Consider the following 72,089-nt stretch of genomic DNA (forward strand, 5'->3'; position numbering starts at 1 on the left):
CTCTAGCAGTCCTAGCCTTGACCAGTGTGGACTATTAGGCACCATTTGGAGCCACGGTTTGGGGCCAAGGAAGAGGCTAGGAGAGACTGAGAGATACGAAACTCAGATATAGTCACTTAGAACATATGAGGAGACACCCAAGAAACTGAATGGAGGCTCTTCGGCTCTTCAATATTTAGAAGAACCAGATAAAGAACAAAACAATAAAGAAAGGGAATTCAGGAAGGAGAAACTTACGTACAATGCTAAAACATGACATTTTCCTTTATGGGGTTTAAAGCCTTTGTATGTACCCTTAACTCCACTTTCTAAGGCAACTGTTAATGGTTAACGAAAAGAAAAATATTATAAATAGCTACCCAAGAAATTTCCAATAACCTTTCAGAAGTAATTTTAATTTGAAAATATTTCCTGCTCATAAACAAAACATCTGAAGGAATTAATCTAGAAGCCATCTTCTTTTGACAGCAGGCTAGGTCATCGCCTCCCAGAATGCTAATATCCTAAAAGAAAATAGTTCATTTGTAGGATAAAAAGGGATATAAGGAAGTGGGTACTTAAGTAGGAATATAAAGGGTGCAGGAAGTATAAAATAGTCTTTGTGAGCAACCTACCGACTGGTTGATTTTGCAGTGGAAACTTAGAAACAAGGAGTGTAATGAACATATGACAGAGTGCAGATGACACTCATTGTTGCCCTCCCAGGTGGCTGACAGGAGATCCATTGGGGCTGACAGCTTTGTGCTCTGTTTGGCTGAGATTCAGCTAGTGAATCAGCAAGTATGGCATAAACTCCTGTGCCATATGAATCAATCCTTTTTTCCATTGCATTCAGACTGGAAATACATCTGCCACCAAGTGAGAGGAATGGGAAGGAGCAAGTGCTGTAGGATGAAAAAGGATGAGGCTAGAGGAGGGAAGGAGAGATGTTGCTTTGCCTTGGCCTGCGAAGGACCAGGGACATGCCTGTTGGGCCTGCCACAAGCTTTTGTTACTCCATCAATGAACATCCCTTTCTCATCTGGGAGAGTCTGGTTAGCATCGTCTACAGTACACTTCTGGATGCCTTCCCAGATATTTCTATGACGATAAGGCTTTTTTTCCTGTCTTGCACTTCCCTTCTGTTCTGACAGACCTTCCCATGCCACCCCAGGATTAACTCTACTGGCTTACTGCTGTGAACAACCTGACAACACACAGGCTGGGGTGATTCCAAGCTTTTTTGGAAGTATGCTTTCTGTTTGTCACCCTCAGCAGTGATGCAGAATCACCACCACCCAGTTCAAGTATAGCAATATATACACTACTCTGGCTTTCAGACCCTGGTTAGCAAATATTTCACTATCTCATTATGCAGTATGTAACATGCAAAGCTATCACAGCATGTATGCTTTGGGTAGATGGGAACTCCTCCTCCATATCTTCATTATGCCATTCTGCCACCAATCCACTGGCTTTTTGAGCAGTGCTGTACTCCCCCTGGTTCAGGCTCATAACTGGCATGAAAAGCCACCCAGCAGAAACTTCTCCTCTGCATCAAAGATGAGACTGATTTGACTGGTGATGTTACAAAATGGTTAGGTGACAGTGGACTATGATAAACTGGAAATGACAGAAGGCTGATTGGGGAATTAGTCCGTTTTCCTGCCCAGGTCTTTCTCTTTCATGGACTGCGCTGTCCAGTTAGGCACTATCAACATCTTTTCAGGTGTCTAAGAGACCTTGTGCATATTCTAACTCCTCTCTCTCAGCTCTTCAAGGTGCAGTCACCCACATAATGGCTTCAGGAGAGTCCCACCTCCTCTAGCAGTCAGGCTGCCTCTACCTTGCCCATCCACACAGCTCTACCTGACACAGGATTGACCAACGGATTAATGTAGGTTGTGGCAGACAACCCAGCACCTCTCAGGAGCCTCCTGAAGCCTGAGCCAAAAGGTTATAATCCCCTGCTCCTCATTACCTGCACTTAGCCAGTCTCTTGTACTGCGTATCCTGCAACCTCTTTGCTGATACCACTTTCTACTCTGTGCCTGTCAAGAGCTTTCCAACTGATTAATTACTTTGTTGATACACTGAGCATGGTGGCAAGCTCAGATCATTATCAGGAATATGTGTTTGGTTCATGCTATGTAAAGTGAAATACTATGTTGAAATATTTCCTGTTGTCTCCATATTACCACAGGAGTTTTGTACAGCCCTTATTTGGTCTTTTGACAGCACAAAGACATCCTGCCTGCTAGTCTAGTGTCTATTTGCATTTCCATCATTGCAGGATGCCTATCATATTCTCTGCCATGATAATTTGTTCAGGTACAGAAAATTCTCTGCCTGATTTCACATACCTTTCTCCTGAGAAAGGCTCTGCTAGTGACCTACCTCACACCCTCCAGCATTTTGAAGAATTCTCCTCCTTCCTGCCACTGACCTCACATCACTTGTTTCATTGTGTGCTGCTGTTTTCATCAAGGAGGCCTGCTGTGAGTGCACATTGCTGATACGTCTGAGCTTTGATACCCCAAACTGTATTGGATGTATCAGCACTTTTTTCAAATCTGTACCTCCTGAAGAGTCCCAGAGACCAGCAGGCTGTGAGATGCCAACACTGAGGATCAACCTAACAAACCGTTACATTGAAAATTCATGTGATACAGAGCAAACAGTGGTCAATCACACTGGGTTATGTGGACTTTATTCTTGCTAGTTAACATTTATACTTGACAAATGGTCAGGGACTCTGATCAGAAATGAGAAGCAGGCTTGTACTCTACAGGGAAGGAGACAGAGCTCCCTCCCAGACACCCAGAGCACCCTAGAAGAAGTTGCTCCATAGATCCACTGTGCTATAGTTAATCATGCGCATAACTGTGAGCAGGACCAGGGATCTGACCTGAGCACAGTTTTTTTTTCTGGTTAATCCCAGTAACAGCCTGGCTTGTGCCAAATTCAGTATAGAAATAAGACTGATAACTCACCCCATTGACTCCCAGTTAGTACGTGTGTGATTTTGTATTGAATTTCCTTCTTTTTTTCTCCTGTTCCCAATTCCATGTAAGCTTTCTCCTTACTCTTCAGCTGAGTATGTATGCAAAAGAAAGAAGTCCTGACACAGACCTGAAGAGACCATTCATGACCATGCCAAGCAGTCCACACACACAAATTTAGTTTTGGAGAGATTTCTACATCCAGCTGGAAGAGACAACTTTGCCTCTCTGTTGAGGGGATACGGAGGGCTTCACTGTTTGGAATGAAACTTGGCACTCAAACGTAGAGACTTGGTTCCTGTATTTTGTTTATCTTGTGTTGTCTGAAACCTTTGGCTTACCAGTTTGGCGCTCACCTTCATTACAGGATACTCCTACAAGGGAAAAGACCATGTCTGCAACCTTTTCCATCTGCAAGAAAGCTCCAAAGTGAATGGTTACAGCAGTTGCACCTTAACTTTTACAACATTTACAACAACGTGAGTTTATCTCCATGTTTCAGGCTGCATAGACTATAATTTTATTTCCTGGAAGGATTCTGCCAAATAGCTTGCAAAACATTTCCCAGAGACAACAGAGAAAGGGATCAAATAACAACAACTAGCCTTCAAACAGCCCAGCACACCATCAGTACTACAGCATCTGGTCTACAGGCAATGATCAGCATTGATGTGGAAAAATTTTGCATGTAGACACCATTTTATTTAAGGTTTAGTGGAGTTTCTACAGTTAACCTCAACTCGTAAAATGATTTAATCACTCATTACCCTGGTAAAAGTTTCTTACATTTAATTTCTGGTTCTAACTTTTAAAATTAAATCAATAAGGCTTTGTTCAATGAGAAACTTTTAAGTGCAGGTGCAACTGTAAACTTGGGAATAGTCTAATTGACTTCAAAGGAACGAAAATGGGCTTAAGCACCTTGCTGAATTAATAACTAATTGCATTATAACTTCAGGAATAAACTTAGTTTCATTTGCAAGTTCAGTATAATTTATTCAAACTTCCAATTATAGATGGAATGTTCAGATCTGTATGAATAAACACAGTGGCATATCTGAAATTGCAAATTAAAGCTTGCATGAGGAAGAGAAAACTAGCTTTAGATATACAGGAAGAAGCTAGTTTAGTACAATTTCAAGACCTCATCCACAAAGTTGATGTTTCTGCCTTTATTCTTGCAAGCTGAAAGATTATAAGGACTGACACTATAAAATTACAAAGATAGGAGGAATAAATGAACTACTGGAAAGGAATGAAGGGTCTATTCAAAAGGCAGTTTCTTTTGCTTTTCCTGCTGAAAAGGTTTTTGTTACTTCTCATATACAGAAAATACTGTATATTTTTTTTTCTTATGCAATATTATGTATCGAAGAAACAACAAAAAAAGTTTTGATGGTACTTGAACAGATTTCAAGAAGTCTTGCAGTGTGCTATGAACAGATAATACATTTGTTAACTGTGGGAGAGTAACAAGACATTTTTTTCTTTACCAAACTCAGATAAAATGTAACCAAATCACTGGACTAGTTAGATGATAGCCTCTCCTTCTTTCTTGCTCCCAAGGACAATGGAAACTTTCTTCCAGTGCAAAAGCTTTTTTGGCTGGAAACTTTGTGAAAGATTTTGTTATCTTGAAAATCCATTGAAAAAGGGAAGTTTAATAGAAAACTTTAAACTGTGATGTTATAATAGGATCATGCTGTTAATTCAGACATGAATGCTTAAGGAATTGACCTGGAATCATCCCTTTAAATAAGCATTTGCAGAACCATGTCTTTTCTTTGCAAAAAAATCCCCATCATATGTATCAGAGAACACTTAATACTCCTTGCATACTCATTTTGAGAAAGAAGTGTTTAAAACAAGGGAATATAATTCAGGTAATTTCAACTGCTACATGATCCCAGGACAGTAACGCTTGGGCTAATTCTATCACTTTGATAAGTTTACATCCAAGATGAATATGGTTTATAAGAAGGAGTAAAGCTGAGTTTCTAACCACTGTGTTGACTGAATGCCACACACTGTTCATCACTGTTGCAAATACACGGCTTCCCTCCTGTGCCATTGCAGTTACCTGCTGCCTGAATGTGGTTATCAAAGTGATGTGTTATTATGATGTATGGTGCAGTAAGCTGGGAGAAGATTTTCTACATAAATCAAAATAGCTGGAGGTTTGCAACTTAGCCTAATTTACATCAGGGTCCCAACCTGAAAGAAATAAACCAATAAAAATATCTTTTCCGCTTTTTCAATTATTTCAAATGTTGCCATAAGCAACTGGAGAAAATTGTTTTTCCATTACTGAAGACAAAGCATGTGGACTGCAGAGTGTGGGTGGCAGGAGGCATTCAGAGAAGGGGCAAAGGTCGTTTACAACATCACATTGTACGTATCAAAACCTATCTTGGTATCCTGCAAAGGGCAGCTAAAAAAGGCCTACTGGGCATCTCCTGTCTCTGAGGGATCTCAGAGTGAAGTCTCTTTTCTTGTGTAGTAACTACCCCACCTGCTACAGACAACCTTACATATGTTTATTTTCTGCAGAATACAATCCCAGTGTTTTTGGTCAGATAAGATAGGTAGCTGCCAGCTGAACAAAGGGAAGGGCTATTATTAGGTTGCATTGATGGAGCTGACATTTTCTGTGCTTTAACAACTACTCTTTCCTTGTCAGGACCACGTATGTTACAGTATAAGACTTAACAAGCAAGTGATCTAGTTTTAGTATTTATAGGGTTTCCGTTAACCCAGGTTTCTCCTACAGGAACTTGAATCACTACTCTGCAGTGCGGGAAAGTCCCTAAGCTGCTATGGCTCAGAGAGTGAATCAGCCTGTATGTCTGCAGCACTGCCTTCAGCTCTGAGTCACCCTGAAGCACCTACATGTTTGGTGGCACAAAACATGTCAGGCTGGGGACAGGCTCATGTTTTAGCACACTGCGCTACACATCCTGCGTTCCTGCTGTCCTAGCTGGACCTGGCTGGAGGGGTCCACGGCTCCTGTCCGCCCTGTTTCTTTCTTGGTACAACCAGGCATGAGTTTAAACAAATCCAGGTTTCACCCCAAGATGAAACAATGGGGCTGCAAGGACATGTCCCAGAATGAGTAAACTGGGTTGCTGGGTGGGAGCAGACGGGTCAAAGTCTGAATCAGCAATAAGTGTTTAACCCTCATTGCAGTCTGTGAGCCCAGATATTGCCTGAGGACCTGGGCCTGGCTGGTGTGCACAGGGGAAATGTCTGCAGGAAGAAATGGCTGGCAGATAGGCCATCTCAAACGCCAGACCTGTCCTGAGGGACCATCCCTTTCCCTTGACAATAGAGCTCCCAGCTCTCCCATTTAATTCCTGTCAAATCGCAGAGGACGAGAAGAAATGATGAAAGAGCTACATTAAGGATGAAACCTCATGCATGATATAAAGGATTTGCAAAAAAGTGGAACAGGGACAAACCCAGACAGTGTACCCTGAGTCCTCTGTCTGAAGATGTATTTGCAAGGCTTGTTAGGAGCTCTGGGTTTGATCACTACCTTACTTTCCCTGAACATCTTTAATCTCTTAAATCTTGGACTACAGTGCCCAGTCTGGATCCTTCCTGAGCCCCTGCTATGTCAAAAGTCTACGTTTCAGGCTTGTTGCATGAACAGCAGTGGTGATTTTTCTGTTGTAAAACAAGCTGTTAAGGCCTGATACTGAGGCCTGAACCTGGAAGTTACAGGCTGCTTTGAGAGACATATCAGGGACTTCAGCCTCTCTTAAAAGCTCCACGGAGTACTGAATAGGGACCAGAGATCCTCAGTACACCGCAGAATAGGAAAAGAGGCTCAGCACTGGGACCAAATGTCTCAACCTTTACAACTCCACAACTTGGCCATCTGGGAGCCCACTGGCAAAAGTAAATCTCTCCTTGGGGAGTTAAATTTTTTTTCCCAAAAAAATATTTTGCTTTTTGGTTTTATCCACAGCTAGCTTTCATTAAATATCTGAAAAATAAGTTTGGGACTGTTTTTGGGGTTTGGTTATTTGGTTTGTTTTGTTTTTTGTTTTGTTTTCCTGAAAATATCTTTCCATGAATCTACTGAGATATTTAGAGAGGAACAAAAATGTTCTGCAAACATCTTTTGGAAACAAAGCTCTGCAATGTGTTTTATGTATTTCTTTTAAAAAGAATGGAATGAAAAGTGTGGATGGACTTTTAACCCCCTTCAGAACTGTAACACACTGGTGAAGCAGTATGGGAAACCTATTCAATAGCATATCTATGGATAAATGGAAGAATTCAGTTCTGAGGCTTCCTATTCTTAACACTAAATTCCATTTCACAAGGCATACGTACATGCATCTCCAAAGCATTACCCAAAAAATCCTCTTAACACTTAAAACAGCTTTCATCTCTCTGCTTTCTGCAAGGACTAATCCATACCTACAGAAACAAGGGACCTTTTGTTCACTTCCAGTCTTAGCACATTTTTAAAAAAATTTTTTCTCTGTAGATGCATAACAGGGTAAGACTCAGAGAAGGAAATACAAAAGCAGGCTTAACCTGAATGCGTGAATCTCAACTCTAAGGAGGACTGGGTAGGCATGAGGATATTTTCTACCTGTAGTTGATGTAAATCTTCATACGATAATTTGTTCGTGGCTCTGATTACCTGCTTTGGCTGGCCCTAGAACCACAATGAGAGAATAAATAGAATGCGGAGTAATAGTGTTGTATAAGTTACATCTATGTTAGTTAATTGAATATTTCTAGGACCCATTTCTAGTACGCTGGTGAGCTGGCATAGATTGGCCTCAAACTGGACTCTTGGACTCCTTTCACCTTCAGAGCAAGGTGTCTGTACCCACAGTGTATCCTGGGAGCAGTTTCCAGCCCAACTACCCACCCACCTGCACCGTGATTTGTGTCAGTATCACTTAACATCAGACAAAAACACCCCAGGGACCGCCCTGGGCTCAAGAGAAGAAATGTCGAAATGGACCATCCGAGGATGTTCCTGGTGTGGTGTCATTTATGACTATATATATGTCTATGCTAGACAGCGCACCCCTGCCTGGGATGGGTGCTGAGAACAAAGCCCTCTTTGTGAGTGGCGTATTATGCAAAGCGGGGCACTCACTCATGGGCTGCTTCTTTCCTTCCTGCTCCTGTTTCATTCAGTTCAATGTGTCTTGTCTCACCTGAGTCGTGGTTCTGGCTACTATTAGGGATAAAGACAGTCAGGTAAGCTTGAGGGAAGAGTGCAGGGGCCATTGGTATTCAGATTAAAATACTTCAAGCTCATATTCTTACCAAGGATTTTTTTTGTGCATCTCCTGTTCATTTTAACGCCCTTCCAGACAAACAGGGATTCTCAACAGCTCATTTAACAGCATGTATAATTCACTGGTGAGTTACATACCACCCCATCTGTGCCAGCCCACAGAGCATAAGGGCTGGGATAGCCCCCAGCTACAGAGCTCAGCTCATGGTACAACCTCATTCATCTCATTCCCAAGCTTCTGGTTCACATGCCTGTCCTGCCAGCCAACTCAGCAGCTTGTACACACGCTCCTATTAAAAACAGAATAAAGTGGTCACTCCAGCTCATTATAACATTGCTTCATATCTTCATCTTTGTGTTATTATGGCTGATTTCTGGTTTAGATCAAGAATCTTCCTGGTGTGGGGTCAGTGGTCAGTGATGAGAGACCAGTTAGCATCTTCCCCAGAAGAGCTATGTGTGGAAATTGGTGAGGGCTGCTTTTTTATTGAGTTCCAAAAACTTCATGGACTACTTCACCTACCTCATTCCTGGGTGTCCTCTTCCTTCCTCTCTGATATACATCTTGAATGCTCCCTGCTTGGGGATCGTTCTTCATTCCTTTTTTATGTGCTACCTCACACAGTGATGCCTTGAGCCCAACCATGTTTCTTGCTGCAACTGCAAGATAATTCCTATATTTTATTCTTTCACACTTTAGGTCTTTTGGTATTTGTGACAGATTTTACACTCAATCCTGGTTTTAATAAGTCAACGTTTAAAAAGTAATAAAACTTTGGAGATGGAATGACTTTGTACATAAACTGTGTGTCACAGTCACCCAGATCAGAGTAAATTATTTTTATTAAAACTTAACCTTGTCTTAAACATGTCTGGGATAAAGGCTGTCTCAGAAGTATGTATTCATGCCATACAGAAATAGCAGGAGAGAGAAGGTGCTGGGTTTTTTTCCAGGTGCAAAGAAAATGATACCACAAGACTCTGCTCCCTTCCATGGGGCCACTGGTCATTCTTTCCTTTCAAGTCACTCCCTGTTGGCTTTGACCTTCTCAAGTGTCTTTTACTGCTCTTTCTTCCTGCTGTCCACTGGAAAAACATTGGAGCAAAGTCTGACCTTAGTGGTTCATCCAGGGCCACGTGATGAATAGGTTTCTTTATGAAGAACCAAAAATGAGGACACTGACTCATGTTTCTGTCCCAGTCAGATGGTTGCGGTCCTTCTCCTTCTCGCTCTGTGGCTAACCTCAGTGACAATCTTTCATCCACCGAATACTCACATGCATGTATCCAAAATCCCACAGGCATATACGTATGTGCACGCACATGTACAGAATTATTCCCTTGCTTGCTGGCTCGCTGTCACTTTCTTCAGACAAATGTTAATATAAAATCAAAAAGTGTAAACCAGAGCAGCAAAAAATTGTCCAATTGTTTAGATCCTGGCAAATGGTGGATGAGCTCATATTGCAGTTGCAAAGGCTAGGGGCAAGGTAGGGCTGCTAAAGCTGTTTCAACAGTCACTCTTTCCTTGTTTGTTGCAAGATAATGAATCAATTAGGAAAGCCAGGCCATTCTTCTCTTTCCTACATGGTTCTTTTCCAAATTTCTAGTTGATTAAAACCATCTTTAATTTTAGTGCTACATACATTATATTTGTCAAAAAATGAAAAGAGAAATTAACTGAATTATCAGAAATACACTTGGGCACTAACACAGAGAATATAGGAATGAGAGACACAGTGATTTAAAAAAACCCTCAGCAAGGCTGATACCCATGTCAACTGCAGCCCCCTTCAAGGTTCTGTCCATGTTAACACTGCAGAAGTTACAATGTCCCAAGGCCTTAAGCAATGAACACATTCTGGCTTCAAAAGGAGACTTGAAATTCTCCAAAAAAAAGAGTGGTTTGCTTAAAAGATGTGGTTTGAAAAATTAATTCACCATACATTAGAGACAACACAAGGCCCTAAGCTTTTGGCCGGGGCATCTAATAAGCTACAGGTCTGGAGGAAATGGGAGGGTAAAGTAACACCACTGTGTGTGGCTGATTATATCTGTGAATTTATAGCCCTTGCACTTTGGATGTCTTTCCCTTCAACCATTGTGGCAAAATGTGATTCATCATGGGGAAGCAGAGTGACAGTTCAGTCTGAGAAATTTTAAAAAGTGAGATTTGAAAAGCTTCATTAAAGAAATTACAGGGATGGAGGATGGGGACGTTTCTAAGAAAACTTTGTAAGAGATTTTACTTTCTAATATAAGTCTCTATTAAATTAAATGAGCATGAACTTTGCACAGAAATGAGGCATTATGTCGCATGAGATTTCATCTACCTGTCATTACAGTCAATGAAAGAACTTCCATTAATCAAAAAAAGAGAAATATTTTCATCTAATCACTGAAGGAACCTAAAGACCCATCATCTTTTTCAAGTTTGGTTTAATTCATATGCTTTTCTTTTCATCAGTCTTTCCATTACCTGCATGCCTCACCAATGCAAAGGAAGCTTTCTATTGAAGAGCTGGCAAAAATTAAAGGTTTCCAGCTTGCTGGAAATATTAGGTTTCAAAATTAAATTTCAATGTAATCCTCACTATTGTGTTTTCCTCATTCTCTGCATACTTAATCAGGCACCAAGGATCCACTTTGCAAAAATGCCCAATATGTCCAGTTGCATCTTAAGTCAATAGCAAGCTGTGCTTCAGGCACAGGAGCTGTATGACTGGTAGTGGTCAGAAAATCAAGGATCTAGTATATCATAAGGGATGTCCAGAATGAGTGTATTTTCCAGATTTTAGTCTCAGTCCTCTAACTCTGAATACAGCTGTTGAGAAAACAAATTATTTTTTATTTTTGTGTGTGTGTGTGTGTGCAAGTATAGTGATAAATGAAGAACAAAAAATATACTGGACATATAATCACTAGCCAAAAATGTGGGGGAAAGAAGTTTTTGATAGTTTATTAAATAGTTTATAAAGTCACCGAAGAGATTTGTTCCAAATTAAAAATAGCATGTTAATTTGTCATTGAGCACTGAGTTCACATGTGTACACATGAGGAGGATGAATGAAAAGTGAACAGGAAAATTAAACCTGAGGTGTCCCTAAATTCTAAGTGCTTAAATTTGCAGTCTTAATGTTGATTTAGTGTATGTTTTTTCATGTAAAACTTCTTGAGTATCAAACCAATGACACCAAATGTAGCTTTATATCTATACTACAAGTCATTTGTCAGACTCTTCCCTAAAAAAACTTAATAGAAAATGTGAGTGACAGAAAATTACATAAGAAGAGCTGTATAGAAAATATATTGCTAATATAAGATTGCACTTTCTCAAATGTTGGCAAGTCACTTAGATCTGCATCTTGGTATTGGCCTGCATTGAGCTGTATGTGTCATAAGCAGTGTGCTGGGACTGCTCAGGAGACCTCCAGAAGGCAAAAGCTGCTACAAAATGAAATAAAACATTTTAGACTGTAAAGAAAAGACCACTATCTCAAACGCTGCAAATCTAAAGTACTATTTGTATGGTAGCTTGAACCATGGAGCCTGAGTATTACAATCATAATAAAAATTATGACTGGTTTATTTCCAACAGGAAAGCCTTGCAAGTGCACTCATTTCCTGAGGAAAATCTGAAGGAGCAGGCATGTTCCCACAAGATGCTCATAAGCCTCACAATCCATTGCTGAAGGTGCTTGGACTCTTACAGAATCAGGCCTAAGTTGGCAGCTCCGGTGAGAAAAAATTGTATCACTCTGATATGTAGCAAATATTATTTGACGATGATGTCAAAGACAAGTCAGCTCTTGTTACGGTCACCCTTGCATCTCCAGGCTTTTCAATGGAAGTGTTGTAAAGTCTGACTTTTTTTTCCCCTCCTATTCTTCTAAGGCTATTCCAGACCTGTTCTGTGCAGTTATTTGGTGCTGCTCTGAATCAGAAATACTCAGCTCAGCAGCTGGGGGCATGTTTGGCATTTGTATAGATTTATGTCATGTATTCCTTTCAAGTAAAACCACAGGAATGTAGGCGTGAAGATGATAGGAGAAAAAAAGCTGACCAGGAGCTGGTATTAGACTGCAACTTGCCAAGCTGCTGTAGAAGAAACATAACAGAATGACTCTTTGGGGATATCACCTTTCAACCTCCCACCCTCTCCTGAAGCACTTGTACTAATAGACATTATCTTGTGGAGGCGAGTGAAACAGCTAATGTCTCCCTGTGCCTTGCCTGAGTTTTCCAACAGACTCCAACGTCAAAGCCTATAGCTATTGGCAAAACTATTTTAAGTTTCCTTCCTGCACTAGGTTTTAAAATGGAATTTAAAATGGAATTTAAATATGACATTTAAGGAGATGTAAAAGCACCTACTGTTGAAGGGTATGATGAGTATGGAAATCTTTCTATGCCTGATAATCAACTTTTTCTGGCTCTCACAGTCTTATCTTTAGGGGAAGAGGAACTCACAGCTGGAGCCCTAGCCAGCATATAAGTGGGATCACCAATAGAGTCAGAGCTGGTCCAGAATTTCTTTGCACTGGTGAAGTGTGGGAAGGAAGGACCTTTGAAATGCTGCACTAAGCAACTTCACCCAAGGAAAGCCAAACAACTTTTTTTGAACTAACAGATGTTAGAGCTTCCAAGAAAGCCACCAAATTGCTATGATAACTGATTAGAATGACCTCAAAACAAGATGATGTTTATGCCTTTGAGTCCTCCCTCCTATTCCAGCAGGAATTTCTGGGTGAGGGACTAGGCAGGAACCCACACTGGAGAACTTAAATTTTGCCTTTGGTTTCCAAAACAACAGATTGTCAAAAGTTCGTCTTATCTAAATATTTTCAGTGAGATGTTTGCAGTCTTACTTACAGCACCATGGAGTAGCAACTATCCTCATAAGAACATACACATAGTCATTACTCCTAAGGGTCAGCCTAATCCCATATCTATTGACATCTGTACCAAATAGTGCAGAAGCAAATGCCCAGGGAAAAAAAAGAAAACATGGCTAGCACGTATAAATTCTCCCAAGCACTCTCCCAGCCTTTAATTATTTCAGGGATTCTTAAGACTCATGTGCTTTGTCTACTCATAATCCCCAAAGGATGTCTTCCTTATCCTTGTCATGTCTTCCCTTAAGCCAGTGTAAACGCTTCGCATCCACACAGTCCTTTAACTATGCTTTGCACAGGTCTACCACCCATAGTCAATAAAACCTACCCGCTTGTTTTGAACGGCTCCTAATATCATTTAATAGCCCTTAATTCTTCAAGTTGAAACCTATATGAACTTGTCTTATCAACAAGAGGCATTTTCATCAGGTTTCCAACTGTCATCATAAGCAGAAACTACTTCACACCACAACGTGACTATATCCTGATGTCGTGCTCTCTCAGCTTATGTTCTGAGCAGTTTTCCCCACTGTGCTGATTCTTCACATCTTGCTTTAAAGCAAGAGAAGGAGGACGGGAATTATGTCCTCTTGTGACAGGGATCATTTGCTTTACTGAGTAATGTACGTGGAGGACAGGGAGAATTTATGCCCCCTTTTTTTTCCTGTTCTGTTTACAATCAGCCTACTTTAGTTAGTAGGAGAAATCTGAGAGAGACAGTTTCTTAGCATAAAAGTGACTCCCAAGCAGTCTGGGTTGTGGTTAAACTGCCTCCCACACACTAACAAGCAGTGAATCAAAGCAAACAAGCAAACTTTTCCCTAAAAATTTAGTATTTCAACAAACAAGCTATAATGCCGCTAGACACAGGACTGTGGAGGTACAGCGTGGAGGTACCCTTAGCCCAGCAAATGAAGAGTCCGCAGTTTCCTGGGAGGAAGCTAGCAGTCAGATTTGGGATTATTTGCTCTCATCCTCTGCATTGCGGTTTCTGTTCTAATCTCAGTTTGTCAGAGAGTGACTCCATCCCTGCCACACACATTGTGACATCCCACTGAAAAATGTTGTTGGCCTGAACTGCTCTGCCTTTGAATGTCCTCACTATCTGTAGAAGTCTAATCCCCTTTCACTCCTTGCTGAGTTGCTGTCCTGGGAGCCCCCTACTGCCACTCTGAATAAAAAAAAAAAAGCTACAGGTGTTTATTGGTTTTGATACATTTTGTTTTGTTGAACGCCCCCCTACTCTTGTGCTTTACAACAGGCAAAATCCAGAAGCTGCTCATTTGCTTTGTCAAGGCCTTCTGCTGGCTGTGATTCCCTCCCAGCACACCATGCACACGGGTGAGGAGTGCAGCCCCACCAGCACGGTCCTCACCTCCCTCACTGCCCTGCCCTGCCTGAGCATAAGAAAACCAGAGAGCAGGGGACCACTAGGAAAAGAAATTTGAAGAAACATCTTTTGCTTGCTCTGAAATGTCCCTGGTCAATGGGAGGGGAAGATGGAGAGAGGCCTTTCTGCCTGCCTCCCGCATCCTGAGCAATACCCAACTGGCAGATGGACAGCCAGCATGGCTATTAGGCAGCTGTCAATCTCTGTAAATGACTTGACAGGTTGGAGAGGTGCATCTCCAAAACTCACAGCTTCTGAAGGTGCAACATGTTGCAGGAGATGAAACAGGGTCAGGAGCAGATGCAACAGCACCTAGTCCCTCCTTGCGGTGGGGCTGGCTGCAGATTCCATTACAACATGGCTTCACTGCAGAAGAAACGGTGGCTTCCAGCTCACCTCGAAGGTGTGGGCGTGTGTTTGGTGCAGACATGTCCAGAAATATCCTTACACTGTCAGCTTACAAAAGGTCCAGTCCAGACCTGTAAGAACACCTGAATAGCAATATTTAATGGATTCATTTGTGCAGTCCTTTACTGGGTGTCCATGCCCAGGCACTGGCAGTGGGGGCTGCAGGGGAGGTCTCTGTGAGGAGAGGCCGGGGCTGCCCCGTGCCGGGCACAGCCGGTCCCGGCCGGCTCCAGCGGCCCCACGGCAGGGCACAGCTGGGCCCCTCAGCCGAGCTGGGGGCGCCGGGGGGAACAGAGGCACCCCAGCCCGGAGGAGGAGCAGGAGGCGGTGCAGGCCCGGAGCAGGGACCCCCCGCAGCCCTGCAGAGGCCCCGCCGGAGCAGAGACCCCGCCTGCAGCCCGGGGAGGGCCCCACGCCGCAGCCGGGGGATATTTCCTGCGGGGGCTGCGGCCGTGGAGAGCCCAGGCGGGAGCAGGGGGTCCCTGAAGGGCTGCAGCCCGGGGAAGGGCCCGCGCGGGAGCAGGGAGGGGTGTGAGGAGGGAGGGGCGGCCGAGAGGGGCCGGGATGGGCTGACCGCAGCCCCCGAGCCCACCCCTGCGCCCCTCGGGGTGGGGAGAGGGGTCTGGAGGGAAGGGGTGAAGCTAACCAAACAGAACTCCATAAGTTTTAGCAAGCTTTTCCAAAGCCTGTGGAAGATAATAGCACTACAAAAAGACCCTTCTGTCTGAGGTCCTTGCACAATTTAGGAATGTCAATATTATGCTACTGATGTCAGCAGAGTTACATTTGATTAGCCCCAATATGAATTCAAAATCATTTCTCTAGATTTTGTCTTCAACGGGCCGTACACAAATATGAAATAAAAATAAAATGGCCAGATTGCTAACAGACTGAAACTGTGGCAGGAGCAGCTTAGAATAGATTTACTGAGGAATGTTTTCAGTCAGAAGATAACTGGGTGATGGGCCAGGTCAGTGATTTCTAAAGAAGTGGCAAACGAAAAGCTGGAAAAATTAGTATTTGGGGGCACAATTACTGAAAAATAAACACAGAGAAGCTAGTTTTCCTTAAGTAGGCCTTTCCTTCTAATTTGTTTCTGTTTTCTTTACCCATCCATGTTTTATGGAAAAATATTTTCAACATAGGCATCCTGCAACACCAGAACATTTCCTGCCACCCTTTTTGACAGTTAGCTAAAACAGTGTGGTCTTCTGTATTTTTTCAGTTAGGAAAAACTGCTGACAGAGGCAAATACCTCTTTAATGGAACCCCTTTTATTTAAAGAAACATGGCACAATTTCCATGATTGTGATAATTTCTTTCTCCAAATTCTCCCCAGGACTCCCTGCACCCCACCAAGTTGTCTCTGAGTCCCAGTGTTTTTTCCTCCCAAACCTGGTACTTTTCTTTCGGCTGTTCTCTCCACTTGTATCATCTTTTGTCTTCTCAGACACACAAAAATCTTAATGAAAAATAGAGAATTGATCCTCACTGGTCAGGCATGCTCTACACGTGTCTTTGCTGGGGCCAATGTTTTGTGCCTGTGCTTGAAGTAAAACTGCTGTCATTGCTGCTAACTAGCTCCATAAAGAAGCCTTATGAAATCTTAAAATCCTTGAAAGAAGAGCAGTGGTTATACCTAATCAGTAGCATTATTCTTTCTTGTCTTTTTTTTTTTTTTTTTACATAGTCTTAAGGTGCAAACGTTATGCATCAGAGCATAATTAAATTACTGTTCCTCTTAGCACTTAAAATATAGTTGTTGCGACTAGCTGGTCTAGTTCCAAGTGCTTCAGGGATATTATTCGTCTACCCAGGAGCATCTTGAAAATTTGATTGCAATTAATGATTTCATAGAAATGGTTCTTACCTTGTTAACGGTTGTCTTGTTCAGCATTCACTCAGATCCCAGGGGCCTGCCCATGGTCTGCATCACTCAGTAGCTGATTACTAACTGCTACACTGAGGGCGGATAGGCTTTGTTACCCACCAAAAAAAAAAAAAAAGAAAGAAAATAATAATTTAGCAATCAGTAGTAATATAACAAACAATGTCAAACCCTCAAAATCAGTAGCTTACTAACTCTAACTGCACATGTTCATGAATAGACTGTGGAAGTTATTGTCAGAGGATCCTGTGGAGGCTGAAGTTGACCTCTGTTCAAAAGAAAATTAGACAAAGGCTATCGGGCACAAAGACATGCTTCTGCTTCAGGAACTCCCTGCCCTGCAGGCCACTCGAAGAAGATTGGAGAATACCCCTTATATTTGCCATATTCTTTACTCTGCACTTAGCATCCACTACTGGTCTTTGCCATGAGATGACTGTTGGGATAGGGGGACCTTTTTTGGATGTAGTATGGTGACTTTTCATATTTAGGTAATATGAACTAACATGTCTGACTGTACAGCTACAGCAGTGAACTAGAGGGCTACTGCAGAACTCAAGAATTGTTGTGCAGTTGTCTGTTTGCTGGACAGTATAAGGTTAGCCTGAAAGAAACAGACAGATAAAGCAAGGAGTGGCTTGCCATGGAGCCATCACTGGAAAGACAAGGCTAAGAGTTCTGGCATTAGAGAGTGTCTGTAATCCAAAACTCTCCCAAGTTTTCAGTTTATGAATGACAGGTCTGTTGCTGGGAAAAAACAACACCCCCAAAACTGCCTATATTCACAAGAAGGTGTTTGCCAGTCCCCTTTTGGCAATGGCAAAAAAAAAAGAAAATGGTTTCTGGTCAGTTGCAGCCAGCACTGCTATCTTGGAAGTAGATGAAACTTTTTATATCCCTCTCCATTCCAGCTATATTGACATTGTTTTTGGTGGTGCTCCCAGCACATATGACTGAGATGTTTTAAGTACACCCTGCCAATACCTCCTGAGAGGTGTCCCCAGATGAGCTTAGCTTTGTGCCTACTGACAGATGATCTCCAAACAAAAGCCTCTGATTAACTGTCATATTCTTATGCTCCAGCAGGATTTCCACTCAATGTTTTTAGGACATCTTTGCATAGTAGCATTTTCATACTAGTTGTTAACCGACTAAATTTCCTACAAAGTCTTAACTCTTTAAAATTTCCTTTTAATCTCTGTGCCCATCTTTCCCCAGGGGAGCAGGTGTGTTAGCCAGGGTTTCATCTCTGTTGTGATTTACCTGTAACCTTGTTGTTCTAATTACAATCCCAGTAAATAAGTAACATTTGACATGAGGAACTTGTAGTAGCCACCATTGTTCTGAGACTCTCCTGATCCCCTCAGAGGCTTTGCTGATACTGCCTATTATTTTTCCACAGCTCAAAATTTCACCCAGAAAATCTCAGGACCTGTTTTAGCATCAAGAATGTGTTATATTTTCCTGTGAAACATCTTAGGTGTGTAGCACAGTCCAAATCAGTGTCTCCCAAAAGGCTCACATAGTCTTCACAAATGTATGCTCTGTTTTTCTTAGGGAACCTGCCAGAACTCTGCTGACGCATCAAGCACAGAAAAATATTTGATTTCAGCATTCTTTCCTGGAATTTCTTCCCAGGTAGGGAGGAGAAAGTGACTCCTTGTTATAAATGTATTTAGTTCTTTGGGGTCTGTACTGATGGAATGTTTTGCACTTTGTTTGGAGAGGCTTTCAAATGACCAAGAGTTCACTAGCTTTGCTGATTTTATTTTCTACCACTGTTGTGAGCCTTACAGCAGTAAACGAATAAAGTTCCTCTGCCATCCTCTGCCTTAGGACAAGAACTATGATAATTAGTTTAATAGGTGGGACGGCTGTAGTCTTCCAGTTTAGCTCTGTACTCTGTCAAAAGCTTCCTTATCAGGTGTTTCTTCAGTGCTGTTGGTCCCTTGCCCTTCCAGAAGATAAAACAAAGGACTTAATATATTTCTTGCCTATGTGATTTCTATACAAATTCCCTTAATGGGAAATAAGTTTACTATTGTACAACATAAACTTAACCCATTTACTTGCTAGAGCTTTTGTTTGTCCCATTTGTCCTGCTGGCATTACTGTTGCTTGACCTCACTTTAGATTGTGTATTCAACTTAGAATTAATAACTGTCACTTTATGATGTGAAAAGCCTCATTCCCCACACCCCTCTATAGTCTTATGACAAATTATGTCCATATTAAATGAAAACTATCATCTAAACCATTAATCTGCTCCAATTGTCTACTGTGAGAAACAAGACTAACCTTATAAACTCCATAGATAAGGGTAATCACAAAAGCTTCACGCATATGAGGACAAAGAAGGACAATCCCAGCAGATTTCTGGCCTCTTTCCCTGTATCTCTGTCAAAGCAAGAACTAACTGAACAGATTATGTTCATGTCAGCTATGTGTCAGCTTTTGATGCCATGCTGAATGGATGATGGGACCATATCAGAAGTATCTAAGGAGGGGTGAACCCGACCTCAGCAACAGTAGTGCTAACAGGGTAAGAAAACTGGATGTGACAAAGGAGGCTGTCATGACTGTGCTCTTTACAGAGACCCCACTGATATCCTATGTACCATAAGTCCTCCTTTGAGCAAAGATGCAGCATTGAAGGGACAAGCAGGTGACAAGTAAAGCTAAGAGGGAGCAAAGGTAACATCTAAGTGATGAGAAAAGTTGAGAAGTTGTGTAGAAATGGTTGTAAGGCATCAAGCAATGGAGTCAGATTTGAAGTGGCAAGCAAAGCTGAAACACATGTTGATTGTTTTGAAGTAGCATGAAGAAGCAAGAAAGTTAACAGGCAAGTTTAGAGTGTCAGGCAGAATTGAAAGAGCTTAGGCTGGAGGTACAGAAAGCAGTAGTTTTGCTAAATGTGTGTTGCTACCCAACATCAGAACAGTGTCCATTCATCGGGGTAGGCAGGGAGGATCCAGGGAATCCTGGGTTTAGTATATCATCTATGTCAACAGATGGACCTCCTACAGAAGTTGAACTCGTGACCCTGGATAAATGAGTGTGAGTGAAGAATAAAAAGCATCTATTTAAATATTACACTTAAATATTGCAGTTCTATTTAAATATGCACTTCCTCCTGAGCCACTGACGGTTTGAGGGAAGGGCTGGGGTCTGACCCTTGCCAAGACATCCTGGAAGGGACTTCTTACACATACTGCCCTTTCCAAGCTTATTTTGTTCTGTCCCCTAAAACAAAATTATTGTTTCAAATATCTGGGCTCCCTATTTCTACCTTTGGGTCCTGGAGAGATGGTGGTGTCACGGTTTGCTTTTCCTCTTTTTCCCTCCAAAGGAACCCAACAGTTTTGTGATCAAAAGCATCTGACAGCTGGGTCACGTTCAGATCGTGTTTCATTTGACATGACCATACTGCTACACAGACAGAATGACTACCCGCTCACATTTTCTCCAGTTGTACTCTACATTTTCAGAGTTTTATGTTTCAGGAGGCATTTGATTGCCCCATTCTTTCCACTCTAGATATTTTCCTACTTGTACCAACCATGTGTTCTCTCTTAAACTACTCAAAAGGTCTGCTGTTCCCAAGGTCAGTTTCATGCCTTGTCAAACTGATCAGCTGTCTTGGTGCTGATCTCAGCTAACTCATCCTAGAGCACCTATGATATGAATTGCCTAGCATGTGGGCAGCTTAATCTATTTTAGGCTGGAGAATCTTCCTAATAAATACCTCTTGGGGTCCCATGTTGTTGAACTGCACAGCTTTTCCAGGTGCCACCTAATTTCTTCTACAGCCAGGCCAAGAGGAAGGTAGTTTTGGACATATTAGGAGCTTTCAGTTGTACCTGCATCTGTCTTCCTACCAAACCTCATGCTATGCTTCCTTTTACTCCTCTGCCTGTTTAGGTTTCATCAAAGGAGGTGAAGTCAGATAATGTGCCTGGGTGTTCATTTGGTGTGTTTTCAATTATGATAAAATTTTTCGATGCACACAAGAGAGCTGAAGACTAGCAGAAGTGTGTAAAGAAAATCAACAGCTGAGTTTCTGTGGTAACATAGCAGGGTAAGCTGCACCCATCCCATTCCATTATCTTTCCCCTCTGCATTATTTTAGGAAACCAAGCAATGTCATTGCTGTGTAAAGGCTTTGGTATTGGAACTGGAATGTGGGACAGCAGTAACTGAGAATTTGTTTATTCTTGTATGTGAAACACCCTGAAAGGCACCGCCTGATAGTTACCTACTGCCTTTTTATCTGTAGTTAATACCTGTGTGAAACAGGGAGCAAATTTCTCACAGAACTTTGTTCTCTCTAATTTATGAAAAGCAATGGCTCTTAAAGTCATTCATCTTAATGGGTTGAACACCTCCATTACAAGGATGAACAGAATGGCTGTACCCCAAAGCTGAGCCCAATGTTTTTGAGTCATATCTGGTCCTCCATGGTTAAAAGAACAATGGAGGCAATTGCACCTCCCAAAGAAGAGGAAAACATAAGAACTACATGAAAATGCCTTTAGGACATAGCTTTGAAGTCTGACTTCTTTTGGGAAGATGTCTTCTGGGAAGACATACTTTACACCCAGACAGAAGGTAGTGCCCATGTCAAAGTGTCCAGAGTTGCTGACTTCACTTATTAACAGTGGAATGGGGTGTCAAAACATCGACTGATTCCTAAGTAGCAAGACAACTTAATATAAGCATCCAAAGAGAAAGAGAATTTTAGGAGGATTGTTTGCTAGAAGAATATTAGCACAGAGGTAGAGTGTGTTGAACTATACAACTTCTTAGGTAAGCTATTGAAACTGGTTGGTTTGTTTTCAAAAGGCTAGGGACTAAACAACTGCTAAATAGTAAGAATTTGCTAAAGCTGTCTCATAATCCATCTACAAACACCAGATAGGTGATGTCTGAAACTAGCAAATACAAAGTGAGTGAGTACCGTGAGCTGCAACAAACAACAGTGGTTTATAGGCAGATCTGCAGCCATTGCCACGATGTTATCCAAGTGCCTCAAAAATGCTTGTTAAGTTCTAGACATATTACCCCACTTTAAAGCAGATTGGAGGAACTCATGTTTCCAGCCCCAGGTTTTTGGGCACAAATTTTGTTCCTCACCAGACCCATACTGATTCTAATCTTTTCTCATTACCCAAACTTCCTTTGCCTAATTTTCCTCCTAATCTGTCAATCCATACTTCAACTTGCAAAGCGGGGTCAGCCCTCCACGAGAACCAGTGAACCTCTGTGCAATGGCATCTGGTGTTTGAGTCTGCCTGAGTCTTTCTGTCTGGAGGTGAGGAGGTAGAACAGGCCTCTTGTCCAAGCACCATTATGCTGGCTGGGAGTGCAGTCATCATATGGGTGGAAATGCCTCTGGAACATGGGTGGCTCTAATCTCTGCTGTTTAAGGTATTCTGCACAGGAGCAGTGGGAGAGCTAGGCAGAGATTGAACAAAGTCCACAAGAAAAAGGGTGGGTTTGTACTACAGAAGGGAAAGAAAAAAATGTTAGTGACCCCTTAAAAGCTTTTGAGACCCAATGGTGCTGCCTGAAGCAGTTCCTTTCCCTGAGACCTGCAGTGATTCAGTTCCTTCCTGCCATTGTGGGAAAAAGACACAGACTCCTAGAGCTCCACATTCTTGGCATTGGCAATATCTCTTACTAAATGCTTTTGTCAAAGCACCACATCTTTATCATATCCTCTTTTCCTGCTGTATTGCTGCTGCTACTCAACTTCAGAGAATATTGGCATGTGCTATTGCAGGACTTTTCAGTGAATGTATAGAGTTAACACCTAATTTTATCCTCTCAGAGGCAATGGCACCTTTCCTGTTACTAGGACAGAAGATATAAATACCTGCTGAATAAGCTGCTCTTAGTGCTCCATATAAGCACATCTTAGTGCTCCAAACTCTCCTCGGTTCATTGCCAAGTTTTTTTGAGGTCCTGGAAGAAGCAGGTCATCATAAAATTGGTCCTATTAACTTACAGATATATTGATCCAAATTAATGTCTGGATTTCAGACTCCTTAGTAACTTGAAAAGTAAATTTCTGAGATGTTCTGAAATCAGAATGTTAGTTCAACCTCACATCCCTCCCCCTAGGTAATTAGATTCTGATAACTGCAACAAGAGTTGCATTCCATATGCTGCCTTTACAATATTCTTGAGTGCAGTTTTATTATTCCGTATTAAACAAGAAACAGTTTACTTTAAACAGTGCTGTTTTTAGACTACAACATCACTGAAACTGCAACAAGCAAAGTTCATTCAGTCATGATGTTCAGATGCAGATCTAGCAAACAGTCCTGACAGCTACGGACAGAAGGTATTGGCAGCAACTCCCAATGATTTTAGCAGTCACAGCAGTAGAAAGAACTATTATTTTCTATTACGGATCAGGTAGAGGGGGTTTTGATGTTTTAGGCAAAGCTGCAGTCACGGGCGGGACAAGATGAAGACTTGAGCTTAACTTTCCTGAGGTGAAAGGTAAACCCAATAGCAAGAAAGACAGTCTTCTCAGATTTTCTGTTTTGTAGCAAGATGAAAATGCAGATCTAGATAAACCTTTTCCCCACAACACCTCCTCTTCCAGTGTTGGTGAATATGTTTCCTTTTATAAAGTACATGGAATAAAGATGACAAGGCAACAGTTTTTTAAGTCTCTATTCTGTTGTTCCAGATATGTAACTCTGCACCTGGAAAGTAACAGAATCAGCAACTTTTTTCACTCTTTTATGCTCATTTAGGCAAATTTTTAAAAAATACCATCTGGAAAGATCAGTTGCAAATTTTATTTGCACTTACCTGTTTGGTTAGTCCTCCTAAATGCAGGAATGTCTTATTTAAATAGAATAAAATTCTGCCTTCCTCCCATTTACTGAGTTCACTGTTCTCAGTTCTTCCTAAATGAATCCTTTCCACTTTTCTCACAAGAAATTTTTGCCAACATGCTTCTAAATCTTTAATATGGATTTACCTGATATATTCAGGTGGCTTTTCTATCCAAAACAATTAGCTTCTCTAATGCAATGTATTTTTGAATATGGAAATGAAGGTAAGACTGGAGCTGATCAGTCAATGCGTAGAAAATAGGCATTGCACGCTGCTGGAAGCACGAATGCTGATTTTTCATCAATTTACAGACTGAAGGTGAAGACATATTAAAAAGTGACAGGAGGTAAAAATATCAACAACTTTTTGATTTGTAGCCATGTGTCCCCCTACCTGATTGTAACTTCACACATCATCCCTTACCGAAACATGGAAGGAAGGCAAAGCTTCCCTCTTGCGAGAAGGTACAATGATGTACAGAGACCAGGGCTGTCTCTGAAAAATGTCTTCAGACTTTCATTCTAAATAATCTTCTCCTGCCTAATGGCTTGTAGTGAGCCATGTTTGTTAGTGCAGTTCGCCTCGAACATCCAGTGGTGATTCAGGTGTAGTAAAATTGAAATCTTCCCTGCAGTGCAACACCTTGGCTTTCTGCTGGCCTCAGAAGAGATAGAAGAGCCTGTGCAGGCAAGATCTTGTTTCAAGGCCTCCTGTTGCTACATGACACAAAAGAGATTGTGATTTCTTCCCTTGAGCAGTTCCTTGCTTTCTCTATGTTTATAGAGTAGGTTCGAAAGACAACGGGAAACCTTGGATGGGTAGGCATGAAATGTACATACTACCAAAGATTACTCGATTACTGATACAACAGGATGTAAAGGTGTGTTAATACAGTATTATTTGTACTCCTGTTTTAATTCTGTAGTGCTAAAGATGCGATTACGTATTTAGACCTCTGCATCAAAATATGATATCATCCTCTGCTTCCCCTCATACAAGCAGTTCTAACAATAGTTTAGATCAAATAAAACAACTGCGCAGAAAGTTTGCTTTTCACCTTCTACTCGGATTTGTGTTGTCATTCTGTGCCAGGAGGTGGCGCCACAGAGTAGGAAACAGTTCAGGTATGGTCTGGCGTGCACACCTTGCAAGATTAAGAGGTTAAGACATGGTTTCACCTTCTTCCAAAGTGTATTCAGGATCTTAGCTGAAGCCTGACACAATTCAAATATCCCAGGACAGAAAGCAAATCATTCACACTAATGTTTTGTTTTTAGTCAGACATGTTATCAAAGAAGGATTCCTGGCTTTCTTCTACACAATGAAATCTCCCCTATCTCTCCATTATAAACAGACTTTATACAGACATGAGAGATCTGTGACCTGATCCAGCTCCCTTACTTTTTCTCCCTCCTCTGTTAGTTCTCTACTTACAGCTCTTGCTTTTTTTCTGAAATAGAAAAGGCTTAAGTCATCTGAAGCGGGCTGAAGACCAACATGATTGCTGCTTTACGACTCATCTCCTAACCAGTTTCTGTTATCTTTCTTCATTTGCCTGGGTCAAGACTGCATACAAGAGAAGTGTGGGGTTGCACAAAGCAGAATGACGTGTGCAAAACAAAGACTAAGAGATGTTACGTGTCCTTAGTGCTTCATAACATTATGACACATTTGCAACACAAAATGGACATTTATTACTTCTCCAGAAATCCTGCAACTGCATGTAGCCATGTACAGAGAAAGTGACTCCTCAGTAAACCTCCAAGGAATTCCTTCCTGAAAGGCATGTTCATCCTTCTAAGTCACACAAGAATGGTTAAACCACTACTTTGAACAATTTTAGCCTGAGTGTGCTTTACAGGACCAATGGCCACTAAGGCAAGTGGGTATTAGTATGCTCCTGAACCTACAGATTTGGCTTTAACTACTACCTTTTTTTAATGTTTTGGAGTCATATACTATCAAATGAGTTGATCTGCAAACCAGTTCCCCTACTTCTTGTTTTTAGTACCTTGGTTATGAACTTGGTTTAACCTTGTTGTTGTCTTCCTTCTGTTGTATGGCAAATCGTTGGCTCTGTTTTTTTTCCAAATACTTGTTTCCTCTGTCCCACTTTCCCCATGTCAGGCTCACTCATGGACATTCATGCCCTTTCTAGGTCTTCCTAGTATCTAGACTCTTCACTGCATTTCACAACATGCTTTCTGTTCACTACCACTCTTAAGTTTTGCTTCATCCACTGCCTAATCACACATTTAGCTAGCCTAATTGTTGCATTTTCCCGTAAGGTTATGAGGTCTTTGCTGCTAGACTCAGACCTGCCTAGCTCTGCCGCATGACCCTTTCACACATTTGTTTTCTACAAACTATCTTAAAACTGAACCTTACCTATATAAAAAGTCCCTGGCTAGTCAGAGAAATGCGTTTAGCCTCCATCTCAGGCTACCTCTGAGGTCTGATGGAAAGATTGTTTACTCCCTTTCAACAGGTTACTGTCTTGCATGCACTACACATACCTCCCTTGACAGTGGGGTGCAGCTCAGCTCCCTTGTTTATGGAGAGGAGGGCAGCTATGGAGTGGTTTTACTGTCTGTAACACTCATTGGATTGCCTGGAGAGTCTCAAATTATATCTATGTCCAGAAAAAGTTCCTGGTGTGGAGACCAGCACACACTGAACAACCCATGCATGTACCTCTGAACTCTTCTAGCCTTGAAATAGGGTGGCCATATCCAAACTGCCTACTGGGGATAGTCCTGGCCAGTGCTAACTTCCAAACTGTGCCTGGAAGTTACTCAGTAGAGTGTCAGGTTGCTTGGGCCAAAACCATGCCAGACACCAGCCTGTTAATCTAACAGCATAAGCAAATATGTCCCAGTGTTCAAGAACATTCCCTGATACTGCTGAATTTAGTAATAGAGCCTGAAAAGTCCAGTAATACCTTGCAGTTTTAAAACCTCATATCTTTATCCCTCCTTAAAGTGTTTATTGAGTCTTTTCAGGATATCCTGCGTGCCAGTTTTATAGGCCAATATTCTTGTCTGGAGTTTACTTCCCCTGATAATACAAAGGTCATCAGTAATAATCTTTGTGTTTGGGAGATCCAGGAGACACAACTGTTTGTTTGATCATGTAGCAATGCAGGGCCCTACCACCCTTGTCATACATATCCACTAGCACCTGCCCCATTAGGCATACACCAGTGAAACACTGACATCCAGCAAAGCATGCTGACAAAACTGGGTGTTCTGTGTTCTGGGAGTGTACCAGGTAGATCCTGGTAAAGTTTACTAACTGTATTAACACAGCTGTCTACAGCAGCTTTAAGCCAATTTGGATTTGCTTACCTACTGGGTTCTTACGCTGCAGTGCTACCGCAACTTGGTGTTCCTGATAGCTCCTTTTCCATTGGTACAGCAGATCAAATGGATCCAGCCATTTCACCAGGCTCAGACTGCACTATTTCTAACTCAAGTTTGCCCTGTAGGTTCCCATTACTTTGAAAAATGTGTTTATAGACAGAGACCATTCTGACACTGAGAATATTTCTATGTCGTCCCACAGTAGTTAATAATTCTGCATGTCAGCTAGTGTAAATGACAAGCTACAACATGTGTTGTTTCCTGGGCAGTCTGCATTTTCCCTTTGACTTTTAGCTGTGATCCTCAGGCTTTGGCCATGTGTCTCCAATAGAATTTTGCTCTTTATTATGACTGATCTGTACTTTAGCTGGGATCAGGCTGGTTTGGATAGTCATGGACCAAGAGAAGGGCTGGCATCCTTTGGCAGTGTCTGTGCACTGAGACCATTAGAATGTGCTATAATCACACCACTGATCTTTTACTGCTCTCTAGAAGTCTCCCTATCTTTGTAACCAGTCTATAGGAACCTTTGGTTTTCTTTCCTGGAGTACCTGAGTGCTGGGATATAAAAGCTGTTTATGCTGCATTTTTCCATGTGGTGAGGCTTCATTCAGTTCTGAACAGATCAGTATGGGCATCAAAAATAGTTAAACTGTGTTAGTGCAGTACGCTACTGAGGATAACCAGTCCTGCTGAGAGCTGTTCCCGATGTTCCCACAGCCTCCATGGCCCTGCATGGGTGCCTGGAATCTCTTTTCTGTCTTTCATGGTGCCATTGTTAATGTACTCACTGGACCATCCCCAGTCAATTTGCTCGTCATGTGTGTCCCATTGCTTTAATTTGGTACTTGTATTCTTATTCTGCACAATGACTGTCCTTGTGTCGATGCCTTCCTCACAGATGCCTATTGTACTTACTATTTGCTGGCATTTTTCTAGGATTGAGTTCTGGTCTGACCTGCTAGAATCAGAAGTTCCATTAACAGACCTGTATCTCCTTCCGTATCTTTGCTCTTTAACACAAACTTCTATTCCTTTTGCTAATTGGTTTCTTTCCAAATAAAACAATATTTCCCAATAGTTTTGCTCCATCTGCATCCACAGTATTTATCATACAAGTAGCTTGGACATTATTACTGTCTTATTTCTTGGCTGTTGTTGTTGTTGTTGTTGTTGTTGTTAGAGATAATAAAGCTTTAGCTCTATTTTCTTTACTTTATTCTCTGTGATCATTCTTGTAGGCTCTCCATCCTTACTACCACACTTGTGAGGAGTTTTGGTCTGGAAGTTGATGAGTCCTGGTGTTCACGATCCTTTCAGGGTGTCTGCTGTACTATTTGGCAGTGCTGTTCTACCTCGTTAAGTGTAGTTGTCTTATGGTATGCAACTGATTTTCACATCACAGTTTTTGTAGTAGAAAAAAATCCCTCCCTTAATCTGCCACTGGCTGTGCATGATGTGGTGCCAGCTCTTCACCATATCTGGCGTTTTATTCCTTAGGGAAAGGACGTGGAACTCTATACCTAGCTGCTTCAATCCCAGCATAAAGGAATTAACAAGAGAGAGGTGTAAACCCTAACACATGGTAGAAAATGTATCGTGTAGTTTAGTAGTGTCCTATTCTCTACAAGAGGAGCATGCAACAAATGTATATATATCTCCATGTATACCAGACTTCTGATTCTGTATGGTTGTTAGTTGTTGCAGATGTTGACTTTACCAAACTATCCTCTCAATTCCCTGCATATCCAGTACTTCCCTTTGTATCTATGAAAGCTACTTGGGAACCAACTGTTTCTAAAAATCAGAGTTTATTTTGGTGCCTATCAATAGATTATAGAGCTTGGTTCTTAGCACCATTTCTTCTGCTCAGTGGTGTATGCAGAAGTCCTGTGGGGCAGCTGGGCTGTCAGGTTCCGTTTCTGCTGTGGCAGTTTATAATTAAGTGCATTTTCATGCAGATCATTTTTCTTTGGCCACAATCTGTTTCAGGCTTAATTGCCCCTCAGAAATCAAATGCTCCCAAACCCATGTAGCAATTAGAGTGACTGGTCATCTGGCACTTCGTGGAGTTCGTAAAGACACAGGGCAACTGCATCTGAATTCCCCACTTATGCAAATTGGACATGCAGGGTTTTCATCCATGATATTTATTAAACTCTAGATGCAAAATGTAGTAAATGCAGTCACTGTTTGTCAGCAATTTGAAAACCAAATTGTGTGTTTCAATGTACAAAGCAAATGGATAAAGAAAGAAGGCACTTTTAACTTGGGCTTCATGTTTCTTTGAGAAGTGCAGGGCGCTGTGGGGATTGACTGGTCAGGCCATGGTTGTGGCCCAGGTGGAAGCAGTAAGTGGGTAGGAGTGTGTGAATATGGATTATGAAGGACTAATGACAGGATAAGGAAGCAACAAGTGTGTGTGAAATTAGTAGCATGAGGGAAGGTTCAGGGCTGGGAATGTGAAAAACAAGTAAACGTGGTAGAAAACAGACATTTTGTGCTGAGTGAAGTGAGTGATGATGGGATACAGGATGGATCTTGAATCTGACTGCATCACAGACTAAATTTTGCAAGGTGGTAAAGGCAAGAGTGCAGAAGACAAACTTGTCCAGCAAATAAAGGAGCAGCAGTAATGCACCCTGAGATGAGTAATGGTGTGCAGCATTTCTCTTCTCTTCACCCCTCCTGACTCCTTTCTGCTATATGAACAGTCAGAAACCTCTCTTGTCCTTCTTTGTTCCACCAGTACAGATTCTAGAGAACTTTAAAAAGGCAGTTTCATGACAATACCTTCTCCTTGTGAATTCTGGTAGAGGGGACATATTTTGATAGGTCTAAGAGGCAGAATATAAGTAGTAAATACTTTAATGGTACCATCCATATTATAGAAATTGCCCAAACCTGTAACTGGACATACAGAAGCAAGTTGCCAGAGGTAACTTTATGTATTTCTTCTGTGCCTGGAACATCCCAGAGCCATGTAGGAGCATAAAGAGATGGCGATACCTTGCAGAACAAAAGGGAGTGAGTGGTAAATGTGACATCATGTTACCCAGAATGGTTTCTCAGTGGAACCTTGACTTGGCATCTCACTGTGATGTGGACAATTCAGGAGGAAGCTCCTTTTACAGACTGCTTAGTTTTCAGCGGAAAGGAAGGCCGGGAAGATCCAGTGTCTCAAATGAGAGTTAAGTAGGACGCAAGTGTGCTGAGGCTTTTCATCCTCTGCCTGCTCTGTGCATGTTCAGTTACAGTGACAGTGCCCTAATTACAGCCCCTCTTTCCAGCTGCTGCAGCTGCAGTGAGGCAGGTGCTGGTTATGCAAAGGCTCTCCAGGGGTCAGAAAAGTAGGTTTGGTGCAGCTGAAGCCCAACAAATAGGTACTGGGTAGCATCTAACATCTAAAAGTTAAGGAGGTTGTTTATATTAATAATACGGGTTTCCTCCACCATCAATACGGAGAAAAGGAACCACAGGGGGCAACTTTGCTGAATTCCTTCTCTTGCTAATTATGAAAGAAAATGAGGTGATTTGTTTACATAAGGCACCTGCTTTACAGGTGGCTGAAGGTAGGTGAGATAAAGCCCCAGGTCTTGTCAAGATCCCAAACATTTACCTTCAGAGAGCAAAATTGCTTGGGAGCATTTAGAAAAGAATCAGACACTGACCTTTAATGGTAAAAATGAGTTTGACTCTTTTGGTACTCTGTGCTCTTTAGAATAAAAATGCCCAAGACCTCACTTGCTTATCTGCATAAACAACAGTCCCGGTAGTGCCTAGTCTTTTCTTTATTTCCATCTATAGCATGGATGCTCTTGTGTTAAGACTCTATGATTAATAAGGCACACATTAACGACACTCAGCTACTATTTGATACAGGACAGAGTGTGCTCCTGGGCTTTCTGCAAATGTGTCTGACTAGAGTGAGCTACACAGATGGACAGATTTACAGCCACCAGCTGACCAGTTGTCTTTCCTTTCAGTCTGCTGATGAATTTCTTGAACAGGAATGTATGGAGAAATTAATAAGATATATCATACTCGTATATCTTTTACCCTGGTAACACTTTGGGCTCATCGAGTACTCTCTTCTTTCTTCCAGAAATAACTAACTACATGGGTATTTTGAAGAAAAAACAACCACCTTTCCCTGCCAAACTAAATTATCAAAAATTCTCCATAACTTTGCAATGTTATACAAGAAACAAAGGACAAATTCTTCCTGTTTCTGAGGTGACTAGATGTTGGGAAAAGGTATTTCCTTTATCAAACTTAGTTTTATTATTATAGGTTGTGAAAGTAAGAAGAATTCTACATCTGTCAGATTTCAGGCCCAGTCACAGCCCTGGGTTACAACGTAGATTTGTCCTTATAGTCATGATTCATTTACTGAAGTTTAGTGTAGACCTGCTGGGATTTCTTTTTGGTAGAAGCCTGGTCCTTATCCTTAACTGCACTTCCAAAATTGTTCAAATTAAAGTGGATTTAACTATGTGTTGCCTATGGAAAATAGGTAAAGTAAGTCCCTAGTCCAGTGCGAGGATCATCTCTACCTATGGGGAGATGTGACTGTAGGAAGGATACATAACAAGGTTAGTGCACACCTAGCTAGACCAGGTTGCAATAGTCTAACATCCAAGTTGCTTCCAGGTGCCCAGCCACGCCGAGAGTTTTCACACTCTGCCTTGGTTGGGTGCAGATTCAGTGGATGATGAGGATGTTAACAGCAGCTGTTTCTGCAGGTGCTTCTGTGTTAAAGTTATAGCAACACTGACCTCTTTTTAGATGAGAGAGGTATCCACTCCTGTCTGCTGTGCTCACATCACTGCAGTCAGATCTTCCATTTTAGTGTGGATAAAGCCCCTCTGTGGCACTCAGATCCTAGGGCACCGGTTAAAATGAAGCAAGTGCCATGGGGGCACTGTTCTTTCCTTTAAAGCTAAATTGCAATAAACTAATTGTTAATCTAGGGCTACAATAACACAATTACCCCAAGATAAAGGACAAGACTCTAAAGGAAATTATTCATAGGCAAAGCCCTCAGCTGAAACTCTCTTGACTGAAGAGAGATAATTTTCATGCAGTTTAATATTTTCTAGATTATGAAAAATTTAATTCAGTTCAGTCATATTATATGTGAGAGAAGCAGGGGTTTTTCCAGTGAAATGTCCTCCATCAGTCAGTGTTCTAGATGACTTAATCTAAATTGAAATAATATTTACAAGAGGGTTTCTATTGGTTTAAATTCATACTTCCAGCTAAACTATTATGGTTTCAGAGTGTCTGAGTTCTCATTTTATTCTTCAGAGTGTTGGGGGTTTTATTTTACCTTTTTCAGTGCAGTGAAGCTAAATTAATAGAAAAGCGCTATAGTAATTTAAGGGTCTCTACACAGAGTTTTTTTGCCTTAACTGAAAAACTCAGAAAATCTCCAGGTGAAGTTGACTAAATGGATTCAAGCCAGTGCTATGAATTCTGCAGCAGATGTGGCCATCCAGGGATTTGCAGCAAGTGTCTGCAACTGTGTCTGCTTGAATTCAAGACTTTTATTATTTTTTATGCAATTCAGTACCAAGGAAAAGCAAGGCAGATGAGAGACTGGGGAAAAGGTGTGGGGAGAGGGCTCTTGTGTTTTGCCAAGGCCCTCCTCTTCCTCCCTCTCCATTATCTAATCCCCTTGGAATACAGCAGTTCTCACACAGCTCCTATCTGGTGAATTAATGGGATTTTCAGAGAGGAAGAAAAAAGAAGGGGAAAAAAAAAGCCCTTCTGAACCAGTACAAGAAGAAAAATTCCACTTTCTGTATCTTGCAGTGTATCTGCTTAGGAGTTAGGCGGGTTATGCTGTAGCAGCTCTCTTCCTTTAAATATTTATTTCAACCAGTGTAACTATACCCATTTAGGGATACAGCTCTTCTGGAATTAGAGTCTTGATCTTGTTCAACCTAAGCCTCTCTAGTACTGACAAATTAACTAGTAACTGCTATAAACTATACCTCCAGTGGAACATATGCTTCACTGACCAGAACAAAAGAAGTACCAACAATGGTTTTCTGGTGTAGGCAGAGGCATTTAGATTTTTTTTTTCTGCTACAGCAAAAAAAAAACCCCGATGTTTTTACCATAACACATTTTATCCTCCCTATTTTGAAGTTTTCAGTCAAATCTTTATCTGATTTTAGCTGAGCCCTACTAACTGCCCAAACCCCATGGCAGCCTCTCCTAAGAACTACCTGAGCAATCATTTACCCTATTGTATTTCCACAACAGAATATCCCTGATATATGTGTTACTCTGGTTTCAAGCCCCTTTTTGTCCCCCATTTTCAAGAAGATTTTGACTTCAGATCACGCCCTCCAGTACGTGCCCCCAACTCTCATTTCCTCAGGTTAAGCCCAAGAGAATCCACCTCCCAGGTGTGGGCAAACCCATTGAGACCTGCCCCTTAAGCCCAGCGTGAAGCGCTCAGCCTTTTCAGAGGCAACACAACCGTTCTCTTAGCCTTGACTCTGGCTGCATGCCTGACATACCCCACATCCTAATGTGGTGCTGGTAGCTGGGTAAGTAGGGCAAAAGAGGAAGCTGGAATAAATAGGCATTTTCTACCCCAAAACGCAAGGGAGACCAAGGAATAGCACTTGAGAATGCTTTGTTGAATGAACTGATCTGCCAGCAGGAGATAAAATGGGAATGGAATCAAGGAAACAGTCCCAACGCCTGCACACAGCCTGATGGCTCTGTCTCTACCTCTGACAGGGACCTGCAGAGTCTTTTATACTCCAGCAATGTTTTTGCAGTTTGTCATGACAGTTAAGGGTTCTTGAACAGAGAGTACAAATTACACACGCACACATGCTTCACCCTCACTGATCTCGCTGCAACAGCACCACTGAGAAAAGTAGATAGGAGGCTCCATTTTGTTGCCACAGGACATGAATAAATGTCATTGACTTCAATAGGAGTTATTTGTATCCTGCAGTGGGAGACTAGCACCCTGGTATTGCTGCTGCTCTCTGGCTCCTGGTAGCTGGATCTCTGCAGTAATAGCAGGGCTAATCCTGCTGCCAATTTTCTCTCTGTTTTTGTTGTTCTGTGCTCTGCTTTTATTGAACCAATCACTGACTATTAGGAAGAACCTTTCCCTCTGGCCTCTTATTCCATTATCGTTCATTATGAGGTTTTTTTGCACTTCATCTGACACATTTGATGCCAGGCTCTGTCAGAAATGAGGCTCTGGACTTCAGGGGTTCAGGATGCACTGAGAGCTCAGAGCTGCAGAATGGGGAACACTGCAGATGCAAAAGCAAGAGCAATATAATGTGCGCATTCAGCAACATGAAATACCATTCCTTCATTTTGCTCACCCTCATTGCTGCAGCTGGCAGAGGTGATCTACATGTTCCTCTGTGATCCCACAGCCTCAGAGTTTTCCAGCCATTTCCACTTCAGAGTACTGCATTCCCAGCTCTCTTCATCGATGTCCCAGCATGCAGGCATGTGCTAAATAGTTTTTACAGGCTCATCATTTGACTGACTTCAAAGCTGGGAACCCAGTTGCTGCCTCTCTTAAAAGATAAGAAAGGCCAGCAGGACAAGGGTTGTTTTTCCTGCCTTTAGTTTGTGCTTGTCCTTTGTGAGTAGGTCAGAGATGAAAGTTGATCTGTTTCATGTAACATTGGTCTGATTTCTTTCAGTCACTGTTGGATTAGCTTCTCACATCTTTGTCCAGAAAATGTTTTTTCATCACCTTGTAACAAAACCTCTCCTTCCCTGGTATCACACATTTGTATTGAAGGAGTGTTGCCTTTGCTTTTTGTCTATCTAAGGTTAAACAGCACTGGTCTGCCATGGAATTTACTCTCTTCAAAGGAGCCCAAAAAAACAAGGTCCAGTACAAAAAGTATGATCTCCAGAACAATCTCTACAGCCAAAAGCTCCTGTGCAATAGGGTCCTTCGATGGCAACATCTTACAGGTGTCTGAATTTCTGGGCTGACATGTTCATTATTCTGCACTGGAAGAACAGAATTCTTATGCATTAAATGGTCTCATATATGAACATAAATATTTTTCTGAAAAAAACTCAAAACTGGAAAATTTACACAACTGTATTCTTACCTATCATGAACACAAAGGTGTGGGTTTTCCAAGGAGCAGTGAATTTTTCATGGCAAATAATTTATTTCAATACTATTTTCCTCTTTCTGAGTACAGTTACCTCTTATTTATTCACTCTTCATGTGCTAGGTACATGCCCTTTCCCATTCAGTTTTGGTGTACAAACCATTTTGCACATAACTTTTTGTAAGTAAGTGTTTTGCAGAAATCTGAGACTTCTGATCAGTGTTGCAGGGATTCCCCTGGGAGGAGGGATGCTCTCTCTGATGCTTCTTGACTGAATGACTGTTGTTACCAACTCAGCCAGCTGGAACTGTGGTAGGAAAAGTGGTGCCTATCCTTTTTAAACCAATGCACTCTGTCCACACCAGCATGCCTTCCAGCATCTGAGCTTGAATGAGTATCAGCATGGGTTCAAGTTTTATAGATTTGCTTCTTGACTTTGTTTCATATCATGCATTGAAGCCTTCTAAGTGATGGATGCTATTCCTGGTTTTGTACATCTTTTGCTTTTGGGGTTTTCAAAGGGAAGTAATCAACTTAATCTAAAAACTTCTCCAAATAGCAGGCAGAAAAAATAGAAAATTATAAAAAAGATCTTTGCAAGGCAGTGCAGCGATGTTCTTTGCAAAGCAGGAGATTTGCCTGGCATGGAGTAACGCTATATGCACACACTGTCCATGCTTGTGCTGGAGAGGGAAAGTTGAGACTAGTAGGTGGCTGAAGATTAAGCATCAGAGTGGAAAACAAATTCAAATGAAGCTCAGAGTCGCATAGGCATAAAGAAATGCATAAGCCTTTTGGGGGCGGGTGACTCACATGGGTGTAGTTTAACTTTCTGGGTGGGAGTACAGAGGAATTATACCACTTTTTTCCTCCCAGTGTGGTGCTACTATTTCTAGTCTCAAGAGATCCTGAAAAAGAAAGCGCTGAGAAAGAAAGAGACTCCACCTTTTCCCTAGAATAAGAAAAATCAATGTTTTTCTTCTACGTATTTTCTTCTCTCCACCCCTCCCCTCCCTTCATGTTATCAGCATTAACAGTCACATCTGTATTTCCTCTTTAGGAACTTGCTTTGTGCCAGGCTGTTTTGATTAAAGGTTTCTTTAGCTTATCATGCTGGCTCATTAACAGTTTTTAAGATTTGAGTCATATGGTTTGTTCAGTGACATCTCTCTTCCCCTCAGCTCCCCATCCCCCATGCCTCCTTTAAAGGTTTCTCGATGTCAAACCGCTGGATGTTTCCAATTCAGAGCACAGCATAGGCATTGTGTGAATTATATACGTCAAACACTGAAGTTCAAGAGAGCTGCGGCGTATGCTGAATGGTTGGAGTTCAGGGGTTATTTGACAGGAAACATCTTGATGAACGACCTCTCCTTTCTGCAGCCTGCTGTTTTGTGTCAGCTCTCAGGGATGAACAGCAACCCCAGCCCAGACAGGGCCCTTCTGTCCAACCAGTGAACCAAGCTCCTCACTTGTTTCCAGTTGCTTTGGCTAGACAAGAAACAGCAGAGCTAATGGGCAGAAGGGGATATTAATTTGCATTTGAATACAGCCCAACACAGTTACTCAATGTTACTGCTGGCTAATGGGAAAATTAAGCTAAAAGGGAGTTAGCATATGGAAAAGAAATGTAGCTGATGCTGAGAAGACAGGCTGCAGTTGCAGTGAATTAGTGGCCACAGCTGTTGCACGAGATGCCTTACTGCTCTCGGGGCAGGTAGCATTGCAAAAGTAAATATTCCCTTTTACACACATTTTTTTACACAGTGAGGAGTGCCTGGAGAAATCAAATCAACCAACAAGAAAAAAAAGGCGGAGGGAAGTGATGTAGCTGCAATATTAAAAGTTTGGTGATGAAAAAGCCACGGAAGCAAATGAATGCAAGGGGAGGTATCCTGCTTTCCTTAGAAAAGCAATAAAACCCATAGAAGTGTTTCCTTCCATTTGCGGCGGGCCACCACTGTTTTCCAGGAGTGAGTCTGGGTAATCGCAGCAGTTTTCCCTGAGTCAGAGCCCAGACAGAGCCCAGAGCCAGATCTTTATCCATGTTGCTATGTGTTAGTGTAGCTGAGAGCAATATGTGGTTACTGTCTCAGAGCTGTTGCTTTCTTTCATCCCCTTTTTGTCAGGGTCTGGGTTTCCTTTCCTGGACGAGGACCTGACCAGAGTGACCCTGTGAGCTACCTGTTGTCCCAGGGAAATCAGGGGATGGGTTGAGATTAGAAAGAATCACACAAGCAGCTCGCATGCAACTCTGGCTCTTTCATTTCATTCAGTCCTGCTTTGGTCAGTAGCAGTCACTGTTGTGATCCCACTGTGGCATGGGCACACTGCAGAGTAATGTGGAAAGCCTCAATGTCCTCTCCCTATTTTCTTTAAATGCTTTTTGTTTTTTTTTTTCTTTTTGTTTCATTTTGGGGTTTTTTTGTTTGTTTGTTTGTTTTTCATAAGTGAAGTGATATCCCTCTTGAATAAGCTTTAAACATATACAAACCCATCAACAGACATCTTCACCCCTTTTCTTACAAGACAAACTCTAGTCAGAGCATTGCTTTTCCAAACTGGCAAAAATTTGCATCATTAAGCCAATCTTTTTTAACAGTACTAAGACCCTGCAGTGTTCAATACAGTGTTCACCCAAAACTTTCAGTACTCTTTCAGTTTTGCCACATGTGCTCTAGAAAAATAAAAAGTTATGGAGACGTTTGAATAATTTTTTTTCCAGAGTAATGCCTAGGATTTAGTTACACATCTGCCAGCAGTACTGGTGTGTGGTTAAAGACATTTCATGGCTTTGAACTTCTCAAGCATGACTGTAAAACAATATTGTCTGTGCTTCTTATTGGTTATATCAGATGAGTCCCACTTCAGTCCTTTATTTGCTTTGCTGATCTCATTAGAAATAATTAAAGTTTTTATCTGGTTCACATTTAGTAGCTTTGTTTAGCTTGATTTTTTTTTATTTTTTTTTTTAACAGATCATTTACTTCTGAAGCCTGTTCCATGCTGCCGTTCACCCAGTGTTATTACTAAATTCTTTCTGAGGGTTCACTACTTCCCTCATAAATCATTATGTTCCCATTTAGCAAATTTAATAACAGGATCTGGTTTCAATCCTCCCTGCACAGAAAAGCCACTTCAGCTTTTCATTCAGACAAGGAATTTGATGGAATGTGCCTGGTGCTCAGAGCATCTCCCATCCCTTGATGTAGTTCCTTGCCAGGGCCAGCTGTGCTGCTTAGGGCTGGGCAATACAGGGACATTGGCCCTCCTTACCTCTGATTCTGGAGAAAGAAAAGGGAAAGGAGGAAGATGACAGGAAAAAAAAACAAAACAACAAAACAAACAAAAAAAGATTTTCATCAGTCTTAAGGAAAAGAGAAAGCATTCAGGTTCCAAGCTGAAAATTCCTGAAAATTCTGAAAATCTCAAAAATTTATAGGGGGCTGGATTTTGAATAATTAAGGTGTGTGCATTAAGGGCGGTTCATCCTGAGTGAGCTCAGCAGGCCTGTGCAGGACATCCAGATGATCAGGCCCAGCAAGCATCCAACCTGACCAACCTGATCTTCTATGACCAGGTGACTCACCTAGTGGATGAGGGAAAGGCTGTGGATGTTGTCTACCTGGACTTCAGTAAACCCTTTGACAGTTTCCCACGGCATCCTCCTAGAGAACCTGGCTGCTCATGACTTAGACAGGTGTGCTCTTGGCTGGGTAAAAGACTGGCTGGATGGCCGAGCCCAGAGAGTTGTGGTGAACGGAGCTAAATCCAGTTGGCGGCCAGTCATGAGCTGTGTTCCCCAGGGCTCAGTGTTGGGGCCAGTCTTCTTTAATATCTTTATCAATGATCTGGATGAGGGGACTGAGTGCATCCTCAGTAAGTTTGCAGGCGACACCAGGGTGGGTGGGAGTGTTGATTTGCTTGAGGGTAGGAAGGCTCTGCAGAGGGACCTGGACAGGCTGGATCGATGGGCCAAGGCCCATTGTATGAGGTTCAACAAGGCCAAGTGCCAGGTCCTGCACTTGGGTCACAACAACTCCATGCAACGCTACAGGCCTGGGGAAGAGTGGCTGGAGAGCTGCCCAGCAGAGAAGGACCCGGTGGTGTTGGTTGACAGGCAGCTGAACATGAGCCAGCAGTGTGCCCAGGTGGCCAAGAAGGCCAATGGCACCCTGGCTTGTATCAGGAATAGTGTGGCCAGCAGGAGCAGAGAGGTGATAGTGCCCCTGTGCTCGGCACTGGTGAGGCCACACCTCAAATACTGTGTTCGGTTTTGGGCCCCTCAGTACAAGAAGGACATTGAGGTGCTGGAGCATGTCCAGAGAAAGGCAACAAAGCTGGTGAAGGGTCTAGAGAGCAGGTCTTATGAGGAGCGACTGAAGGACCTGGGGTTGTTTAGGCTGGAGAAAAGGAGGCTGAGGGGAGGCCTTATTGCTCTCTACAGCTACCTGAAAGGAGGTTGTAGCGAGGTGGTGTTGGACTCTTCTCCCAGGTTGCTAGCGATAGAACAAGAGGAAATGGCCTCAAGCTGCATCAGGGGAGGCTGAGATTGGATATTAGTAAAAATTTCTTCACTGAAAGAGTGGTCAGGCATTGGAACAGGCTGCCCAGAGAGGTGCTAGAGTCACCATCCCTGGAGGTATTTAAAAGATGTGTAGACGTGGCACTTCAGGGCATGGTTTAGGAGGCAAGGTGGTGTTGGGTTGACGGTTGGACTTGATGATCCTAGAGGTCTTTTCCAACCTTAATGATTCTATGATTCTGTATACAAAGCCAGCACGGTCACAATGCTTTACATTATTTGGACATTTGACCCTGCCTGTATACCCTCAGAGAGGAAGATATACCAACTATCACCATATGGACATGGAGCAGCAAAAGGACTTGGAGCAGTTCACAGCTCGGTCATAGGCTGTAGGTATGAGGACATGTTACAGCAAGGTGAGAAGGAGGAAAAATTCAGCACCGAAGCTACTCCTTAATGAACATCTGTCCCATTTTATGTACCCAGGCATCATTCATTTCAGGGGATCACCATTCATGCATTAGGGCAAGTGCAGGCATACAGGCATTTACTAAGGCATAGCTGTAGTATATCCACTCATTTGCTTACACCACAGTCATATTTTCAGGTAGATGTTCCTCTAAAGCTTGTTGATACCTGAATACTGGCATGTACATAGGCGTTGGTCTTGTTCTAACACATGTGCCTTGATTTGACCCATTCAGTGCTTTGCCGAGATGTTAGCTGACCCTAGTACAGAAGCCCCTTGGGAGCTTGTGATGTCCCCTGTGCCATGCCAGCTGAACACCTCACTTTTAGACCTGTTTTTCCACCTGTGAACTAGGGAATTGTATTCTCCCTATTTCTCCCTAAATGTATACCCAGGACCCTATCTTTCCCCTCTCTCACCAAGCCTTACTGGGCTAAAAGAGGTGAGGTATGATACCACCATCCCAGTCCTGTTTCTAAGGGTGTGTGACCACCTTTACAATACCCCGCAGCACGGCTGAGCAGTGGTGCCAGTCTCCCTCTGGCAGTCTCAGCTTAGGTAGTGGCTTGATTCAAAATCCGTTAAAGCTAGTCAAATATCCTCTTTGATTTCAGAGCACTTTGGACTTAGGCTTCTTTCCCATTTAACAGGAGTCCCTTCCAAATCAGCTCCAAGGCACATCAGTTGGATGCTGTGCAAAGTTTTTTCTAGTGCCAGTTTGGGCTCTGTGGGCATTAAAGAGCACAACACCATACTTGACTTTCAGTCAGACATTCTGCCAGCACTTGCATTTTGAAGCAGAGAAGGTGGGGAGAGGGTATATAATCTCTCATGTAAGTGTATGAAATGTGCGCTATTAGAACATAAGGACACCATAATGCTCTTATTAAAACTATTATTGTAATGAAAGAGGATTATTTACTTTGTAACCCATAGTGCTTTCCCAGAAAGTAGTTTCTGGATATAATTTTCAATTTTCTTTGAACCAGATGTATCCCTGACCACAGTTGTTCTTATAGCTCATAGATGTTGCCACTTTTAGGGCACCACAGCAGAAAGGAGCACCAGGAAAAGTGAGGGTTAGAAACCAGTTTTTGAGATGGTCAGGGTCACAAATCTGGTATCCATGGGCAGGACCAGAGCTCACCTGAATGAACAGCATGTTTGGCTTGCTAAGGACATACTGACATCTCCATCCTGTGCTACTGCAGGCAACATGGAAGAGCAGAAACTGGGAAGTCCCTGACCTGGCAAGATTTCCCATTGTATATCAGCATCATACAACTGCCCTTTAAGCTCCAGTCATATCTAGGATTAAAGAGAGTTGTTGGGGTTAGTAAATAGGAATGACTTCATATATCACATTTAAAACTGTTGCTCATGTCTTTGGTCTTTCTTAGCATCTGGATACAAACAACTAGGAAGCTCACCTGGCTTGGTTTCATTTGAAACTGATGATTTACATTCTGAAAGCTCAGCTTTTCTGTAGACAACACAAAGACTTAATTGCAAGCAAAGTCTTCTCATCCCTTGACATGTAAGAAGCTTTGTAATCACAGCCTGGGTGCCAGGCAAACCAGAACCTCAGAGGGTCTTTCCCAAGTGCCCTAGAGAAGACAAAATTATGGAGGAAGTGAAAGGAGTTCAGGAAGGAAATTCATCGTTCAAGGTCCTCCTAAGTCCAGGGAAGCTGCATCAATGTCTTTCCATGACTGTAGGTTGAAGCAACATGAAGCAAGCCAACTGCAAATCTGTGTGTTACATTTCAATGCACACGCACATGTACATATTTCACACGCAGTCCCCGGTGCGGCTGGCATTATGGCATGGGCACAGTTAGCCAGAAGAGCTGTCACTCATCAGCTGCAAATTTCTTCCAACAGGTAATTGGTCTTTTTCACCACCAGGAGGAACAGGGAGGGCACCGCTAATTCATGCAGCTCTGCACTGGGTATCAGCTTCCTGTCTCACTCTTCCCAGTGCAGGTCACACAGCATTACTCAGACTGCCAAGAGGTTTGACTCAAGCCTCCATGGATCCCAACAGCCCGATGAAGGATTGCATGAACTTGTTAGGTGGCTGAGCACAATGCGGAAGCCTCATACTGTCTCAAAAATGGGCTTGCTCTGGAAGTGAGTGACCGCAATCTAGCTTTGTGTGCAAAGCCTGATTTGCCTATTTCATATTTCAGCTGTGTTCAGACATATTGACTGTGATGTGAACTCTTGGGTACACAAATGTTAATGATGATATGTGTAATTTCATCATCCACTGTCACTAGTGAGGTCCCCCAGGGATTGATATTGGGCCCTGTGTTATTCAACATCTTTATAAGTGTTCTGGATAATGGCATCAAATGTAGCCTGATGACGTTTGCTGATGACACCAAGTTGAGTGGGGAAGTAGACACTCCAGAAGGGAGAGCTGGTCTGCAGGGAGATCTGGGTAGGCTGGAAGAGTGGGCCAGCAAGAACCTTATGATGAAGTTCAATAAGGAAAAGTGTAAGATCATGCACCTGGGAAAACATAATCCGGGAGTGCAGCACAGACTGGGATCCACCTGGCTGGAGAGCAGCTCTGTGGAAAGGGACCTGGGGTTCCTGGTGGACAGGAAGCTCAACATGAGCGAACAGTGTGCTGCTGCGGCTAAGAAGGCCAACAGGATGCTGGGTTGTATCAAAAAGGTCATCACCAGCAGAGATACAGAAGTCATTATCCTGCTCTACTCAGCACCTGTCAGGCCACACCTGGAGTCCTGTGTACAGTTCTGGTCCCCGCTCTACAAAAAGGATGTGGACAGGCTGGAAGAGGTCCAGAGAAGGGCCACCAATATGATCAGAGGACTGGGAAGCTGCCATATGAGGATAGGCTGGGAGAACTGGGTTTGTTCAGCCTTGAGAAAAGGAGGCTCAGAGGGGATTTCATCACCGTGTACCAGTACTTAAGGGGTAGCTACAAAGAAGATGGAGAATACCTTTTTACACGGAGTCCCATGGAGAGGACAAGGGGGATGGACACAAGTTGCTCTTGGGGAGATTCCGATTGGACATCAGAGGGAAACTTTTCACAGTGAGAACCGTCACCATTGGAATAATCTCCCCAGGGAAGTGGTTGGCTTGGCCACGTTGGACACCTTTAAGAGTTGTCTGGACAGGGTGCTGGGCCATCTTGTTTAGACTCTGCTCTTCCCAGAAAGGTTGGACTGGATGATCCCTGAGGTCCCTTCCAACCTGGGATTCTGGGATTCTGGGATTCAGTAATTGGCAGCCGTACTGCCTATGGAGCTCTGAGTTCCTGACCAGCACTGGCACTTTCCTGAGCTCAGTTCCCTAAAGTGACACATGCACATACAGGAACAGGGCCAGAAAACACCATAAAGTGTTGTGGTTTAACCCCAGTCGGCAACTCAGCCCCACACAGCTTCTTGCTCACTCCATCCCAGTGGGATGAGGAGTGAATAGGAAGGGTAAAACAGAGAAAACTCATGGCTTGAGATAAAGACAGTTTAGTAGGTAAAGCAAAAGCTGCACACACAAGCAAAGCAAACCAATGAATTAATTCACTACTTCCCATGGGCAGGCAGGTGTTCAGCCATCTCCAGGAAAGCAGGGCTCCATCACACATAATAATTACTTGGGAAGACAAACATCATCACTCCAAACATCACTCCTTTTCTCCTTCTGCCCCACAGTTTTATTGCTGAACATGACGTAATATAGTATGGAATATCCCTGTGGTCAGTTGGGGTCAGCTGTCCCAGCCGTGTCTCCTCCCAAATTCTTGTGCACCCCCAGCCCACTCATGGCATGAGAAGAATAAAAGGCCTTGGCTCTGAGTAAGCCCTGCTCAGCCATACCTAAAACATCCCTGTGTTATCGACACTGTTTTGGTCACACATCCAAAACACAGCCCCATACAAACTACTATGAAGAAAATCAACTTTATCCCAGTGAAACACATTACAGGCCAAGGCTGAGGCAAAGGCAAGAGATTCAGTTTCACCAGGATATTCCAGCTCCAAAGATTATAAAAGAGCATTGCAGAGATGACACTATATTTTGCCCAAGGCAAGGTCAACCCATCACTGACCATTTGTCACCAGCTGTGCTGGGGCCCTAAGTTCCCGCTGTGCTGGTTAGCAGAGCCCTAATCATTCTGTGAGTATGGCAGTGAAAGCAGAGGTCAACTAAGCACCAGATTCTGACTTTTCTTGGAAATTCAGAGTGAATCCAAAGTCACAAGAAAGCTTTCAGATTAGGCTGACAATATAATAAAAGCTGTAATGGAACTGTGTTATTTAAAGGTAGGAACAATTTTTGAGACAGAAGAAGAATTGGAAGAAAAAATTTTGCCATGAAGATGACCCCAGCTGCGGCCTGGTCATGGCCACGTGTCATTGGGTTTGTCCTTTACCTCTTCTCTTCACACTACAGCTGCATCCAGGCTTGCACTAGCTGAACAAAGCTGTGGGCACAGCTGCTGCCCATGCTGCTCTGACAGGTGATCCAGCATTTAGTTTTTCTGTAGTCAAGATGACTCCAGAAGTGGCCTGTGGTCTGTTCACAGCTTTGTGAAGCCCTTGCAAACCACATGAATCTCAACTCAGTGGCATGCTTACAACCTCACTTGAGATCACAAGCCTGCCCCAGCTCTTACTGCACATGACTATGTATCTGAGCCCTGATAGGACCTAGAGACAAGCTGGTGATAAAAGGTGTCGTGGTACTGACATGCCTTTTCTCTTCTTCCAGGTGGCAGAAGTAATTGCATTTGGTCCTCTCTGTACGTCTCGATGCAATCTGTTGCACGGAGACAGGATGGGTGGGGAGTTTTTGAGGGGGTGCTCTTGCTCACTTCTTTTCACTTGGAGTGTGAAAAGGTCTAGAAATCCTTCCATGGACACAGCTCTTGTACCTCAGCTCTTCCTGTGCTGCCCACTTGAAGGTAGTAGAAGCAAGCACTTAAACAAGGTGCACTCTTCTACCAGGGTTTGAGTTACCCCGGCTCAAGGGCTGTTAGGTGTGTAACTGTGAGGCTTGTTTTCCTTAAGAATTCAAGCCCATATTAAAAATAGATGTCCTTTTAGACCACGTGGTGCCCATACTTTTGATGTGTGGAACATGTCCTCATATGAACCCAGTGGCTATTCAAACCTGCAATGGTTTTGTTCATTGTATTTATCTGAGAGAGCTAGGACGAGAGCCTGTCCCTGTATCCTGCCTGCACGCTTGCAGCCCTTCCTGAGAGCTCATTAGGCAACTGAATTGCATGTAGGACCTCACCGAAAGCCCACTGGAGCCAGTGAATGGTTTTCTATTGATCCAAGCCCTGGTACTGCAGCAGTACAGGCAAAGCAAATTGTGCAAAGTTTCTGCTTTCAACCCATCAGGACAATATTTGAATTTTCCTGCTTTGCCTTTTTTTTTTTTTTTTTGTCTTTTTTGGACTTGAACTATTTGGTTCAGACAGATTTCCCCTCTATAAATCTGCTTGCATTTCTAAATGCAGTTACTAGTAGGAGGAAGATGAGCAACAGGCAGAAAGCGAGGCAAAACGGCAAACGGACAGTAAATGGAGCTTTCTTTAACACACCAACAGCCAGGAGAGAGGAAGTGAACCACAAACTACTGTAACAAGAGTATTAAAAACAATAACAATAAATCATAATATATTATGGCTTTGCAATTAAATAGCATCCTTTATCTGATGAGCTCCTTGTACTTTATGAACTTCAGTTAATTAAATCTTCTCTACACACATGATATGCAGAAGGCAGTAATCTTCAGCAAGAGTTTCAAACAACAGCATTAGCTGGGAGCGCAAACCACACTGTCCTTCCCCAGGAAATGAGCACTTTGCTTTGGAAAAATCATGTTTGCTACACCTGCTCTGGAAAAGCTCCTCCTCATTCAAACAGAAAAGTAGCTGAGGAAATTAAAATTTAATTTGCCTGAGTTTAGACAGGGCAGTTTAGGGCAAGCGAACCAGAATTTCCCCAACAACAGCTGTTAAAGTCTGGGGGAAAATCATAGCTGGAAAAGAAGGAAAAGCGAAGATTACACGAGTGCTGCATTAACTGCAACATCATCTAGCTTTTCTGCCTCCTGTTTGCCTGATCTTCCCCTTGCCTGATTTGCTGAACCAGTGACAAGTTAGTTTTCAGCCTGGAAACAAACTTTCTTTAAAAAAGTAATAAAAAGTGTGGGTGTCTCCTATGCACAACTTAGAACAGCAGCACCAGCAATAGACTGGGAAATGAATGCTCCTTTAGGTGTATGCCAGCTGTCAGGCTTACACTAAACAATGTTCTTAATTAGTGGTAATGAGTTGGCAAACTCCTAAAAGTTTGTAACCAATTATTTTTTATAATTATGATCACTTAAAGACAATAGCATATTACAAATTATGACTAACAAGGACAATGCAAATGTCAATTAGAAAATAAGGCTCTAATCATCACAACTTGCCTTAAAGCACAAATCACTGCAAGTGCATTTTTTTGTTCAAAGGGAAAAAAAAAATAGGGAAAGTCAGTGCTGGGAAAATAAAGAGCTGCACTATTCTGCTTCCCATGCTGGATGCTGAAAGGATGATGCAGAAAGTAATGAGAAAGTGCCATGAAATATTACGCAAAGAGACTGTCCCCATGGTGTTGCACCTGGTGACCAGAAACCACCTGCACTTTCAGAGCAGCCCTGTACTGGGGGAGGCAAGTGTGGTCTGTGCATCCACGTCACCACTTGCAAGGCACCTGCAGTGATATCCAGTTGCCTTGACAAGAGCGGCTAGTGCCATTTTATCGAACTTGGGATATTCCACTTAATTTTCAGCTGGCTATTTCAGACTTATTTGACTACCCTACACATTCACACAAGACTGGCAGATATGACATAGGACCCATGGAAAAACTGTGCCCTCCTGGAGGGGCAGCTGGGAAGCAGGTGGGCTGTGTGAGGCAGCAAAACTACATTAGATGCCTGTGTTCAGACATCTGAACCAAGCAAGGAGTGATTTCAGGTCCTATCAGCCTTGTGCTGGCCTTGCAACATCACACTTTGACTGGCTCAGTAGGGACCTTTCCCACCAGACTTTCTCTGAAAGTTGCCAAGCATGAAGGTATAAGGCAAGAACAGAACTGTGAGCTCAAAAGTATGTTGTATATTCAAGCAGTGCCATGCCGCAACTGCCTGATTGTCATCTTAGGAAGGAGAAGAAAGAACTGTATTGGCATTTGGAATAAAATGGCTTTCTCTGTGGAGGGTGTACAATTCAGATCAGTCACCGACTGAGCACATTCAAGGGAGCTTGTAGCACAGAGCAGGGCTCTCAAGGAGTAGCATCTCTGGGCTTGCAAAACTTGAGTTTCTGTGTGGGTGGTGACAATGAAGGCAGGAGTGGATCTCAGGTTTCAGGAGTAAATCCAGTGATAAAAGTCCTTTTAAGAACTGTCTTCAACCTGTCTTACATTGTTGGCACTATTGAAGATCAGAATTTTTTTTATTATTTTTGTGGGGTTCATTTGGGGAGATATATATTTTTTGCCCCTACCTTGAAGAACACGGTAGAAAACAATCCTCCTGGAGCACAAAGTGAGCATTATCCAAACGCTGTTAAATAGAAGAGATCAACCTGCAAAGCAAAGGGAGGAGATGTCTCCCATCCATCATGGTGACACTGCTGAAGGCCAGGAGATGAGGGTTTGATTTCGTCTACTCTGACAGCACTCATTCAGCCAGTGAATCTCTGTCACATTGCACGTAGCTGTGAAAGGTAACTGGCAGCATATACATGACTTATAGATACACAGACACAAGCAAGCATGATGAAAAAAATATCAGCATAATCTAGAAAGCAAGGGACAGGGTGTGAATTATTCTCCCCTTAGAATATGGGTGCTCGAAACTGTCATTTGTGCTGCACCAACCAACTCAGAAAGCCGAGTCTGTGTTCAGCATACAAATCTTGCCTTGTATATCATATCTTGATAGGTTCAAAGTGGATTTTGCCAGGGACTAGGGATGTCGTAGCTCTTTCAGTGTGTGTGTTAGGTTAGATGTAGGGTTATAGAGCAGGAGCTGGGCCATTTGGCAGACACACATCCTCCCTCCTGGCCCCAAGTTTAGTGGTTTCTTCCCTCCATCCATACCTAAGGAGCACTTTTGACATTTACAACTATGAAGGATTAAAGTCAGTATTCTGCATCCTCAGAAAAGTTCAAGTCATCCAAAAATATCACAAGATAAAAGGAAAGTCACTTTTCTTGGTACCCCTACCTTTCTCACTTTTTATTCCTTTTTACCGTGACATGACTGAGTATCTCTAAGTCATTGACCGCAGCATAATGTAGTTTTAAGTACATTAGCTTAGGTACTGATAGAAGTCTCGCTGTAACAGCTTGAATTTCGCACCAGCAGAAAATCCCATTTGAAAAGCCTGGCAAATTAGGTCAGGCTTGAGCTCTGTACTGGCAAACCCAGATTTCTGCCACACTAGCCTGGACAGATGGAGGATAGCTCTAACTGCGGTTGACTTGAAGTCACCACCATGCTGACAGGGTGGGTGTACAGCTTCAGGCTGAAAAGTCATCTTTTAACTTATATGAAAATAAATTTAACTGATGGGTAACCCCTCTCCAGATGTCCCACAGGGAACAGCAGATATATTACTGTGTTTAATGACAACAAGACCTCTGAGAATGGCAGACAATTAATGTTACATGGAGATTGAGACGGTTGGACGTTCGGTACTGCCCACCTAGCTGTCTGCTTTGGTTGCAGATCAATGCTTAAATTCTGCTCACTGGTACCTCCCAGATTTTGCAATTAAAGTGGAGGATAAACCAATTGTGAGCTCCTTGGCTGGGGCATCTTTGCATCTTCTGCTCATGTGCCTGGATATGTTATCCATGTTTACAGGCCGTATTTACATTGCAGAGCTACTTGCAGAGATACCCACCCTCACCACACCCAAGCCATTAATGGAGCAGGACACTATAATCACCTCAGCAGATTTCTCCCTGAACAAATTAGATTTTTTGAGAAGCAGCTGATTATGAGCACTTTCCACATCACAGATAGACTCTTTGCATGGTGTTACATGGTGTGTATGTCCCAGCCCTCTTGGTGCTGTATCAGAGCTCTTGCCATTGGGCTTTTTTTTTCAGCTTCATGCAAAAAGTAGGGTATGATTCCCAGGGAGCCTAACAGAATCATAGAGTCATTTAGGTTGGAAAAGACCTTTAAGGTCACCAAGTTCAACCGTAAAACAAGTTGCAGGAAACTGCAAAGTCTGGGGGAAACATGTTGGCCCAGAAAGAGCTTTGCACAGTGGTTGCTCAGACCAGGCTGGAGGAGCTCACGGTTCAAGGACCACTACACTCCTCTGATGCTGACATACAGTTAGTTCTCTCTTGTGCATGAATTTACATCGGTAGTTGGCACATGTGTATTTGAATTACTGTTTTGACTAGTCAGAGAAAACCATTAGATTAAAATATTATTTTACAATTACATACCTGTGTTTTCCAAAACCTACAGAACAACATATAAAATAGCCCTGAAGCAAAGAGACATTGTCAAGAAGTTGTCCCACCTTCACACTAGCCAGTGGGTAGCCAGTGCAGGTGGCTGTGTAGCTAATACTTTCCGTACAGGAATATAAAATAACTAGTTTGAATCATACCTTTTAAGGCATTTTACTAGCTGGAACATCCCCCGAGCCTGCACAGTACCCAAAGCAGGGCAGGGACTGAGGCACACATTTTGGCTTTATGCATTTGCTACAGGCTGAGAGTGAAGGAATTAAACAGCTACAAATATTCTGGCTGGAAATATTCATCTGAGGCCAGCTCCTGCCCCTAGAGCACCCCTGCAGCTCTACTGCATTTGTTCTCATTTCCTAAATGTAACTGAGGGTGGGAGTAGGACCTCCAAAATCCTTTTTCAGTTTTCCACTTTTTTCTTTAAGCTTCTGCTGCCAAAACCCATCATGCACTGATGAAGGACAAAATGAGCAACTCTGAAATGCAGTTTAAATTGGTTGGGAGCCAAAAAGACAAGGAAAAGTAGAGTGAAAAAAACTTGAATATGCCTGGAAGAAATGGCCATCTTTTTCAGAACTGTACTTAGTAATTCTATCATTATTATAACAGAATGCAATGTCATAAAATGGGCATTACTCTTATTCATATATGGTTTCATAAAAGTGACAGAAAGAGCAGCTTGTGGTGCCTCTTAAACAAATAAGAAATTGAAATGCCTCAATAACATTTGGAAATTCGAGATAAAGCCAAAGCCCCATGTCTTATATTTAAAAATTACCAGCTCCTAAAGCAGGCCTGCTTAGCCTATTGTACAATTAGTGACAAATACGGTGCCTGTGATATATTTAGTGCATGGAAAATAGAGCTGGTCTGTATGATATATGATGACTGGATAATGATTGCAAGTAATGGTCTGTTTGTACATCTGAACACAGCAAAGAAAGCAATTAGCCATCACTGATGGGCTGTCATGTTTCTTTAGCTTAGTTGAGATAGAGGAGTGGAGAGGAGAAAAGGAGCTGTTGGAAAAAAAAAGACAGAGAAAGGCAGAAAGGAAGGACAGCAGAGACAGATTGTTCCCAACACCCAGGCTGGGTGACTTGGGTGCCGTATTCTGTCCCCTGCTTTTTCTCTTTCAGTGGCTGATACTCTTTCCCATCTACTTTCATTAGTGCTTCTCCACTTCCCTGGCTCCTGGGCATTCAGCGTGCCTGATCCACATGTCTCACCCTAGACAATCTCATTCCTGCACTTCTTTTTCCCTACTTCGCTGCTTGACCGTGCCCTTACTCATGCCCCAGGTCATAGATAATTCTGTGGAAAAAGCAGCTTAATGCTGAGGAGCTATCACTTCCTTCCTCTCCCCTTCCCCTTTCCGCCACCCCACCCCCCAAAAAAAAACCCCACAACAAAAGAAAAGACAGAAAAAGAAAAAAGAAATGTTGACTTATTAGATAAGAAATAGGGAAAAGAGCTAAGAATATTATTATGATAAAACACAGATCCACCATGTACATTTGAGTAGAGACTGTGCAAAACTTTCCTAGGAAGTAGAAAATGTTCAAGGGGAAGGAAAATGTGATTTGAGGAAACGGACAGCAACTAAGGAGACTAGTGCTCATCAAGCTGCAAGTATAGAAGAAACAGTTAACGGGGACTGTGAGAGATATATAAAATAATGAGGCCCAGTGAGTTGGTGATGAGAGAAAAATTATTCCCAGTCCCTGCCAGTTGACAGCCAGGGGCTTTCAAATAAACCAGCTGGCAGGTCCAGACCAAAGCAAATCAAAGCAGGATGTTTCTTCAGACAACATACTAATCTGTGGAACCCCTGCCATGAACGGCATTCCTGCCATCTCCCTCTCTAACTTTACTTTCTAATTCTCTCCACCAGTCTAGACAATATTATTTTCCTCTGTCAACTCCATTCCCCCGTACACCTCAGAAACCCGCTCCACAATATTTTCCTTGTGCGCATCCCTTTCAGCTCCCAGTAGCATCACTGTAGCTAGCTGGGTTTGATATTTGCTTTTACTCTTCTATTAATTGGCATTAATGTATAAGGCAGTATCCTAGAAACATTTCCCTTTCATCCTGAAAGCCACGTATGCTTTTTACAACAGCTAGAATCCATGAGTTTTGTCATTCCCTGTATGTTGTAAATGCAGAAGATACTGACCTTCAGATAGCAGCTGACACAATATTCATATCAGATTTCCCCTTCTGCTCAGCTTGGGAGGGAAGTTGTGAACGGGTCAACTGTGAGTTTACTTCTGAATTGGGCTTTTCTGCAGATGAGGAGGTGTAGGACTGGGATTCAGGTATTTTGAGAATGTTATCTGCCATCTAGCTCTCTTGTCTCCAAGTAAATCAGTAACTTTCTCAGGGTCACTGGGAGTCATCACAGCCAGTAAGTTCTGCAAAAGTGCTCATCTTATTTTGGTGTACAAAGGGCTGATGCCGCAGAAACTCCAGAGGCAGTTTCTCTGCCTGGAAGTGAAAAGGAGAGGGTGCAAGACTGGCATGAGAATGTAGTAGGAGCATTTCCAGATTTTCGCACCCTTGTTACCCAAAACAGCATTAAAAACAACCTTTTTTAATCTGTAGTAAAGAGCAAGCTGGCTGAGGACTTCACAGGAAAATGCAAAATGCTGAAGGATATCACAGAAATAAATGATACATTTGACCTCAGGTCAAACAGAAGAGAGAGAATGAGCTTCAGATAAGAAAGCTGCAGGTAGGAGGGAGTGTAAAATATGAGGGGAAATACAGGGCCAGGGTAGAAACAAACAGTAAAAATACATTCTTTGTTCTTGAGCTTTAATTTCTGAATGGCTGGTTGAACTTTTCTATGGAGGAGGTTGTATGTGGTTTATGTTTGGAGGGGTTTTGTGGTGTATTTGTTTGTTTCAAGGAATAAAGCAACTTCTGTAAAGCAGTAAGTGAATGGAGTTTTTTTTTTGGAGTATACCTGATGCTTATTTGAAGGAGAGGGGGAATTCCTTAGACTGACATACAATAAACAAAGTTACAAAAAGCTGCTGTAAGTTACAACAATTCAGCACAATTTCACTGGAGAGATGGACACTCAGCTCCTTCAGATACTTTAACATCTGTGCATACGGTGTTTTAAAGTCTAAAGCATGTTACTTTTTGTTAGTCAAAACATTTTCATTTCTACAACATTCAATTCTGAGATCATCCCACCTGCTACCCAATGAATTTTCTTGCCCTTTTGGCAGCATTGTATCTATTAACTTTTATTTAAAGGAATGAGAAGATTGAAAAAAAAAAGCTTCATGATAAGAAACCATGAATGATCAAGTTGACTGTTTGCTTTTCCTCGCTCGTACAGTGAAAGAATTAGTTATTACAAAATCTACCTGCAAGAACTGTAGTTTCTTTGCCAAATCTTGTCATCTTGTTGGGTTGCTGTAGGGTCAACAGCCAGAGACAGTATGCACACAGGCCCTCAATGACGCAGTTGGGTTGGGCCAGAGATGGACTTGGCAGCCACCATGGTTAGGAATGAGCTTGTTAAAAGATCACAATTCTGTTCCCGCCAAGGGCTGGGCAGGAACTGGGAGCTCCCCTCTCACGCAGAAACCAGGTGCTGCTGACAGGATCATTGTCTGCATATGGCTTCTGAGAAAGCTTCCATTGCCTTCCACAGAGCTTACGTTAGCATCTTGAACCTCTAACTTGAGAAAGAAAAGACGATCCACACGTTCATTGCCCTTGCCAGCATGCTTGCCATAAGCGTGTCCTTGGTGACCCTCTCCTTGCTCAAAGAACTAACTGGCTCAGAGCAGAAATCACTGGGCAAAAATGCCTTATAGTCAGTTTTACAACAGTTCAATGGCATGACTCTAATGGGCCCTTCTGGCTTTTGTGTTTGTGATTCTTTGAACATTTACCCCTGCGGCCATGGGGAAACGGGTCTGGCAGAGGTGGGTGTCGTGGTTTAGCCGGCAACTCAGCCCCACACAGTCGCTCACTCCCCCACCGCTGGGATCAGGGAGACAATGAGAAGGGTAACGCTCGTGGGTTGAGATAAGAACAGTTTAATAATTAAAATTTAAAAAACCCCAACAACAAAAATGCAATGGAAAGGAAAACAATGAGAGGAGCGAAACCTGGGGGGGGCGGCGGGGAGGGAAGGGGAACGAACCCCTGAAACAAACCGCACGTGCCGCAGCCGCCCGCTGACCCGACGCCACGACGCTCCCGAGCCGCAACCGCCCCCCCTTAATATACCGGCCATGGTGTCACATGGTGTGGAATGAACCTGCCATTGGCCAGTCGGGGTCAGCCGCCCCGGCCGTGGCCCCGCCCCCCCCAGCCCCCCCCGCCACGCGGCAGAGCGCGGGAAGCTGGAAAGGCAGCCAACCCCCACAGGCACCGCAGTGAGGAGAATTAACCCCTTCTCAGCCACAGCCAGCACATGGGGTTAGAAACCAGGAGATCCTGCATCCTGTTCCGTTCACAGACCACTAGGTCAGCCCTTTCTCGCCGTCTATTTACGTAACGGTAGAACCATATTTAATCCAATTTTCGGATTGGAAAGAGACCGTCACGCTACAGTCTTTCACAAGTTTATTTATCTTTTTAGCTTTGTGCAGCTCTTCATGCTCAAGCCTATTAAATGATTCTAGTTAACCAAAGCCCAGTGAAGCTAAGATCCTTGCCTCAGAAAACTAAGTATTTCTCTCACTCCTTTTCCCTTTTCAACAGCAATTAAAGGAAAAAATGTCCCGTTATTACAACCCATCACCTGCTGAATCATCAGTTGATATCCTGCCTGTGTGTGGGAGGCTTTTTAAAAATTCTAGACTCATTATTCCCTGACCTAGTGATTTATATTGTGATCCTTTGCAAGAAGAAAATGCACTAAGGTCACAAAGTGGGGGACTGAAATCAAGAGCGCATTGTAATAGATTGAGCAAATGGTACCCTAGATGATAGAAAACTGCAGGCAGGAGGAAGGGAAATATCAGGGCTGTGTGAAATATGCCAATTTAAGTGCTCATGATTTTGACAGATCAAAACCCATGAGGTTTTATTTGAGGTAGGTTGCTTTCTCAGAGGTTTCATTGAAGCCGTAGCATTAGGCAGAGCCCAACACAACTGAAGAGAGAAGAGAAAGGCCTGGTGGACTTGCCAGCTGCATATATGTACTGGTGAGACCAAGCACCTTCAACAAGTCCTAAGATGCTCTTATTTGCACTTGGATGTTTCCTGGAGCTGACTAGCTTCCAAAGATTCTTTCTTCCAAAGGCTTCAGATGACAAGCAGAAGTCTTACTCACACACCTGAAGGCACCTGCTTCAGACTGACCATTCCTTCAAGCATGGCTTTTCTATATAGTCCATATTCAGCAACACAGGTGTTGGCAACCCTCCTCCAGGCTCTGCTGATGGGTGGGTACCACTGAAGATCAGAGGCAGGCTGTCTTTGAGGAAAAGAGATAAATAGTCCAGCGTTAACCTCAGGATTTCTGCCTGGCTCAATATGAAGTCTTTGAAAATCAACTTATTTTCTTTAAGATCCTTCAAGATCTTCAGAGGGTGTGGACCTGGCATGTATTCTGCAAACTAGGAACTCTTCCACATGCTTGTGGTGTATGGGTAAGCGCCCAGAATGTCTGGATGCTCTCTATACACTGCATCGGCCAAAGGGGCGCTCGCAGAAGCAACTTCCCCCTTCATAGCAGCAGGCTGGCTTCAGTCTTGGTCAGCATTGGGAAAGGAGAGTTATGAGGAGGGAAACACATTTTCTGAGTGCCTACTAATGCCAATATCTACTGCATTTTGTGCAAACCAGGGCTGATGTGACTTCTAAGACTGAAAAATGTCATGAGGTGTAATGTATTCATCAGGTGTTTCACCGGATAAGATTATTCTCTCTCAACTCTTTGGAGTTTTCCTGGCATGAGATAATAAAAAAAAATAATCTTGCCTATGCATGTTCAGTTAAAATCAGTAGAATTAATTTCTCTTAATTAAGACAGTTATTACTTTGCCAGTTGCCTCTGGATTTTTACATCCTGCAAACCCCAACTGCAATGCGTAACATAGTTCTGAGCGTACAAAGAAATATCAGATGAAGATTGCTGCTAAAAATAGGTAGGAAACCTCTGTGGAAATAGGTCTCATATTTTTCCACACCATTTTCTCCAACGTTACTGCTGGTAAATCTTCAGGGAAATATTTGTCTTCATTTTCAGTTTCTTTAAAAGGAAAGTTTTAGCTGTTTCCAGTTCCGTTCATCCTTAGTTAATCTTATGATAAGTAAAACAGCAAAGTTCAAGCTCAGTCTGAGACCAATCCAGAGAAATACTTAACAGTGTGAAATGTCCTACTGAATTCCAGAGGGACTGCTTGAATATTTCAGCTTCTGCTCATGCTTAAGTGCTTTGCTGCTGGGGAACTTCTGATCTCTTGATCTAAAAAAGTGACCTCAGGAATGTACCCCAGATGGGTGCCAATTTGGCTCCTGTGAAGGCAGGAGAAAGGAAGTGGTGCATCATCCCAGGGTGGTTGTTGGTACTCAGCTACAGAGATCCAGACAAACAACAGAAGGGCTCTGAGAGGTGACCACTGCTGTGAGTGCATCCATGACACCAGGACATGCAAGTACCCCAGCTCTGTCCTGTGCCCCCCTGTTGGGCACTGTAGCAGAGATACAAGAGCAGGGACTCAGCTGCCCATCTGCAAAGTCCAGAATATCTTTACAAAACCAGTGTCACCAGAAGATTAAGATGATATGCCACATTGTGAGGTACAGCTGATAAGGTACAGACACACAGCCTCTTTCCCTGACCTTCCTACACAAAAGGGCAGAGAGGACACCAAATCCAGGCAGAGCACAAAGCTCTGCAGCTGTTCGCAAAGGTGCAAGGGTGTCAGAGTCCTTCAGCAGATGCTTTTGTCAGCACAGTGTGTTGCAAAGCAGTGGTCGGAGGCTGCCACAGAGACCTGCCTGGGATCTCTGTGCCTTGGGAGCTACGGTGCATTATTTGTTATGTAACTAAAGCTTTTTTATGCAACCGCTCCTCCAGCACTGCCCTGCTATATCCGATTATTATGGAGGATGAAAAACATTGTTATTTTTAACAGCTGGATCAAGGATCAATGGGCTTAAAAGGATATTCAGAAACAGCTGCTTCTATGATGCTTTGAAGTCAGTGGTGACCACTGCAAAAGCTGTTTGCCTCTGTTTTGGAGACTGCTTTTCCATGGCATTTGTGTTGCCTTGTAGTTATAAATGAGAGGCTGAGTCCTTTTTCCAAAAATGTTGTAAACTATTTGTTGCCATTCACCCAGACAATGTAAAAAAAGCTTTCCAAGAGGTTCCTTTCCATTACATCAGGAAAAATAAAATAATACTAGTGCTTCTAGAAGGCCGTATCTCAATCCATAGCCTATTCTTCATGAAGGACATCTATCCCTAAGCACCTATTGCCAACAGCTGTTTAGACATTGTGCAATATTAGCATCATTTATCCAACACCAAATTCATTCTTGACTTCCAAGGGTTGGTAATACTGTTATGTTAAAGGAAGTAAGAGTGAGATCCTTCCAACACTGACATTCCTTCTATGCTTAGACAATGCTGAGCATACTGTAACTGATTACAGTACATAGCTTCAGCAGAAAGTCTCTGGACATCTGAAGGAAGATAAAAGGCGGGAAAAATAAGTAGTGGTTTGTTCCTCTCATCCCCAAAAGCAATAGTAAGGTTTTCATCATAGGTTAGTTACTCAACTTCCTGTGTTTCTTCCAAAAAAAATGAAACCGTCAGGTGAACTTTTGTTCTTGATCTGACCCAGGTGCACAAAACTCAGATCCAGACCTCAATCTTTCTAAAGTTTTAGGAGCTGGGATACACTCCAAAGGCAGGTATAGGTTCGGGCTGAGAACTCCCATGCCTTGGAGGGCCTGTTATTGGAGTGGAGGTCTCTCTGGTGCTTAAGCAGCAGGAACAAGTCAGGAAGGACCCTAATTTGGTAGATCAGTCATTCAGTTTGGTAGATCATCAAGCATTCTAAGTCTCAGACTATTTAGATTTATTAAACAGCTTATTTATAGCCTTACGTGCCTGGATTCCATTGGTTTTCTGTACCTGCTCAGACCAGCAGCGGCTGTCTGACAAGTACTGGATATTCAGAGCATGCGGTGGGTCTTTGTGGTTCACTGAACATTTGGGAGCATTTCCAGCTGTGTTTTTTGTTAAAGGTGGAATTCCTTTTATGCAACTTGCACCAACCAAAAGTCAACTTAACTGGAGTAAGCCAAGTCTAACTTTCCTTACTGTCAGTGACAAGGGAACATTCTTTTCATCAGAGGATGATTTCTTCTACCTCAAATGTCTGTTTTAGGATGGGCAGCTAGTTGAATACATGATGTATTGTGGTGACCATATCCAGCTGGCAAAGACTAGGTACAAATGTAATTCTAGATAGCTGAAGACAATTACAATAAACCTCACCTGAATATTCAAAACAAACTCTCAGTGGTTTTAAACAAGTAGAAAAAATGCAGTCCTTGGCTGCACACTGTATTAGATTGAAATTAAGTGTACCAGGAGAGCTGAAAGATTATCAAGAAGCAAAGCCTGAGTCTTTAACAGTCAGTGTAACTTGACGTTGCAGTTTAATCACACACATCTATGTTAGTCAGGGTGTACAGCACTGTAATAGGAAGACTAAGACTGGTGCGAATGGAGAACTCTTTCTGCAGTGTGCATATATTTTCCTTCACTGCACATAGAATCATTAAGGTTGGAAAAGACCTATAGGATCATCAAATCCAACTGTCAACCCAACGCTACCATGTCTCCTAAACCATGCATGGGGATGGCTGGGTGTGGAGGGACCAGCAGGAGCATACAACAGGGACAGGGCTCTCAGAATAGACTGTGTTAAGGGCACACAGATTAGCAGGTTATCAAGACCCCAGCATATCTACCTGTGGCTTTACAAGATGCCTACACCTGGAGATGAAGAATGTTGGTGACCTGATGATTCACAGAGGTGGGACAGGATGGAGACACTGATCACTGATATACTGGAAATCCACACATCCCGAGAGAAACTCAGGACACCCAAGAAAGGTTTAAAAGTTGGTGTTACTTGTCCTCCATGTCATTGCAACAGATCCTGGATCTAATATTTCCACACAAGCGTTGTGATACCTGGCTGCTGGGCTGATGCCTGGTCACCACAAACATGCTGCTGCCCATGAGCGTGAGACTGAGCACATGAATCAGTGAAAATATTTTTTCTTTCAGTTTGTATTTTAAGAAAAATGACCTTACTCCATTGTAAGGTCATAGATATTGCCATGACTATATGTAGCATGGATATTTCCTGCACGTGTTGATAAAATGTTGTGATAGTATTTATATATATGTAGACGGCATGCAAGCTGTCAGTTTAGATCAGGAGATATTTCTTCTGAAAGGAAGCAAAGCGTACACCCTGTTCCTGTGAACTAAGAGGTATCAGCTGAAAAGAACTGCAGTTTAAGGAAGTATTTCTTTCTCTCCTTGATGCTTTAAGTGAAAGAAAAAAAAAGAAAAAGGAAAAACTGTTTTAGAGGGCTATTTCTCCTGTCTCAGAAATACAGATGCAATGCCTAGAAATGACTGATGCAAGCTATTATTAAGGGAGGTATATTCATACATTTCAGCAGAGTTAGATGATGATGAAGTTAATTCAATCTTGTAATCACAGATAGCTATTGTTTCAGGAACAGTATCATCTAGGAGATCTGGTACATATCATCTTGATGTTTACAAATAAACATTGAAGTGGAATTTAAACTCTGTTTAAAATGAAATTAGAAGGAGAGTCACCTTCTCTGCTGCAGTGAATATACTGTGCTGATCATCAGAAAATGGTTTCTCCTTTGGTAGTTTTGCACAGAAAAAGTAGTTGCAAAATAGCCTTGTAAGTTCATTTCAGATTCTTTCACTGTATAATATTGTCTTCCTCAAACTGCAAGAAATTCTGAGTCACATGCTTAAAATAGTAAAATTATCTTTAAAATAATGAAATTTCATTCAGGAGTGCTGAAATACGTTTTTTTATCCAAATGTTACACCCCGTCATAGTGTTGTTTGCCTTTGTGGAATATAGAGATGACAGTATTTTGAATATTTTTTTTATTATTCAGCTGGCATCCTCTGCCCTTTCCTCTAACCTGCAAATATATTCATCTGGGAAAAAAAAGCACTAAGTCAGATCCTGGTGCATAATATTTTCATGGTTTCAAAAGAGTGACACAAGTTAATACCAAGTTAAGAGCCATGCTTGGATAGGTTCTGTTTCATTCAAAGCTTCCATATCTCTAATCTCTTTCACATTCAAAACAAAAAGGAGTATCAGAAAAAAAAAAGGTTTCTATACCTTTGGTCAGGTCCCAGACAGCTGGAACCAGAGTGAGTGACACACTGTGAGGCACCTCACTGCCATCATTCATGACTTCCGTGGCTGTGCAAGAATCACAGTTTCTGAAGGATTTATTGTGGTGGGAATGCCCTCACTGTGCACTGAGAGTAATCAATCTCACCTTTCACATGAGACCTTCTTTTTTAACTGCTCCTCCTCATTTTATTTATAGTGTTAATACAAAGAAACAAAAAATCAGATGCTCAAGTTCATCTTCTTTTTCCTCAGTTGTCCTTCAAAATTACAAACTCCAGTTGAACTGATTTCATACATTGTGAGATTTCCTGGAGGGCTGAGAGCAATTGGGCAACATTTTGGCTGAACTTCCTCTGTGTTGCTCCCGGGGTGCAAAGCAGACAGAAATCTGGCTTACCCAAATAGATGGAGATCCTCTAAATAGAAGATGATTGCCAAGCTGTAAGTGGCATAAATTCTCTTGACTGAAAACAGTCAGTTCTGCCTGAGCTGGTAATTCTAAACTGCCCAGTGGAGATCCAGCTGCTATTGTATACATAATTTAAGATACAATTCCTATTATTGTAAAGTTGATAGCAAAAGCAAGCCGGAGGAATTAATACCCTAAAAGTACGTGCTTCTCCATACTGACTATAAAGGGAGCCAAAGTTGACTAGCTCAGGTGGATATATCTACAGTGGAGATAAAGACAGGAGAGATAAATGCCAGCTGTGGTGCTCTGGATTAGTGGATCCCCATTCATGGTTTCTGTTACTTCCGGGGTGGAAGTTGCAAGGAAGAGATCAGGACTGAACTCCCCTGGGCATTGTGCAAATAATGAAGAGAGTGTTGTGGTTTACACAGAATCACAGAATGGTAGGGGTTGGAAGGGACCTCTGGAGATCATCTTGTCCAACCCCCCTGCTTGAGCAGGCACACCCAGAGCAGGGGGCACAGGAACGCATCCAGGAGGGGTTTGAATGTCCCCAGGGAAGGGACTCCACAGCCTCCCTGGGCAGCCTCTGCCCCTGCTCTGGCACCCGCACAGGGAAGGAATTTTTTCTCATATTCAGGTAGAACTTTCTGTGTTCCAACTTCTGCCCGTTGCCCTTGTCCTGTCATTGGGTACTATTGAAAAGAGCCCAGTCCCATCATCCTGACACCCACCCTTCAGATATTTATAGGTATTGATGAAATCCCCCTTCAGTCTTCTCTTCTCCAGTCTAAACAAACCCAAGTCTCTCAGCCTTTCCTCATAAGGGAGATGCTCCATTCCCCTGATCTTCTTCATAGCTCTCCGCTGGACTTGCTCAAGCAGTTCCACGTCCTAGTTAAACTGCGGGGCCCAAAACTGGACACAGTACTCCACATGAGGTCTCACGAGGGCAGAGTAGAGGGGGAGGAAAACCACCCTCAATCTGCTGGCCACACTCCTTTTAATGCATCCCAGGATACCGTTGGCCTTCTTGGCCACAAGGGCACATTGCTGGCTCAGGGTCAGCTTCTTGTCCACCAGCACCCCCAGGTCCTTCTCAACAGAGCCATTTTCCAGCAGGTCAGCCCCCAGCCTGTACTGGTGCCTGGGGTTGTTCCTCCCCAGGGGCAGGACCTTGCACCTGCTCTTGTTGAATTTCATGAGGTTCCCCTCGGCCCAGCTCTCCAGCCTGTCCAGGTCTCTCTGGATGGCAGCACAGCCTTCTGGTGTATCAGCCACTCTCCCAGCTTGGTATCATCAGCCAACTTGCTGAGATTACACTCTATCCCTTTGTTCAGGTCATTGATGTATATATTAAACAGGACTAGACCCTGTTGCTTGTTTAACTCCAGCAGACAACTAAGCATCACACAGGTGCTTGCTCACTCTATCCCGGTGGGATAGGGGAGAGAATCAGAAGGGTAGAAGTGAGAAAACTGGTGGTTTGAGATAAAGACCGTTCGATAGGTAAAGCAAAAGCCACACATGCAAGCAAACAAAACAAGGAATTCATTCACCACTTCCTATAGGCAGGCAGGTGTTCAGCCATCTCCAGGAAAGCCAGACTCCATCATGTATAACCATTACTTGGGAAGACAAATACCATCACTCCAAATGTACACACAAAACTCCTTTCCTTCTTCCCCCAGTTTTATATGCTGAGCATGACATCATATGGTGTGGAATATCCCTGTGGTCAGTTGGGGTCAACTGTTCTGGCTGTGTCCCCGCCCAGCTTCCTGTGCACCCCCAGCCCACTCGCTGGTGGGGTGGGGTGAGGAGCAGAAAATGCCTTGACTCTGTGTAAGCCCTGCCCAGCACGAACGAAAACATCTCTATATGTCAATGTAATCTTTCTGGATTTCCGTAAAGCTTTCGATGCTCTCTCTCTGTTTCCTCCTGGACAAAATGTCCAACCTACAGCTGGATAAACACGTAATGCAGCGGGTGAGCAATTGGCTGATGGGTTGGGTTCAAAGGGTTATTGCAAATGGGGTTACATCGGCCTGTGGCCAGTCACTAGCGGGGTTTGACAGGGATCCATCTTGGGGCCAGTACTCTTTAATATCTTTGTTAATGACCTGGGTGCAGGACTGGAAGGAATTCTAATTAAGTTTGCTGATGACACAAAATTGGGAGGAGCTGTTGACACTCTCAAGGGCACAGAGGCCCTGCCGAGGGATCTGGACAGACGGAGAGCTGGGCCATCACCAGCCATATGGAGTTTAACCAGGGCAAGTGCCAGATTTTGCACCTGGGGCACGACACCCCTGGCTGTACAGACAGGTGGGGGAGCAAGAGGCTGGAGAGCAGCTCTGCAGAGGGACCTGGGGGTTCTGGTCGATGGAAGTTGAACATGAGCCACCAGTGCGCCCTGGCAGCCAAGAGGGCCAGCCGTGCCCTGGGGGGCATCAGGCCCTGCGCTGCAGCCGGGCGAGGGAGGGGATTGTCCCGCTCTGCTCCGCGCTGGGGCGGCCTCACCTCGAGTGCTGTGGGCAGGTTTGGGCACCACCGTATATTAGGGACAAAAGCTAGAGAGTGTCCAGGGGAGGTCCATGAAGCTGGTGAAGGGTTTAGAGGAGAAACCAAATGAGGAGTGGCCTGGAAAAAAGGAGGCTGAGGGCAGTCCTCATCATGGTCTGCAGCTTCCTCCCAAGGGGAGGAGGAGGGGCAGGCGCTGATCTCTTCTCTCTGGTGACTGACAACAGGACCCGAGGGAATGGCAGGAAGATGTGCCAGGGGAGGGTGAGGTTGGGTATTAGGAAAAGGTTCTTCCCCCAGAGGGTGGTGGAGCGCTGGAACAGGCTCCCCAGGGAGGCATCACGGCACCAGCCTGGTGATATTCATGAAGCACTTGGACACGGCCCTCAGAGACATGGTGTGAATTTGGGGTTGTCCTGTGCAGGGACAGGAGTTGGACTTGATGATCCTTGTGGGTCCCTTCCAACTCAGGACATCCTGTGATTCTATGATTCTATGATATTATCCACACTGTTTTCAGCACAAATCCAAAACATAGCCTTATAGTAGCTACTTATAGTAGCTAAAATTATTCCAGCCAAAACCAGCACAGATAGGAACTGCTTTCTTCAAAGTCTGTGTCTGACTTATCTAAGGGAGACAAAGAAAGGAAGAATAAACAAAGACATGGAGAGATAAAGCTGTTAGCCCATCAGTTTGTGGGCTGATCTGCCAATGAACTGACTGTGGAATATGACTTGGAGATTTATAAGCTTGTTTAATTTATATGTTTGCTTGACAACTATGTGCTTGATATTGTTGTCTTAAATTATATGGAGAGCCAAGTGTTTCAGACTGGTACTATAAAAAGTAAATTAAAAATAAACAGTTTTTGCCTCCTGTGGCTGCTTACCCTGATGCTGCATCCTGAAAAAGCTGCAAAGTAGTACGTCAAGAACAGTCACCCTTAGCACGCATTTTAAATAAGAAAGTTCCCATGTACTTATTTTTCTTTTCATATTACACCCAATTCTGAAATACAATGCATAAGGAAGGCACAAAGCAGCACACAAAACATCAGGTCTGTAGTTTGGTGACATGAGCATTATTTTTTTTGCCTAAGGACACGACTAGTCATAAAATATGGCATTCCAAGAGAAGAAATCTAAGTCTACAACTGCTTGGATTTGGTGTGTAAAGTGCTTGCAGAATGCAATCCTTCAAGGATGTTATAATGTAAAGAAGGTCAAGGTCAGTGTCAGCAGATGTTAATGTCTTCTCCCAGAAAAGGGATAGTTAGACATCCCAGATGGCAAAGACCCTAAAAGGAAGAAGGACTGCAAGAACAAGCAGTTGTCAGTGAATGGTATTTCACTAAAGACAGAAATACTTATGAGATGGAAAAGTGGTTTGCCCTTTCTTCTGGAGCTGTATCCTATATTCCAAGTAGCCTGGTATTATTGTCAAGATTTATTTTCGGTTTTTGTGAGGGCTGGAAACTCACTGGGACTGCTCAGACTTGCAGTCATGAGCTATCGGCTGAAAGATAATGCTTGGGAAAACTGGAAGACATGTGGGTCAATAGCAACATAAGCTTCCTCTTAGGCCTGACAGCAAATTGCCTGGTCTCCATTTGTTCCAACATCCCTCAATGACACAGATTATGTCTGTCCCAAAAGGATTTAGCTGCATAGGTGCTATTGGTTTCAAGGAATTACATACTCAAATGTCTTTGGGGATCTGGACTGTTCTGAACATTTAGCAATTTCTAAATGAGATCTTGTATTCATGACATTTAAATTTCATTAGCATTCACACAAGAAACATCTCGTCTGTAGAGTTATGTGGGAAGATTTTAAAGACTGCCATCAAACATTTTCAGCACAGATCAGCTGCAGGCCTGGTTAAAGTCAAGCAACCTTTTGTTTGTGCTAAATCAAAAGAGTAAATATAGTCACTGTTTGTGTGGGATGAATGAGAACACTGGGGTGCCAGCCCGTGGCACTGGTGAGCCACTGCAAAGAGCAAAATCCAAGGTGAGGGTGCCAAAGGTACCTCAAGGGGCTGACCTCAGCACCTGCTGGCTTTGGCTGGCTGAGCAGATGGGAGATGGAGGAAAGGACCATCACAGAACTAATGGATAGTGTAACGTGGAACGGAGATGCTCTCCTGGGGTGGGGGAGAGTGAGCTGAGAGACTGAACTGCTTCTCGGCATCAAGTTCACTGGGAAGGTAGGCTTCAGTTTCTGAAATAAGAAAACTGTCTCTGCTAACTCCTGCTGTGTTCAGGATACCAGCATGAAGCTGGTATATTTACGCTGTCTCTTTAGGCTGTATGCTTAACCAGTAAATAGTGGAAGCTTCCTCCAGGGCAAACTTCAAAGCAGGAACGGTACCAGCTTCGCTGGTGACTTCCCTCAGTCTTTAATCTGGGTAAAAAACCTTAGGCTACTATTTTCAGGCTACCTCTGATTCCAGCTTAAGGTAGCTCCATTTCCAGCATCATGAAAGCTGAAGTGGTGATGTTTCTCTGTCTCGGAGCAGTGTCTACTTTACTAGTGTTTTGGAGGCGCAGGTACTATGGTAACGAGCACTACAGTCAGTGCCTAAAGAGGAATTTACATCACCAGAGATGCTGTCTTTGAACAGCTTGACACATCTGTTCACGAACAGCAATCTGATTCTCTGTCAGCCCACAGGAAAACTCAGCTGAGTTGCAGCTGGATCAGACAATGCAGTTGTGTCAGGATTTCAGAGGTAATCTAAGACAGAGCCATCTAAAAGGTAAGTGAGAACAAGAAAATACCTACAGGTTTCAGGGGGCAGCAATATTTATCAGGAGTCTGAAGTTATCTTTTCTGAGCAAAGCACTAGGAAAAGCAAAACTTGTATGTAGCACATAAACAGAAATAAAGGCTCACTCCAAACTGAGAGGATTAATGCTCTCCTAATCCTGTCACTCTTTAAAGTATTTTGAAATATTGGAAATTTCTGGTGACTTCATTTTCCTAAGAAACAAAAAAAACCCTGGCTACTTTCAGACAAAAGTAAGTATTCCAGGGGAAAAAAAAAATCGCAAAATCAAATTAAATTTTGGAATAAGCTGTCTGAAGCTTGCAAGTCTACCTCGAGTTGAATGTAAATGCTGAAATTTCTTTACTTTGCATAGCCATAAAACTTTACATTATTTTCTTTTTTAGTAAGTTCCACTGACTTTAACTCATATATTTTCTAGGAGAAAATGAAAGATTTCAAAACTATGACAGAATATTCTTTGATTCAACTCCAGCAATGACAGCAAGAAACAAAGACAATGAAGAAAATAAAGTGAACAAAGCCATAGTAGCTGAAAAGAAATAAAGAGCAAAGATACTGCAAGAATAAAATAGTCAAAGAATAAAAAAAAAGAGGAAAACAGAGGGAGGAGACAGAAGATATTTTTGAGATTAAAAGAACCAAACAGTAATTAAAAAAAGGTACTTAAGCAAGAAGCAAAAACTATGACTTATCATTAGGCGAAAAAGCAGGTACTGTAAGCTACTGGTTTGTTGTTGCTAGGAAAAAACTCTAGGAAATTATGAATGTAAAGAGATCTGTCAGTTGATTTTTAAATTAAAAACCTGATATAAAAATATGGAAGCAAAGGTTCCTTTTTCAAATATTTACACTAAAGAAATCTATTTCGCAGTAAAGCAACTGTTCACATATGGAGAATTAGAAACACAGAGACTTGTGCCTGCAAAGATCAGGAGAAACAGAAAATTAAACTGAGACAGAAAAGGAAGCAGAACCACATGGTGAAATTTACCTTCCAGATATTAGCAATGGTGACATGTGGACAGCATGGTAATGTGGTTCTTATTGCACGTGGCCCCAGTGGATACCAGCTTCATGGGGTGAGGATGCATGTTATGGTATGCTCAGCTGGTGCTCCACCTGTGCAGCCCCTTAGGTTTAATAGATGCACTTGGTGGGATTCTGATAATTAGATTGCGAAGGGCATTATAGGGTTTTTTTAAGGTATTGCCTAATCCCACTTTGTGTAATTACAATAGGTGAAATACGCAAATAACAAGAAAAACTTGTAAAAATTACAAATTTTCATTTTGAGTGGTTACAGAGGAATCTGGGAAAACCTCTGATGAGCTCTTAAAATAGTGGTCAGGAGTCACTAGCAGTAAAGATAATTTCATACAAACACACTTAAAAACTTATCAAAAACCAGTAATTTAAAAGCCTGTAATTATTTTGTTGACATCCTCAACACAACAGAAATGTATCAGCCCAGTGAGTAGTAGAATTTAAATGTTTAGAATATAAAGTGCTCTAATCGGCTTTTCCTCTCCCACCAGCTGGATTTAGGAACGGAAAGAATAGAAATTGGTGTGAAACATTATGTTGGTGGATGGAATGGCCTGGTACTACTTTAGGATACACAGGATGCGTCATCTGAGGTTTCTGCTTTTAAGCTTGTTGACTATCATAGAATAACACTTACATAGTCTTATATAACCTTATATTCACCCGGACTGAAAAAATGTGTTTAACAAAGGAATCTAAACTAGGCATGGAGCTACCCTGCATTCCTTCTCTAGACAATGGAAAGAAGAAGACATTTCCTAAAGACAATTCAGGAGTCTGAAGATCTCAGTTGCCTTCTGGAGATACCGGTCCCTTTTCATTCACCAGAGCAGTAGCTTGGAACAACAATAGGACCAAAGAAATGGAAGGATAAATCTCAGCTTTGAGCAAGAGCAGGCAAGCTCCTTCTCTGTGATTACTTCAAACTCTGTGTGGTCCCTGAATGTTGGATCATGTCAGATGGGAAGCCTGACATATCTAGAATGAGTTGGCAATCAACCTTTGTGTGGATAACTCTTTACCAGACATGTAACAGTAGGAGTGGTCAAGATAAATAATGACATATTTGTGGGTGGAGAGCTCTGAGAGGCTAAAAATTGACCTAAGGGTAACTTCTAATTAGGATGAACCTCTTACTCTTTTGTCTTGAAACAAGGACTCTGTTTTTCTTCTCTGAGGCCCTCAAGCTCTAATGTTCTGTAATTAAACAATAGCCCTTACTGTTGAGGGTTTTACTATGTCATAATTTGGCCATGGTATAAACTGGAACACATAATCCACTACAGTTGATTATTTCATTCTACTGCACCAAAACAAAGACTAGATTGTGGTCAGGATAAAAACACTTAGACAGATCTGGATACACTCTCAGATCTGAATTACTCAGTGTCCATGTAAGTCAACAGGAGATATGTACTTAGTATTTTGGAAGCCTGAGGCAGAGGATAGGAGGGAAAGCTGACATTCTTTGTAACCCCTTGGTCAATCCTTTCTCTGTTTCTTCTTGTTTTGTTTGTCATTCCTCATGCTTTGGCATAAGAGAATACGGTGAATCAGCTCCCCTTCCTAGGCCCTCAAAAGGGAACTTGTTCCCCCCAACAAAGAAAACCAACTGTGTCTGGACATATTCCAGAAAATTCCGAATAATGTTGGTATTCCAGTTAACATTCCAGATGCAGATAAGGGCTCAGAATATGTGTACATGTTGCTTTTTATTGCATATGATGAGAAACACCACTCCAAGAGTCAGGATCATAGGAAGGTGGACAGTATGTCTGGTAGGTTCAGTGTGTTAGAACTGACAACCACAGTTAGTTTCATCTTCAGAGCAATTCTATAAGTCACAGGAACACTGTCATGCCTTCCTCACAGTTCAGGAAGTGAGGGTACAGCATAGACCAAGTGAAGCATGGGGAAGTGGATTCAAAGATTAATTATCAATGGTTTAATGTCACATTGAAAGAAGGTATTGGATGGGGTTCTGCAAGAATCCATCCAGTCCTGTTAAATGCTTTCTTTAATTACTTGGACTAAGAAATATAAAATGTCCTTACTGAACTAGCAAATAATAGAAACCTGGAAAATGTTAGCAAACATTTTAGAAACTAGGACGAGGATTCCAAAGGATCTCAGAAAAATGGATAGGAAGTACTCCAGAAGAATAAAGACAAGAGCAAAGTCACATATTTAGATAAGCATAATTATTCCACAAGATACAAGGTGGTTAAGTACTCCTGAAGGTACCTGAGATCGGTAACTGTACTTTTTGGGCACGACAGTCCTTAGTCTAAATAGAAATTGCTTCCACAGGAACTGAAAAACCACTGTGAATCCCATCAGTCCTTACCCTACAAAGATGATTTCTTCTCCCTGATTTCAATGAAATATTATGGCAACAGAGTAAAACCAATATATATGATTTTTCTTTGATGTTTTCAAAGGCAAAACAAGAATATGCACATTTCCAAGTGACACTCTGCTGTGACTAAAAGATTTGTCATCTGGTGGGATTACTAATTAGAGGCAATTATCATTAAGATTTACCTGCCAATGTATTCCATCTTCCAGAAGAGATTACTTTTGTTTACTTTGGGAATCTCACAGCTTTACAGATTTACAGACGTAGGAAATGAGTGAAAGATGTGGCAGCTCACTGCTCAGGATGACACTAGCAGCAACACTTGCTTGCCTTTGTCGCTGATATCTTTGTACAGGACTGTACAGACTATAAAAACCTTCCAGCAGTTCTAAAAAAAAAATGAAAATGGGAGGAAAGCAGTACTGAGAAAAGTCACTATCTGAATATCTGAAAGGAGTGAGTAGACTCCTGTGGAGATTCCAGAGCATGGCCAATTTACATTACTGTTAATCAGAGTCAGTATTCCAGAAGCAAGGAAAACAGCCACACAAAGTTCAGTAGATTCAGTTGAAGGGAACAAAGTAGGTGGTCACAAAGCAGGTGGTCACAAAGCACGGATTACATTCATTAACGTTTGCACATGGATGTCTCCATACATTAAACGAAGGACTACAGCATTATTTCCAACTCCTGCCTTTTTGGTATTTCCCCAGATGGATTCAATCCCATTCCACTGAGGAAATGAGTCTAACCAAGCATTCAGAGATTAAAGTGTTCACTTCCAGGAGATAGCAAGGCTTTGTGCTATACCCAGAGACAAACAAGGCTAAAACCAAAGAAGATATACATTTTGCATAGCTTGCCATGATGGCACTTAATTTTTAGGTGTCTTCCATCTAATGTAATTCACATGACTCCATTAGACACCTAGGCTGTCATTTTAGGTCAGGAAAAGTCAAACATCTTAGAGTGGGATCTACAACATCTAGCTAGAAGGATGTTTAAGTTATCGAGGAGGGCATGATTATATGGGTCATAGCTCTCCAAAACAAGGTGTTTAACTTGGGGGTTTCAGGGAGGGACTCTTGGGGACCAACATTACCAAGAAAATTCCACAGCCACTCTGCACCTTTTTCCTAAAATACAGGAGAAAATGGAGTTCATCTTTCTTTATCCAATAGTTCACTGATTACAAAACTCATCTATGAGATGGAAAACCTAGGTTCAAGGCCAGCAGGCTAGTTGGACATCCATTGGTCTACAAAAAAATGGAGGGATAAGAAACTAAATTGATAGCATTCTGCTCTAGAAGACAATCTGGACCCAGTCTCTCCTTTGCACCCTGTTATGTTGTTTCACCTCCTAATCATTGTACTGTGGATGCCTTGGTGGCATTTGGCATGCATTAGATATGAAATTCATCTACCTAAGCGTGGATGTTTAAAATAACACTAGGGACCTAAATGTCCCAAGCTCCTATTAGAGTTAAAAGAAAACAAAGCAGTAGATCTTAGCTGCCACCCCATCTTGAGGTGGATGCATAAAACAGATTCATTAAATCACATCCTGGAAATTCCTATTTCTCCCCATTGACTGGGGATGACCCTAATGAGTTCTGATGGATGTATTTATATGAGTACCCACAATATCTCTAAGGCATCACAGTTTTTATTATCGACTCATAGTCTCAAAAGAAAAAAGTTCTAGAGAACTAACCTCAGACTCATAAAGATCACAACGTTCTCAAGTCCATTTTTTGTTCTCCCACACAAGAAGATATTTTTATAAGAATCTGATTATGTGAATTTGATTGTTCCTGAAGAAATAGTTCACAGTTCTGTAGCTTAGAGACTGTTAATCTCACCAAGCTCCTTTATTGCTCATTCACGATAACAAGGTAGGAGAACTTTCCTATGCAAAGACCTCAGTGCACTCTACACAATTAAAATATATAAGTAAGTGTCGTATGGAAGAAGAAACAGTAATCATATTTTAATGGTAAGGTATGTCAAGCAGAAAACAATTATAAGATTTAAACAGGGTAACAAAGTCAGCAATAAATGAGTGGGCAGAGGTATGCAGGAACTAGAACTCTTTGCCCTTTATGACATCAAAACTTCTTCCTTCTGTTGGCCAAGTGGTGAATAAAAGGGGGCCTCATTTTAATAACCAGGTTCTTTTAAATGCTTTGCAAGTCAGGAACACAGAAACAACATTACCCTATTCCTTTTTTGTTATGAAAAATCTACCCACGTTCTTCAGAAGCAGGACAACTTGTCCAATTGTGTCTGTATCACCAGGGGGTGCTTGGCAGCCATCAGCACTTTGGACACACCTCAGCATTGTGTATTTGGGAACACTTTCAACCACAACTTTTCTCTTTCATGTACCCTCCTGCCATTTGATGGATACTGGAACATCAAAAGACATGAAAGAACTCGCCCAAAGATGCTGCTGTTCACATTAATTTAGCCTTTGCATTGGATCCCAGAGGGGTAACTTGGAAAGAAAATATGGAGGTGGCAGGTTATTAAACCATATCATCTTTTAAACCATTTTTCCTCTCTTTCACAATTTGGAAATTCTGTCATAAAACACATATTAAAAACAATCAATCTGACTTCCTGAGGGGTGCTACATTAATTATTCAGATGCAGCTCCTTGCAAAACAGATGAGGTCAGACAGCAACAAGTGCAAGGGAAAAAGGAACTGAACACATCCAGGTAATCTGCAGAAAAAGAGATCGCTGGGTTTCTGAAGGCAAAGAAAACAGTGACACCTCCAATAAGAGAGGTGCGACATTAGCACCCCAAATA

The 72,089-nt window shown here is 42.5% G+C and overlaps 1 long non-coding RNA gene across 3 annotated transcripts; it reads right to left on the bottom strand.

Annotated features, from left to right (window-relative positions):
• Positions 1-9,074: 9,074 nt before the first annotated feature.
• Positions 9,075-52,014, bottom strand: LOC135311845 (uncharacterized). Of its 3 annotated transcripts, none has more exons than XR_010371375.1 (4): positions 51,889-52,014; positions 22,707-22,826; positions 16,814-16,920; positions 9,075-15,014 (listed from the first exon to the last, which is right to left on the bottom strand). It is a non-coding gene; the product is annotated as an uncharacterized LOC135311845 (long non-coding RNA). The 3 variants fall into 3 exon arrangements; XR_010371373.1 differs by lacking the exon at positions 22,707-22,826 and adding an exon at positions 47,717-47,797; XR_010371374.1 differs by lacking the exon at positions 22,707-22,826.
• Between the last annotated feature and the right edge of the window lie 20,075 nt (positions 52,015-72,089).

This window comes from Phalacrocorax carbo, chromosome 2, assembly GCF_963921805.1.
Source record: "Phalacrocorax carbo chromosome 2, bPhaCar2.1, whole genome shotgun sequence".
Classification (NCBI taxonomy): domain Eukaryota; kingdom Metazoa; phylum Chordata; class Aves; order Suliformes; family Phalacrocoracidae; genus Phalacrocorax; species Phalacrocorax carbo.